Source organism: Osmerus eperlanus, chromosome 11 (assembly GCF_963692335.1).
Source record: "Osmerus eperlanus chromosome 11, fOsmEpe2.1, whole genome shotgun sequence".
Taxonomy (NCBI): Eukaryota; Metazoa; Chordata; class Actinopteri; order Osmeriformes; family Osmeridae; genus Osmerus; species Osmerus eperlanus.
The window spans coordinates 11701060-11772057 of NC_085028.1; the positions used below are offsets into that span (position 1 = coordinate 11701060).

The following is a 70998-nucleotide window of genomic DNA, read 5'->3' on the forward strand; positions in this document are numbered from 1 at the left end:
ATATTGATATTTTCGTAATGTTCTCCTCTATCTCCCTTACTTTGTCGTTCTACACTGTCTATCCCTATGAAGCAGCAGTGCCCAGATAATATATACATATATGTATGAAAAGAGTCCACAAAGTTCAAGGATGTGCATACATAGACATTTCTTTATCTGAGAAAATATGTACAAGAAGATACTGGAACTATTAGTCATCATTGAGGAGGATACAGGAGACATCATGCCTCAAGGCCATGAGTCCAAGATATTCTAGGGTTAATGATTGCTCCTTTATCATGTCAAGACTGAGAGAGATACTCCTCTTTCAACTGCCTCCAAATCAAATCACTCCCCTCAGAGTTGAGCTCCTTTGGAAACACTGATCGCCGCTCTCTCTCTGATCTAGGGTACTGTAGTTCCAGTTTCATAGCTCGCTGGCCAGTATGCACAATTAGCCCTCCAACCCCACTCTTACTTCTTGTGATTCAATGGATAAGCGCCATGGTGTGTGTCTAATCTGTCAGAGATCTAGAAGGCTCTCAGAGAGAGAGGAACACTCCTCTCTTCTATTCAAGTGCTAAGCCATTCAACTACAGTGGTCATCGCCTGCACCTCTTGAATGAGAAATAATTCATTTAATAAAAAGGAAGATGGCAACTGAACCCCCATAACTTTTTGTAACAAATGCATGCATTAATGACACCATAGGCTTGCAAACAGGCCTTTAGCATAGCGAACATTAGTTCAAAGTTACGTCTGGAAGCTCTGGATGATGGCTAGTCTTCTGTAAATGCGTTCCTAGCTTTTAGACGCTTTGTGCACAGCAGATTTCAAACACCAAGATTGTTGTATTTAGGTCCACTCATAAGATGGACCTATATAAATTCACTCCTGGTGTTAAATTGACTTTTTGAAATTTGCTGCGTGACTATAATTTAGGTATATTTGTAGATTCCTCTCCATTTATTGACATCAATATTACCGTATGATGGTATATAATCCCAATGAGTGGATACATTCTACACAAACAGCCATGAAAACTGGGAGCACTTTAACGGAAACCCATCATTCCACAGTCTGTATTACTCTCAATGGTAACCAGACCACATGTCAAACCATGACAGGACCTGAAATGTACAATGACAATATGCTCCTCCTTAGGAGCTTAAACACACATGCATTCACCCATACGGGAGTGGGAAGTAAACAAACTTTGAGGGATGGCACAAGGAATTCATCCAACAGAGACATCCTCCTTAAGGGAACACAAGATGCTTTTCTTGATGCAGCTTTAATAGATAACGACGTTTTGGAGGGAAGGTACAGACATTAAAGCATTATATTTTTTTGAAAAACAAACTTGAACCCTGGTGTGCCTCCCCCATCTGGAAGCGGTAGAGGGCTTGTCTGAAAGATAAAAACGATATGAATCCCTCCTGGCAATTCGAATATCCAATCTGGAGTCAATTAAAGAGAGCAATGCGGGAAGCTGGTTGAAGACACAAGAAACAATATGCTGTGGCCTGGTCCAGAGAATGCATACAAACAACGAACACAACCTACAACACACACGCACACTCCCTCTCTATGATCCGTGACCTCCGGCATGTGCATAGTCCTCGGTGTCTGATTATGGATTGGTCGAGACCACATGCTGCCGTGTTCCTGCACCACTCACAAACTGTCTTTAACAAGCCACTGATGGGAGTTCCAGGCAAGGCCACTCTTGGCCAGCTGCTCTGTCATGTGGGTAGGGGCAAGGATATCTATGCTATGATAAAGAGCCCAGGTTTTCTCCCCAGCTCTACACAGATGCAAAAGCTATGGACAATGGAACATATAGTCTGCCTAAAGGAACATATATATATTTATTTCACATTTTATAAAATGCAACTTTCTGTTGAATCTATGTCTATTTCCCTTCACGTTCAAATATTCTTCTGCCCAAAGAAAACATCTGCCTTGCAGCTTTAACCCATTGCATTGTGGGACATGTGAGAAGGGTAAGTGGAATTAATCGGAATAGAACAAAGTAAAAACAGAGCCAAACCAGGAGGAGAGAATGAGAGAGAGACAAAGGATGTTAATGCATTCCAGATTGTTTTGCATCTCACATAGAACACAGGCGTATGTGTGTTCACTGTATTTGTTTGAGACTTGAGCAAAAGCATTTACGGTTCTACTAACTGAAGGTTGCAACTTCAGCAACACCTCAAGACCTCTTAACCTTTTTAGGGTCAAGCTTTTATTCACAAATGGTGCAAAAGACCTCACTGTGTAGCTCCATAAAACTTCACAGACTCCCCCTGCACCCCCCCCCCCTCCCCACGCCCCTCCCCCCAGCCACACACACATGCACACGCGCATACAGACTCAAAACATTTCTTAGGTAACATACTATTGATTCAGTACCTTAATTTGAGCGAAGAACCTTGTATTGTCAGTCGGGAAAATTATGGTCTTAAAAACACGTGAGCTAATAAACAACAATAGTAGCTGAGGCAGAAGGAAGCAGATCACCTCACAAGACATTGAAACACATTCATTACGGAGCCCATCTAATTAGGATAGGCAGGGAACTGTGGTGGGTTTAGGGTGGGTGTACAGCACATACTGTATCAGAGTTGGCGCTCCAGAACGATGCCTTGTTTGTCTTTAACAAGTTGGATTAAGCTTGTTAGTGCTGGGGAGGGCCCACGAGAGAGCATAAGCCCCCTTAGAACCACATTTGTTTTTAAATAAGAAACTACAACCAACAAGAAATTGGAAGGAAAGTACTGAACAAGATATCAAGTTAAAGTGTGCCATTTGATCCAACAGTAAATAGCTCAAATCAAATGTAACCATAATCACCTTGATTTTGCCTATAAATTTGGATACCTGCTTCAAGACTGCGTAGGCCTAGTGTATGAAAGATTTCATCTTATTTCAAGAAATGTTTTCATGGATTTGATTCCGCTAAAGAATTGTTACCTTCATAGGCATCAGAGATATAAATATAGAGGACATACAAATGTGAATAGATGAATGCATTTATATCTACAAATGGCTTATGCGATAACATTATCATCATCTAAAATATTTGGTAGGGTGAAATAAGATTTGCATATCATTACAATCAGACTCTCATTTAATGATGAGACTATTACCATGATGTCTTAGTCTGCGCCAAGCCAAAATGCCATACACACATTAGTGAAAAATCTGGAAATCAAATTCACAGACACTGCTGTAAGGATTGCCTTCATGCATGAATGTCTTCTTTAGAGCACTTCTGCCATCTGTTGTTTAGTTTGTGAACTGTTATTTGCTGCAACAGGAAAACATACAAGCTATGGGGGTGAATACCATCCATTATAACCCTAGCTACAAAGAATACATTAATGTCTAACCAAAAAACATTAATACATGTGGTTGTGCATGCGAGACTGTTCGATGGCTTATTAGTAGTTCTCAGCTGTATGTTAACAGAATTGTTTGCAGAATGGTGGTGATTGACCACCAGAGAGTGTGTTGAGCTGACTTCTTTACTACAACCACAATGGCAGGGGTATTGTTGTCACCACGGAAACCATTAGTTGCTTGGCAACACACATATCATCTGTGGCGGGCTCTTAAATCGCATCTAATGATGGGAGAGGCCAACATTGGCTTAAGCCACATTGAGCTCTAATATGAGCCCTAATGTCTACTCATCCTCAGCTTGAATTTGGGCTTGATGGATATCTGATATTCATCCAAGAAAAATCCAGAGTTTAGGCATAATGCATGAATGATTTAATTTTTTATCAATACATGTTTTGTTAGACTTGATTTAGCTGAACAGTTTTTGAACCTTTGACTTATACTGACTATCGGTACTTGTTTGATGCCAACTCAATGCACATTTTTTATTTTCACTTCCTGTATTCACTCTTTCGCATGATATGTAGTTCTGTCTCTGTGAGCTTCCTTCCCATTTCTTCTTGGTATTAGTTTCTTATTTCTATAAAACATTGATGCTAAGGGGGCTTATGCTCTCTCGTGGGCCCTCCCCAGCACTAACAAGCTTAATCCAACTTGTTAAAGACAAACAAGGCATCGCTTTGGAGCACCAAGTCTGATACAGTACGTGCTGTACACCCACCCTAAACCCACCACAGTTCCCTGCCTATCCTAATTAGATGGGCTCCGTAATTAATCTGTTTCAATGTTTCGTGACGTGATCTCCTTTCCTCTGCCTCAGCTATCATTGTTGTTCATTCACTCAAATGTTTTCAGGACCGTAATCTTCATAACTGACAGTACGGTCTTCTCATCTCACCTATATAGCATCAAGAGATAAGGCTTATTTCAGATAGTTTTCATTTGATTATATGAGAGTCATAAGTTTTAACAACCTTTCTAAAAGAGCAGATTCACTCTGTCTATTTCTTCTCTCTCCAGTTCCGTCACCCTCTCTCTCTCTCTCTCTCTCTCTCTCTCTCTCTCTCTCTCTCTCTCTCTCCCTCTCCGAGGGTAAACCAATTTACATTCTTGTTTTGCTCTTCAGAACGGTGCCAGTTTCCATGACAACATAGCCTTCACTTTTTCGTTCTCTCTCTCTCGCTGTCTCTCTCCGTCTCTCTCTCTCTCTACTGTTGGATCTCTCATTCCCCACTGTTTCCTACTTCTGTTCTCTTGACCTTCCTCCTATGTCTCATTTTCTTTCTCTTCATGTCTCATTGCTCCATCCTTCCATCCTCCGGCTCTCATTTCCTCACCTAATTCATCTCACTCCTCTGTTTGGCACTCACATTGCTGCAGAATGGAGACCAATATAACGAAATTAGTAATATAGTCAATCCGAAGCAGATTCCTGTGCATTGGAAAGTTGGATTTAACTGAAATGTATAATGTCTGTGTATTGTTTGCCATATGTTGTGCCAAATATGAAAAGATGTACAGGGTATAACGTGCTGCTAACATAAATACAGACAAAAGCTGATCACTGTCCTCTCTCTGTGATGTTTTAGATGCAGTCCTTTCTCTCTTGCACCTTTCTCACCAATCTCCTGCTCACAAAGTTTTTCTTTTCCATCCCCAAGTACTCTCACCCACATGAACTCACCTCCCCCCTGCTCTCTCCTCAGGACTTGGCACTGGTAAGTGTAACACTACACTAGATATGTGAGATAAAAGGAATGGGATTGTTTAGATGATGGATCTTCTCTTCTCTGAACAAAATGAGCTTTTCTCCAACGACCGAAGTCATTGTCTTTCATTTACATGTGACTAATCTCCTTTTACTCTGTTGTACCCAATTACATCATGTGTGTATTGTAAGGTGTATTTCAACAAATCTAGATTAAATACATTGTGAATTATCAAGAGCTCTACGTAACCATTGATGAAAACAAATTCCCTTTGCTTGACTGTATTGGTGGCTTTTTATCAAGATTTGTGAGCAAGACCTTTGTTCTTCATAGACCAAGCGTTTTGCGAGGTGGCCATGTATACACATTATGAAAATGTTTATATCACACTGCTTTCTTACAGGAGCCTAATGGTTTTGACGGTTTGATATAGGAAGCCTATGATGGGCCTTATAGAGCCCACTCCACCAGAGGGAGTCCTCATCTGACAAATCTGTGAGAATGCTATCTTCAACCTAACTAACCCCAATTAAAAACCGGACTGTGTCAACTAGTTGTTCAGTTCCCAAGTGAATATTCATGGATCAATACGTTTTTTCAAAGCTGAATTGAGATAGTAATAATAAAAAATAATACAGTAAATTACGTGATATAATACATGTTTTGATTATTCCCGAGTTTTGGTGAAATTGTATTGTTTGCCATCATCATGTTTCTGAAAGATTTCACTCTAAATAGTAAATTCTGCTGAACTAATGCGCACTCTAATGTCTTGACGACCATTAGTGTGCGCGCGCATTTGTTTGTGTGTGTGTGCTTGCGTGCGTGTGTGTGTGTATACTAGTGGCAGCTTTGGATAATCATCAGCACAATGATACACGGATGCCTCTGTGGCCACATCAGTTATTGTCAGTGGCTGGTAGTGTGCTATATACTCGCGCCGTTAAATGCAACGTCCTCCTGCCCTTCCACATCTTAAAACGTAGAGTCATGAACCACAGTCTGCTCGAGGACGCGTCCTCAGCTTTGAGCGCTCAAAACGACGTTTTGTTGATTATCGTTCACCCGACCACCGTGAAATTGCACCAGCTCCTTCTTGGTCGCTAAAATCGGGAGGATCTTGCGCAGTGGTAGGGAGCAAGCGGTGGCGGACACTTCGGGGAATGTCGGCTGGCCGTCACTCAGACATCGGCCTCCTCATATTCTAAGCAAATGGGGTAGGTAGAGAACAACTCCTCTTCCACAATGTCAATGGCTGCGTGTCAGTAGCTTTAAGCGTTCATAATAATTAGTTGACTTTTAGTTGTGTATTCTTTGTCGTTGCCATCATTAGCTAGAAGTGCTAGCTACATGTAAACTAAGTTCCAATCCAGTAGGTCCCCGTGCAGATGTGTAGTTAGCTAGCGTCTTAGAAGAGAAACGTCAGCTGGGTAGCTAGCTAGTGCTAATTGCTAGCTAGCTAGTGTGTTAGCTGTTAGCGAGACGCCACTCAATCACAATGTTTTAGCAGTGTGGCTGAGGTGATTAGGGCCCTTTCCGTGTGATGGCCGTTTCCTAGCGAACCCGTTTCGCCAAAACAATATGCACATTTTAAAACTGCATTTCTACCTGGTCAGGTAAATTTATTGTAGCTAACTTAGTTGCTAGCAGGCTAGTTGGCTAGATAGCATATCTGGCTACATTTCAACCAGGTATGTTGGGACTGGCTAGTGACAAGGTAGCCGAGAGCTCGCCATGCCATTAGGCACGTGATAGTTCCTTTGGCCAACTTCATACGCTTTATTCCAACGTTAATAACGCGTCTTGCAGTTCACATGTCATTCAATGGTTGGGTGCGGGACAACGAGCGTATGTTTTCCTGCATTAATTTTTCCCTGTTAAAGGACCGTGGCATACGACCCAAAATACAGAAAATATATATGCCAGTTGAGAACATTAAAAACCCATGTCATAAAGCTAGACCTATTGAGACTTGGTCACTAGTGGCCAAAGAAATGGGTTGTGTTATGGTGACCTGATTCAAGTATAGATGTGTCCACATTCATGTTGATTTGGCATTTAAAATGTTTTAGTGTCTACTGCTCATGGTTTTGACTACCACCACTTTACCATTTGAAACCAAATATGTGATTCAATATTGTGTGATAAGCTGCACTTTGACCCACTGGTAAGACAGCATAATTTTCCATCAGTCAGTCAGCAGTGTGTGTGTGTGTGTGTGTGTGAGAGAGATATCCTACCGAGCTATATATAGTGCAGAACAGAGTTTGAAACTTGATCCGGATTGTCTTTTTAGAGCTGCCTACAGCCCACTGTGTGTTACCGCTGAGTAGCCTACAAACTCAACACCTCAGACCTTATTGTTTTCAACTTTAGTTGTTTAGATCATCATGCTCTGTCACTCTTGGATTCAGTTTGGCCATTGATGCTTCCACAACCAATAGAACAGTTGCTTGTGCAACAGCCTACGCTATTCCTTTACCAGTCTTGTATTGAAACTTAACCTGATGCATTCCCCCTTCTGTTCCAGTAAGCTTCTGTACATGCTGAGGGATATAGTGAGCATAGGCATCTTGCCATCTGAAATGTAACCCTACAGTTCTTCGGAGGTTACTTTTATTTGGTGCTCTCTGTGCCTCAAGTACAGTGTAGTTCGAAGGCTACTGGTTGTATGATCAGTAATTGGGCTTATACAGGGGTATTAGTGGATGCTCCCAGCAGTATTAGTAGTATGCAGTTCTGAAATTCAAGTAGCGTAAAAGCGAAACAAAGCTCTGAACGTCAACAGACATGACAGGTCGTCACAATTGGATGCTCAGAATGAAACTTCATTTGAATAAATAACCCAAGAACATTTGACTATCAATGACGGACACTACATGGTCATCCGAAGCGACAACTCCAGTGCAGATTTGGTGTGCTGCTGACACTGTTTCTTATCTGGTTAGGTGATCTGAGAGCATTGGGGTGAGTTACAAGCAGCATTGCTTAGCTGAGCTATGAAAGAATAATGTGATATCGAGAAGGTTTCCACCAAGCAGAGTACACGAGGCATCAGAGCAGAGACACTCGAGTAAGTGTAAACGGTAGGCCTATGGTTTATCGGAAATTGCATACAGCATGGTTTACTGACACGCACGAACACATCCAATAAGAATGTACAGTCCTTCTGCCTCACCGTTTATTTTCTGTCCCCAACTTCGCACTGCCATGTCTCTCCATCCTCAATTTTTTTTTGTACGAATAGCCCCCCTGTTTAGTTCCTCTCACACACAGAATGGCCTCTATCCATCAGTACTCCCTCCCCTCCCCACCCCTCCCCACCCCCACACACACACTCCTTCTGTGTCAAACTGTCTCCCTTCTGTCTGTACTGCGGCTGCATTTTGGGCTTTTTCCTTGCTCTAGTTGGCTCCCTTCCCAGAATGTGTTGGAAAAGATACAACCCTTGACCCTCAGTGCAAACCGAGCCCTGCGATTCCTCGTTCCCCGCGTGTAGGGGAAGCCTGGGAGTGGATGACTGCAGTCTTTTAAGCTTCATTTTCAGTCTGTCAGAACCTCTTCAGCGCCCTCTTTCTCTGTGGGGTCACCTGAAGACTCCCAGCCAGTACAAGAGATTCCGCTTGTGAGCGTGGCTTCTATACCTATTCTGTATACCTTTCTCAGAAATACAAAGCATCAAGCAGACTGCGTTCCACCACTCACGGCACCTTTATGTTGGTATGTTACTAATGTGACTCCAGTGCAGCGTTCATTATGGGATCCCTCCCTCAAACCTGTGACTACAGGCTGTTTGTCATTGCTTACACAACTCTGTTCTATCCATTTCTCTCTGGGATCTGCCAGCTCTTTATGCTCTGAAACATCAGATGTCTCATTCCTCTGTTCCCACATCTTTTTTTTTTTTGTGTCGGTTTCATTTGAGCATACCCTCAACAAGTGTGGTAGATCATATCTCATGTTTTTTTATCTCAGGTCTCATTCTGACAGTCATTTCTGTGTCCTCTCATCTCCTACTGCTTAGCCTATATTTACTCAGACCCATGCCATGTTTTGTTGCCACAGCAACCTGCTTCAACGCCCCCATTGGGTTGATTTCTTGGCCGTCACCTGTGTACTCTCCCACAATGCATTGCACCCCCCCCCCTTGGGTGCTGATGGCAGACGGCTGGAGATAATTCTCTGAGAACTTCTTCAATATGGAGGACACAGAGTTGAGTACACATTCTTTCTGTGCCAACACACCGGTTGCAGGAAACCAGGGGTCAGGCGGCGTCCTCATACTGAGTGAGAATAAAGGAAACCAGCCCCTCATTTTGTCCAGCATCCAGTGGCATAGAGAGGGAGAGAGGGAGAAAGAGAGAGGGAGGGAGAGATGGAGCTCATGGTTTGTACATTACACAGTGCTGACCTGCAGTAACCCAGCTCACAGGCCGTCGCACTCCCACGACAACAAGCTGCTGGAAAACAAACCGCATGTTATAAGGGAAGAACAAGAGTGTGATTGAGAAAGGTATGGGGGGTTGGCGTTGAGAAAATAATTTGAAGGAGCAGGGCTGTGTCGTAGCATAATGAACCAGATTGATCACTGTTCGTTTTACCCTACTTCTCAGGGTCAAATTGTGCATGTATGGACATTGGTCAAATTAAAACACATGGTTCAACCTCTACTTCATTTAGTATTGGTCTACCTGTCTTTTTATATCTTAACAGAGCATGCTGATTGGCTGGTGTTTGCAGTGCCACTCTGCCGATAACTGAACATTTTATGGAGACGGTTTAGAATCTGGGTGAAGTTGTAACCACTTCAGCCCAATAAGAGTAGAGTGAATGGGTGAATGAAGCACACTGTAGAGCGAGGAGATAAAGTCTTCCGTCCTCAGGTGTCAGGTTGAGTTACAAGCTACTGCGTCTCCTACGGTGACAGTCACGTTTGTTATCAGGACACCGAGAAGTGTTTTTTTTTTTAGCTATGGTGTTGGCGGAACTTTGACTCATGTTGGGGTTAACAACCAAAACAGGAGGTGACAATGAGGTCACCTGTATTACCTTCTTGGTCTACTCATTCCACTTCTAGCAGGCATAGCCTAATGACGGGAAGGGCATCACCTAGCTACGTGTTGAATGTATTGTAGGGCAACTGTATTCTACTCTATTACAGCTGCAATCAAATCCAGAACTTGTTCTTGGCTGCAACAAATTATTGTGGGCTAGGGCCCTAAATATTGAAGGGACCCTGAAAGCTGGAATACTGCAATTTTTGGGGGTGGGTCTAGGATGTATTATTGTGTCACAACTCAGTCTCCCCTGTTTTTCAGTGTCATCTGAAAGGAAAAGTTCAAAGGTGTCCCTTTCAGGTGATGCTCTGAAAAGGCTCAAGAGCATTCCTACAGACCTTTGACCAAAATGGCTTGGGTGCAAAAGTTCAGTAATTTACATTTTTATTGCACTTTTTAAGGAATACTAGCCTACTTACCTGTGACCCACCCTTGACTCCAATACGAGTTTAGTGGAACTTGGGAGAAGGTAGGTCAGACAAGGTGCAACATGTTTTGCTCCATCATACTTCGAGAGCCATCTTTCAGAGAGTATGCTTTAAAAATAGTGCTCCAACAAGGAAACCGCCTCGATTGTGCTGCAAGTTAAAATTCAGGGCAACCTCCCACAAGGTTACATGTCAGCGCAGCCTGCCTTACTGAGGATCTTGTTTTGGAAACAAACAGGCAGGATTGAGCCGGCCAGGGCCTTGTCTAGCCCCGGCCCAGAGGACACACACTGGCCCTGCATGTTCATCCCACCGCCAACCCCATGAGTCCACATTACAGGTGGCGCCATGCTCAAATGCAGTTTGTTAAGCCCGCCAATGTCATCAAGTCCCAACTGTGCATCTCTGTGTTTGTGTGTGCGCTACTGCGTCATAAACGTTCTGCTCCCATTCATCACAATTAAAACACTCTGGCCTCAGTGTTCACCCGTCCCAGGCCACAAAGCAGCTCTGTGCCCCCCGTGTCTTCCCTCCTGGCCTGGGCCTTGGCTTTTCCTCCCTCTCCTCCTGCTGCCTGGCTTCCCAGGGGACTGCTGGCCTATAAATACCCCCCTTGCTCTCTAAAAATACTGAGCACTACTGTGTGATCCACTGTGGGACTAAACAGGGGCTCTCCCCCCCCCCCCCCCCCCCTCTCTCTCTCTGTCTCTCTCTCTGTCTCTCTCGCTTCACTGTGGGACTAAACAGGGGCTCTCTCCCCCCCCCCCCTCTCTGTCTCTCTCTCTGTCTCTCTCTCTGTCTCGCTTTACACACAGAGACATACAGACATATAGACACCGTTCCCATGTTCTGATCTGTCTACATCCTGCTGTTGCCCCAGGGAGCAACATAGAAAGCAGACACCCAGGTTTGCTATTGAATCTCCGTACTGGACATGTTCAAAGACGGCAGATCAGCTTTTCCCACAGCAAGGAGAAATGCCTGAGTAAATTCAACCGAGCCATTAGTTAAAGAGGCAACGCAATTATTTTAATCCTAGCAAATAAACCATGTTCAAACTGCAGGGTGAATATTTCTTACCACAATGTTGTTATGCTGTGATTGGTGTCGTTTTTAAATGTTTAGCTTTCCTAGACTGACTTTCCAGTCGTCCAATCTTCTTTTCTCCTTCAGAACAATGCGCATTTTGTAAGTGGTGCAATTTAGTTTAGTCAGGAAAACGCAACATTCAACTGTTATTCACTTCAAACTGTTGTATTTCAAGTATTGATTTATCTTTCGATAGGCCTATAGCATCTTTATGAAAAGTGTAATCTAAGTTTAGGGAATCTCATCTACTTGTATGCATTCTTTGTGAATGTGGTAAACAAAAAAGCGTTGCACATGTTCAAACTCAGTAAATTATTCTCTTTCCTTTCTAATAGGTTGTGTCCCAATTCGATTTATTCTCAAACCTTCCAAAATGTCAAACATCAAAGGAGAGAACCTTTTCTGAAAGCACAGTTACAGAACGAGTTCCCTCCTAATTCCCTGTGTTTTGTCGTTTCACAATCACAGCCCTGTGTGTATGACACAGTAATCGTATGTGTGGACTCAACATAAGTGATATGTTTTTTTGTCTGGTCTCTCGACTGTATTAAAAAGGGCTTAGATGTGAATGGTTGGAACACTTCCTGTCAAATATTCAGCTTCCTGAACTTTTCTACGCAAACTGTCTCAAAATGTTTGACGGTTCAGCATTTATTAGGTACCTCTCCTGATTTTTACAAATCTGTATTGCCAAAATGGAGATAAGCGAAAGTGATGTCTGAACCATGACTTACCGGTAGTCATTATGGAGGAGTATGATTGACCAGTTATCTGAATAGTTAGAGAAATAAGGCCTATATTTACAGTTATCATTTATTTCCTTGAATTGCCATGGATAGTTACCCATAGTCACTTGTAAACATATTTCATACCCGGTACATTTAAAACCAATATTCATTTACAATGAAACATATTTTTCTAAGGGGAGGTAGGGGCTCTGTATACTGTACTGTCCTTTTTTAGGTGAGTCAGTCAGAAGACTGACGTGATCTTTATTCTGTCCTCTCTTGGTTAATGACTGATGGAGTCTTCAGTCTGTGAACAAAGCGCAGCTCTGTGTTGACGTTGACCAAGCCGATGTTGGTTAATGACTAATTGTGGGTGTGTGTTTACCATCGCTGTTAAGGTGAGTGGTACGAAAGGCTTTGGGAACGGGAATGGGCCGCTTGGGCTCTGTGGTTGGAGCTTAAGCCAACAATCGAAAATGGTCCAAAACAAAGCAGAAAGGTTGGTAGTGGTTGGGAGTTGGGAGTGGTTTTATGCCTTTTTTCCGCCGTACTTCCTTAACCTACATATGTCAGGAGGAAACAGTGGTAACTGGTTATTTTGGTTGACCATTGATGCAACCTGGTACTGAGAATGTGGACTAAGGTGGTGTGTGTGCGTGTGTGTGTTGTCTACTCATGTAGGCTACTTCTTATCCAACAGGTTTGTGGTGTCCTGTGGTGTCTTGTTGAAAGCTGTGTAAACAGTGATGAAATATACAGGATTTTTCTCAGCACGCAAGCCTATAAGAGTTGGGCAACATGGGAACTCCTATTAATAAATAAAACCTACACTTTTGTAGATCCTTTGTACAAACTCACAAGGAGGTTATAGCCGCAGGCAGGTGTTATAAGGGCATGATCTGGCAGTCATGGACTTGAACCCATAATGGAAATCCTGTTGTGGATTCCAGTGTGTTCTGGGTCCTGAGCCCTGGGTCCCCTCCTTCCTCTCTGTTCTGGAGGTGGTAACTAAATCCAGCAGGGTGGGTTCACCATGTCCCTGGCAGGGTCTCTGGGGCCTGGCTAGGCACGCCACCGAGGTGTGGGCCTCCTTGTGTTGGTCGACTCTGCAGGCCTCTCAGGTCACACTCATCCAGGTTCTATCATTTGGGGTTATTATGGTTCATTCTGCAATAACTTGATAACCACATTACGATGCATTTGATATCAAGAGTATGCTAAATGAACGGCTATCTGGAATGAGTGGGCCCTGCAGTGTAGCCCTATTCCTAGTATTGCATGAATGACCTAAGCTAGTGGATGTATGTCTTGGCCATTTTGAAAAAGTGAGTGAAGGACATGGGCAAGCAAAAGGTAGGCCAGTGTGAGATAATTTTGTGGAATGTGTGGTGGAGTTTTTGTGGTTTGCAAGCTGCTTGGGAGTGGAGATCCAGAGCAGGAGGCCCCACCCCCTTGCTCAACCTCTCTCCTTTCACTGGCTGGCTCTTAAAGGGACAGTTACAGTTGGACTAGACAGTTCCTCTTTGGCTTCATCCTCTCACCCACCCCTTTCACCTCTCCCCCTCCCCCAATCTGTCTTTCTCACTCAGGAAGCAAAGGCTGACCCAGAGGTGATGAGTACTGTCTGGGTCAGCCATGACCCCCAGTGGCTGTGTTCACTTTTTGATATGCTCTCATAGACCGACAGTTTTCCTCCTGACACCTCCGCTCTCTCTCTCTCTCTTCTGCTTCTCTCTCTCTCCTGCCTCTCTCCTGTCTCCCAGGTCAGTGGGCGTTCAGTGAAGAGTCCTAGAGAGCAGCACAGCAGAATGTCCCAGTGTGTCAGCAAAGTGTTTGGCTGAGGTAAGTGGACTAGGCCCAACCATACTGGTGGCCATCATCATCACCACCACTGTTAAAGAGCTGAGGACCACTTGTTTCTTGCTCCATGTCACACTGTTTAGGTCTCTTCAGTAGCACATAATTGCCTACCCTGCTCAGCTTAATAATGAAATGTGGCAATCATTCAGACAAATGATGGCAGCTGGGATAAATGAACCAGGACACCTTCTGCATGCTAATTATTTGTATCTGTGTTGCTATGTAGATGACGTCCACCCCCAAATCAAACCTAGCCGCTAAATGTGTTGGAAATCGAATCACCTATGACCCTTTGACCCATAATAACTCTTGACCAGAAGCCTGATTGGGGGGGGCGTCGGTTTGGAGAAGCTGCTTTTGTTCTCCTCGGTGAGGCTTGTCTCCTCCTTCTGTCCTCAGCAGTGTGGGTGAGAAGTGTGAGCTCCACAGACTGATAGCGTCCGTGCCCCGGCCTGAGACTTTCACAATCAGCAAACCAAATGCACCCCGACAATAAACTGTCCAATCATGGCAAGCAAGCGACCAGCGATGGCCAATCCAAGATCCCAAATGTAACTCAGCAGCAGGGAGCTGCCAGCAACCTGGGGTCCAAGGGCCTGGGGGTGGGAAACCATGGAGTGAAAACCAATCAGATTCCTCCTGGCAACCCTGTGCTGAAGAGCATCAGCCAGTCGGTGAGTGCTGGGGGCGGGATGCTGAAAGCCAAGACCAAACGGGAGAGGAGCGTGTCTATTGACTCTGGAGAGCAGAGAGATGCCATCACCCCAGTCATGGAGCCTGATTCCAAAGGTAGTCACACACACACACACACACACACACACACACACACACACACACACACACACACACACACACACACACACACACAGAAGCCTGTTAGGGGCATGTTAGGGCCAGAGAAGCAGCTAGCTACATTCCATCCAGTGTGTGCGGCGACACTTCCTGTAGCTTCCTATCACTCTGATCTTTACCAGAAATACCAAAATGACGTATCAGCGCACACCACCCCCAGCAGGAAGCCAGTGGACTCGGGAGGACTGAATAACGTGTTTTTATACTCACTCTGAAAAGCCCTGACCTTTTTGTTTGAGGCGTCAAAAAAATCCCCCCCCCCCCCCCAACTTGTGTTGGTGTGGGATGTAGCTGCAGTGACGACAGTGAGGGGGAAGAGCTTCTGGGGTTTTCTGCAAAGGTGAAAGGACGAGCCAGGCAAAGAGGAGAGCAGAGCCCAGGGTGGCTGGGGAGCCGATTGTGTTCATATGGCACACAGACAAGATATCGGATGCTTCTGCACATAGTTCCTCAGAGCTTGTGTCGGTGTGTGTGAATTTGTGTCAGAGGCAGTGTGTGTGAATAGTAAGTTAGGATTGTCTTTGACTGAAGGGTGTAAACTGGACTTTCATTTGCATTTGTTTTGGGTATGTGCTGTTCTTATTTGCATGATGCTTTTTATACGGTACGTTCAAAGGCCTGACTGGCGGAGGTAGTCCGCAAATAATGGGGCGGTAATAGGATTTTGTGAAACTGAGTCATCTGGGCTTCCTGTAACAATGCAACCCACTCCAAACGTAAACACGCACACAAACAGAACCACACACGCACACATGGGCACAAGCACCTTGAGTTGCTGAGAGGGATGGGCGTGGTTACTACACAAAGAATAACAGAAGCTGAGAGGCGGGAGAGAATGAAAGATGGGGTGGGTCCTTTGAAGGGAAACCTCCGGCTTCATTCTCTCTTCCCTCGTCCCGTCTCACTCCCCCTCTCTCTCTCCTTGTGATCTCATTTCTGTCCAGAGGAGAGGAGAGGGTGGGGGGGCGGGGGGAAATGCATTCAAATGAAATGCAAGTCATCCTCCCACTACCTAACCACTCCAACAGCACACCTGGACGGGGACAATGAAGGAAGTGAATGTAAACCAGCGAAAAAGAGGGGAAGGGGGGGCGGGTGGAAGATGAGTGAAAGGGAGTGAGCAAGGGCGAGCAAGAGAACGAGTCAACTCTTTACATAAACCAGTGTCTGCTGGGATCAAAGGAGGATGCAGAAAAGGTCAGGTCTGCAGTTGGCCTCTGCGTTGTAGATTGTGTGTACCAACTAAAGACCTGACCGCCTGCCCCCCTCCACCCTCACAGCGTTTCGTCTGCTAGCCAAGGTTAAAGGATAATAGACAGCTTTCCATACGGTACTTGAAGGATTACTGCTGAATTGGTGTTGTGTGTTGGCATTTGTGACTGCTTTCAACCGACTTCTATTAGTCATATCCTGTGTGTGTCTGTGTGTGTGTCCTCTTCAGCAGAGGGTGTTATGCGCAGTAAGCGGCGCTGCGTCCTGGAGAAGAAACAGCCGTACAGTGGGGATGAGTGGTGCTCTGGGCCCGACACTGAGGAGGACGAGGACAAACCACACCCCGCCATCATCCGTGAGTCCTCCAGGAGCTGAGCAGCATCGGACCTCACAACCGTCTCTAGGCCGTCCCGCTTTCATTTCCATTCCTTTAAATGTAGTCCATCCAGTTGAGGGATGGATGGACTGCCGTTTTAAAGCTTGTTTTGCTTTACAGCGGGTCAAGTCAACTTGCAATCTCCACTGAGCACTACAGCCACTTGTAGCACCCTCCCTACCATGGCACTCCAATCACTGCTACTGTTGTAAACTGCCACCCCACTAGTTAAACACTTGTATAAGTGCGGTTTTAGGATGGAATAGATTTACAGTTGAATGCAGTAACGACTACCTGTTGCATTTAGTGAAGCAATCGGATGACGTGATGTCAGCTAGATTGGTCAGGAACCTTGACGGAGCCTTTTCCATGTGTGTTGGCTCCCTCTAGTGTTTGCAGAAGGGCAGGACATATTGTTTTTCCACCGTTCGTGCCGTCCACACGAGCTGAGTGTTGGTGTTGTTTTCTCCCAGGGGAGCGAGGGATGGTCGGACCCATCCAGAGCCTCTCCGGTCCCTCCACAGCCGGGGCCATGTCGGACCCCGGGGGCCCGGCCCTGGGACGGGGTCAGGGGCCAGGCGTGCGCTCCGAGCTGCCCAGACCTTCCCAGCAAGTGGTGTACGTCTTCACTACCAGCCTAGCCAACAGGTGAGGAACCCCCACCCCTACTCCCAGCACAACGTTTCCTCTTGTCACAAAGCCATACAATACTAGTATTTGCTGTACGCCATGGCCTCTATTCGTTTCCTTAGCGTCAAGGTTGTTTCATCATGGTTTCTTAACGTCATCAGAATGTGATTTGTCTTGCTCATTTCTATTTCGTGGGCCACGGGTGAGTCTGTTGGTAGGGAAGCGGTGCTGTGTAACCCCCCTGTGCTCTCCCCTTGTTCCACCAGCGCCGCCGAGGCCGTGATGCACGGCCACTCTGACTCCATCCTCCTGTTCCACCAGCAGAACGTCCCCCGCGCCAAGCTGGAGCAGGTTCGACTACATAACACGCGTGTGCATGCGCACAGACAAACAGTACTCGGCTTGCAATAGATATATATAGCCGACTGAAAGTGCGTCCTCGCTGACTCCAGCTGCAGATGCTTGTGGGGATGTTTCACTGTATTTGTTTAACCATTTGCGTACTCTCTCTTTGTTCCTGTTTTTTAACACCCACTTGTGAAGTGAAGAGAACAATGTGATCGCTCAAGCAGGCTGTTTTTCTCCTGTGTGATGACTTCTCCTCCTCATGGTTCTATCTTCCTCTCCATCTCGTCTGTCAGGGTCCTCCGTCAGGGAAACTGCCCAGCCTGTCGGAGCAGATGAGCTCCAGCAGCACCCCTCCTATGGGTACCCCCAAGTCTCAAAGTGGGACCCCGAGGCCCGCTTCTGTGGGGGGGGGTGTAGGGGGCCACCTGCAGCCGGCAGGGACCCCATCTTCAACAGGCCACCCGGATGGGGAGGTTTCCCAAAGCAGACCTGGCGGAGCCTCCAGCAATAACTCCAGTGTCGTTCCCCATAAGCCCTCCTGCAGCACGGCCACCCCTCCAGGCCCGGCCCCAGAGGGGCCAGGGGGGATGCCCAACCCCGGGGAAGGCATCTCCCCCTCGGGTAGTCCGTCTGTCCTCTCAGCCCACCTGCAGGGAGACCCAGGACAGAGAGGGGGCCCGGTGAACACGGACGGCCTGTCTAAAGAGCAGCTGGAGCACCGGGAGCGCTCTCTGCAGACCCTGAGGGACATAGAGAGGCTGCTGCTACGCAGCGGGCCTGGAGGAGCCCCTGGAGAACCCGGGGGCCCTAACAACAACGCCAACCTGAACAATAACTCTGAGGGCAGCGGTACTATAGAGGAAGGGGACACTGGTACCAATAATGCTGGCAACTGCAACAGCAGCAATATCCTGCCTTCAGGCATGCCACCTATGGGTGGGATGAAGAAGTATGAAGAGCCCCTGCAGTCCATCATATCCCAGACCCAGAACCTGGGAGGAGGGCCGGCCATGGATGACTCCCAGATGGGTCCACACCAGGGTATGCCACCTCACCCCCACCACCACCTATCCTCCCCAGGCCTGGACATGGGCCCATTGCTTGGGCCCGATGGCCTGACCCCGGAGCAGATGGCCTGGAGGAAGCTCCAGGAGGAGTACTACCAGGAGAAGAGGCGCCAGCAGGAGATCCAACCCCACACCCACCCACAGCATTTCAGGATGATGTCTGAGATGGGAATGCAGGGAGGACCCCCTATGATGATGAGAGGACCCCCTCCCCCTTACCATAGCAAGCCTGGAGAGCAACAATGGGGCCCTGGACCTATGATGGGGGGTGGAATGGGGGGTAACGTTCGCATGATAGACATGCACCAAGAAGGGCCCAGGGGCCCCAGATTCCTGGCCCAAATGCAGAGAGGGCCGTCTGGAGGCGGGGGCTTCCCTGGTAGCCCTGGAGGTGTTTTGTCAATGGAGGGTTTGGGCCCTCAGAGGCCCCCCAGACCAGGAATGGTCTGGATAGAGGACATGCCCCCTAATATGGGTGGTGGGGGTCCGTTTCACGGCTGCTATCCTCCTGGTGGGCCGGGTGGAAACCCTCAGCACATGCAGGGGGACCCCGAGCGCCTTCTCACCCGGGAAGAGATGTTCCGCATCATGGAGAAGCGTCAGCTGCAGGGCCTGCACAGGCTGGAGCTGGACCGGCTGGCCAAGCAGCAGCAGCAGCAGCATCATCATCAGCAGGGAGGGCTTGGGCCCAGGCTGATGGACCCAGGGTTTCCCAACATGGGCATGGGCAGAGGTCCTCCCTCCAGGGGTGAACCCATGGACTTCCCGGGCTCACGGGAGATGGTGGGTTCCCCTGGAGGAGGGGGCGGGCCTCAGATGAGGGACCTAGTCGACTCCCCTCTTGGGAGCCAGCTGAATATGAACGTTAATATGAACATGAACCCTCAGATGAGTTCTCAGCAGCAGATGATGCTGGTTCAGAGGCTGCGTGGAGGGTCTTTAGGGGAGATGTTGAGCCATGAGGACATTTCACGAATCAGGGCTTCACAGAATGGGAGGGGAGGGAATAAAGGAATGATCCAAGGACCTGATGGCCCCCTTCAATTCCCAAACCAGGGCTCATTCTCTGGGGGCCAGGTGGAGGGGGGGTACCTTCAGCAGCCTGGGCCAGAGATGTTTGGGCCTGACCAGCAAGGGCCCAATCAGATGGGGGGGACATCACGGCTCAGTCACATGCCAATGGGTGGAGGCCCCAGGGGTGCGGACCTGGGCTCTCGCCATCCCTCTGACCTGTCAATCAACGTCAACCCCATGGTGTCCCCAGCCATGCCCCCTCCCCATCAGCTCAAGTCGCCGTCCCTGAGCCAGGAGCCTTCGCCTCTCCTTCCCTCCCCCTCTGCCCCGGGCCTCAAGTCCCCCTCTCAGATCTCCTCTACTGGGACTCATCCTCCGCTGCCAGCCGTCTCTGGTGGAGGCACTCCATCGTCCTCCTCCATGAAGTCTCCTCAGGTGATGGGGGGAGGCTCCACTCTGGGGCTGCGCTCCCCAGCGGGCTCCCCCAGACAGCTCAAATCCCCGGCCATGCCCGTGGCCTCTCCTGGTTGGACGTCCTCTCCCAAAACTACTCTTCCAAGTCCAGGTGGACCAACCAGTGGAAAGGGTAATGGAGGAAGCAGCTCCACAGAGACAGGTAGGTTTTTGGGAGGGGGGGGGGGGGATATGGGCTCTGTACGTATTAAACACTAGACTAAACAAACAGGATGCCTTCACTCCACCCAATGTTCGGTGTAGTGTCGCACACTGCTTACAACGTCTTCCTCAATGAGGACATGTTTATGTGACTGGTGTTTGTTTCTCAACAGGCCCCTCACTGCCCCCCAGGAGTTCTAACTCCACCCCCATCAGCCAGCCAGGCTCCATGAATCCCAGCATGCCTTTCACTTCTTCTCCAGACAACCCTCCCTCCCAGAATCCCCTGTCCCTGATCATGTCTCAGATGTCCAAGTACGCCATGCCCAGCTCCACCCCTCTTTACCACGACGCCATCAAAACCATCGCCACGTCCGACGACGAGATGCTTCCCGATCGCCCTCTTCTGTCTGGCGTCAACATTGGCGGTATGGTGAACACCTCATTCCTAAAGTGGTGCAGATTTCTTACAACAGTTGAGTGGTTAGATGTTGATCTGTCCTAGTGTATACTATAATAGCTTTACACCTAAAACTGCCCCCATTTCCTCCCCCAGGTAACATGGGGAACCACCAGGCTCAGATGCTTCTCTCCCAGGGGTCAATGGGGCCACACAGTGGGCCCCAAAGCCCCATGGGAATGGTGCTCCAGCCCCAGCTCAGCCACGACCCCTCTGGACCTATGCTGGGCTCCCCCAACTCCATGGGGATGTCTGGCATGAACCCTGCCATGATGGGCGGAGGACCCCCAGACGGAATGGGGCCCTGCAATATCTCACCGATGCACCCTCAGAACCAGATGGGCGGCTTCCCTCGCATGCAGCATCCCTCCCATGGACCCATGCACTCCCCCATCGGTGGCATGCCCCCACAGTTCTCTCAGCCCAACGAAGACATTCTTCCACCACAGCAGCTCCATTTGCTCAGCAAGGGGATGTCCCACCAGCGCCAGCCTCACCCCTCTGACTCTTTCGCACCCATGTCCATTGGGGATGGGCCGGACCTGAGTGAGGTCATCCGGCCAAGCCACACTGGCATCCCAGAGTTCGATCTGTCCCGAATCATTCCTTCCGACAAGCCCAGTAGCACCCTGCAGTATTTCCCTAAGAGCGAGTCCCAGCAAAACCCCCACCAGGGTCCCCCATCCCAGCAGCCTCCCCCACAGCAGCTCCTTAAACAGCTCTCCTCTGGCCCTCCACACAGCAGCGCACCCTCCTCCAACCCACACATTGCTAATCTCCAGAACATGATGGCAGAGCAACAGCTACCCCCCCACCCCTCTCACTGTGGGATGCGCCAGGGCATGGGCATGCCTCAGGGAGGCTCCAGAGGCATGGTGTCGGGCGGGGGCATGGGCCCCATGTGCCCCCCGGGACATATGATGGGTAGGACAGGCATGCAGCAGCAGCTACAGCAGCAGCACCATCAGCAGCAGCCACAGGCCATGATGGCTAACAGCCTTCTACACCACCCCTCCCACCCACATCCAGCTATGATGGCCCCACAACAGCACCCACACAACCTGATGGCCCAGCAAAACCTGATGATGATGCAGGCAAAGCAGAGAGGTATGTCCCTACCAGGAGACCCCTTTGGTCCTCAGGGGCCTCTTATGTCTCCCCAGGGCCCTATGATGGGCCCCCCACACCCACAGTCTGGTATGATGGGCCCCCAGTCACTTAGACAAAGGGGTATGTCCCTGGACAGTCCCATAGGTTATGGTCCTGGAAGTATGGCGAACATGCCTTTCTGATTCAACTCTCTAAAGCTGTAAAAACCTTATTTTCAATAGGTTGTTTTTCCATTATGTTTTCATTAATGTTGTTATTCCTGCAATTGTCAAAAATATCGGTAATAGTCTTCCCATTTTGGAGAACGACTGATAAAAAGAATATTAAAGACACCGGCACGCGGTTCAATAACAAATCTGAAGCCATTTTCTAAAATGTCTGTAAAATATGTATATTTCACAGATGCGTGTATTTGTTTTGGCAGAGGTGAGGGGGAGAGTGGAGTGCCTCTTGAATTTCTATTTGTTTTAATATCATGGAATATTCTCTCCGACTACCAAACTGTTGTGCAAAGAAAAATATATATATATATAATATATAGTTGCTGTATATAAGTTGCAATTTGTGATTGTTTGCAATTGTTCTGTATAACTGTTTTAATATAAGTCTAAAAAAGAATAATACTTCAAAGTCTATCCATATAATAGCGTTGGTCTCATTTATTATATATATTTTTTTTACTGTTTATTACAACAGTCATGTGCCACAACACTGGTCTGTGAGAAAATCAGAATAAGGTAATAAAGACGGGTTGACATGGTGAAAAATTTATTTTATACTTACATTAAGCACAAGCAATATTATAGTAAATGTTTAGCAGTTAAACAGGACAGGAAAGTACTGTGCTTGAACACCTTGGATTCGATTTAACATCACACATCCTAATTGAATTACAGCAGTCAGAAAGCACAGTTCCAAACATGTACAGCTTGTACAAGGGATAAGCTGTTATAAAACAATGTCTGTCAGAAATGTAAATTCAGACAGGTGGAGCTGAGATTGTATTTTTCAGATAAGCGTGCTATTGATAGTGGCTGTCCCTCCCTCAGAGTTTGATGACCTAGAGGACCGAGGTGCTCTGAGGAGAGGCAGACAAACACTGCCACAGCCCCATCTAACTAGTAACCTGAGAAGGTCACCACGGAAGCGCACTCCAACAAAAGCATACAATATGGGGTTGAGACAGCAGTGTGTAAACCCCAGGCACTCTGTCATCACCAGAGCCTGCTCCAGTCTGACACGGGCCTCACAGCTTTGGTTAGAAATGGCCCCCAGCTCCACCAGGGTATCCACCAGCATGGTGATGTTGTAGGGCAGCCAGCAGAGACAGAACACTGCAGTGACCAGTAAGGCCAGGCGAATGGCCCCCTGCTTCTCCAGGCTCCTCTGACTGTGGCACAGGGTAAACACCACAGCTGTGTAGCAGTAACTCATGACAGCCAGTGGGAAGAAAAAACACAAGAGGTGGGTCAGGAACCGGTTGGTCAGACGCCAGTTTATGGCATGGATGCCGTGACTGTGGAAAGTGCACGTTTGAACAGTCTGAACCTCAGCCACAGAGAGAAATGCAGCATTTGGGGCAGACAAGATCAGACACATGAGCCACAGGAACAAACAGGTGAGGTGCACGTTTCGGGGACGACGGCTCTGTAGGCTGGGAACCGCGTGAACAATGGCCAAGTAGCGGTCACAACCAATACAGGCCAGAAGCAGACTGCTACACAACATGTTCAGGCGATTCAACAGACCCACCATTATGCAAAACAATTCCCCAAATACCCAACCCACGACCATCTGAGCCAAGGCAAAGGGTAAAGTAAAGAGGAACAGGAGGTCGGCCACAGCCAGGTGGAGCAGGTAGATTTCAGTGACACGCAGAAGGCCTCTGCGATTCAGGAGCACTGTCAGCAGAAGACCATTCCCTGTCAGGCCCAGTAGAAGCATCAAGATGTATGCCAAGGGCTGAAACACGGTAGAAAACAGCAGCAGATCTGTCCCCCTTGAACAGGTGAACTCGCCATCAAACTCTGAAATGTCTGATGAGTTCTCATCTCCACTAAAATAATCTTCAAAGAGTGCCTGAAAAAAGAACAAAAATTTGCTTTGTGTATGGTGTCTTATAAATCAGACTTCTAGAATAGGAGTACATTAGTTAATGAGACGTATACCATGTAATGTAAATCTACAGGAAACACAACTGGCCAGATTCACTTCCCCAACTACTGGATGTTGACAACCTCACATCAACCATCTGTGACCAATTACCCAAAGTGATCATGACCAACTGAAAATAATCAGTCACTCATACAATATAAAATATGTTTCTAATGGAAATCACAATCCCTTAATACTAAAACACATTTCAACAGAGAAAGACTGAAAGGGAATATTGAGCATCAGTAAACCTGAGTAGATAGTTACATCACTATAATAAGTTATACTAATAGATTAATTTGAACATGTTTTAGCTTTGTAGCAGATAAATAAACATAATCTACTGTTTATGGCAGCATCCTACAGAGCATAAAAGCAACATTTGCTTAAAACTGCACAACAGACTATTTTTCATTTAGTTGAAATCCAGATAATCTCTGTCAAGATTGACAGTATCTTAAATGTTGCCTGACCAAGCAAGAATGTGGGTACATTTACTATAGGCCTACTTTAGACCATAGATTGATGGAGACTCACCTTATTGTCAAAAGTTTCGAGATCATAAACTCCCTCTGTCACAACAGCCATGATAATGTAATTTGTAGCTATACCTTTTGTGTGCCTGAGTCAATTCAGAGTACACTATTGTCTGCAGGGAAAGGTCTTATGAGCGTCGATACACCATGCAGACAGTTTGTTATGGACTTCCTGGTGCACCAGAGTGTATCATGCTGTCTTTTCTTTTTTAAACATTTGCATGTATTTTGTTTGACAAAAGGATGCATTATTTAACAATTAACCCGTTGAAATGAAAACACACTGAACAATATCCACGATTCATATTGCATTACGCAGTTGACAAAAACAGTTTGCCATAAACTTGCTGTTTAATCGCATAATCAGAACTCAAGTGCTTCGTGCGTGTGATGAATTGCACCCCATTACCGTCCGCATAAATCCTTCAGTTTCAATTCGTTATTTGACAGAGCAACTTAATTTATTTGATGGTAGCTATATAAATAAATACAAAAGTATCCACCTAGTTTACATGCCGATGATGTACCTCGTGGAACAGTAATAATACTTGGCTGTTTGTTTGATTAATTAATTAACTGTCAAAATCAGGTGACGAAATGTGGGAGGGTTCATAAAGCAGGGGAAGCCATCTTGGAAATTCTGTTGAGACCAAAATGATTAGCCGACTAGGTAGAGAACTTCGTAGCAAGCTAGAGCTTTAAAACATCAGAAACCGGACAGATTATCACAGCCATCCGAGGTAACTGCTCAGTAAATGTCTTTTACAAACGTCTTTATTAATCTGATATGCACATAGCGATGGATATTTGGTCATTTTGTTGATTATGCGCTATATATATATATATATATATATTTATTTTTTTACTTGCGACGTCTCTTGAGTACGGTCTGCTGTCTGCTTTCCTAACCTTGACTATCAAGGGATCCGTCTATTTGTTGGAGACGAACATTGAAACCGTTGCTACTGTGTAGTCACGCATGATATAGTTAGATTAGCACAAGCTAACAAATTCGGGAGCTTAAAAATCAGGTTCTTCCAATGATAGCATGCAATTCGTTCCTTGAAAGTAATTTGTTGATAACGTATTTACATTACACTGTCTTTTTTGAGTTTGAAGATATGTCGTCAGTGTTGAGTGGTCCGTTGGGTTGTCGTTGGTCAAAATAGTCTCTGACGACGAAACTAATGATACGCAAGATAGTGTTAAGCTAGGCTAACTACTGTAGCTAGCTACAATGGTTAGTTATTAAATCAATGTGTTGTGTACGAGACGATGATGGCCAGTTTACTGATCTTACAGCAACACACTGCTTGCATTTGTATTTTTAATATGTTGACATTTATTCTGAACAAACCTGATGTCAGTGCTAGCAACGATTTCCTTCTGATAACGCTAGGCTTGCTCTAATGCTAGCTAGCCGTCTTTAACAGACATCCAAATTGTCAAGCCAGGTTCAGTCTATTGGATGTGCTATGAACCATGACATGAGAGGACGTCATGAATTCTTCTAAAACGGTAGCTAAGTTCACTAGTTTCTTTCTTAGTTTTTTAGAAGGAACTTGTGGAGGTCACTGTGCAGGACTGCGTTAGCACGTTTAGATGTTGTCGTACTGTGTGTATGTATGTAGCTAAACATTGAACGTTCTATCAATATTTCCGCTCTGGCGGGGTATAGCCTGAGCCAGTGTCGGTTTGCAGATCTCGACGCTTTCTGGCGAACTAGGTAGCTGGCCAGCATTTAGCTATCCAACTAGCTAGAAAGTCAGCTAATTGTGTGGTAGTTAGCCAGATAACGCGTACTCTTGAAAGGGCTAATTTTTTCAACTAACAGTCAAATTTCCCTTATGTTTTCTAGGATAAAATCTGAGGAGAATACGCACATTGGCAACAAACAAAGTGAAATGGCCTGCTAGCTAACAAATACTTTGGCAGTTAGCTGCTAGCTAAGCTTTGCTACTTCTGACAAGACCCAAGTGAGTCACAGGAGTGTCTCAAGCCAGATCCTTGTTTTTATTGCAGTACTAGTACCAATGACTCATATGTTTATTGACATTTTTGATTAACTGCTCTGCAAATAAAAATTATATTACGGAAACTGAAGACAAGAAACGAGACAGTTGACTGAGTACATCAGATCATCGAGGAGGTTGCGGGGACCCTCGACTGATCCCTCAAACTCCAGGAGAGGGGGACTACATCTCCCACACACACTAAAGACAATTCTCACTCATTTGGAAGTACATCTATAGAATCATGAGTGCCACAAGAACAGAGAACCCAATGATCTTGGGTTTGTCAAACCAGAATGGCCAACTTCGAGGCTCGCTGAAGTCTGCAGGAGGACCAGGTGGAGGAGGAGGAAGTCCTCAAATGCAACAAAGTCAGACGAAGATCGGAAGCACAATCAACAATGGCAGTTCCCAATCTGCCCCCACAGCCAACACTGTCATAAAGTGAGTTCTTGGTGCCTTTGTCAGATACTCGTAAGCCCAAATCATGCTTTTGGTAAGGGTAAGTAATCAAGCTTTAGATGTAATTCAGATTTCTGTCTACAGGGCTGGAGATGACTGGAAGAAAAATTTGAAACTCCCCCCAAAGGATATGAGGATGAGGACATCAGTAAGTCATTTTTCTATAATAAACAGCGCTTACTTCAATAAGTCTTTAATTTTGTTTGAGTTTGTATTGAATTTGTATTTGGGAATGTCAAATTCATATATTTTTTTGACTAAGCCCTGATCCTTTCTTACAGGATGTAACCGCAACTAAAGGCAATGAATTTGAAGATTACTGCCTCAAGAGAGAGCTACTAATGGGAATCTTTGAGATGGGCTGGGAGAAACCTTCTCCTATCCAGGTTGGTTTGCAGTGAAACACCTTCACTTGAGCGCTTTTCTGTTTAACATCCTCTTATTTATTTTTAAAGGCACCTGTAGGGGTGTTTTATATATTATATTTATATTGACCAAACAACCAGAACTATGCCCCTTGATCTAATGGAAAAGGGGTAAACTGGACAGTTGGTTAAAGGGGTAAACTGGACAGTTGGTTAATATTAACCAAGCATGCAGGAATTGCAGCTATTTGACTATGGATTAAATTATAGCAAGAATGAAAATAGTTTGACGTCTATGTAAATTAAATCAATTAGCCTACAAGGCAAACGTTACAAAATGAAATGTTTAGAATTTACCTACTCTACCTTGATTACTGTAAATTGGGGAAGAAAATAAAAAGCAAGGAGAAGGAGTGAGCAAGGAGAAGAAGCTAGAAAAGAAGGGTCCACGTTCATACCCAGCAACCATCTGTAAGAACAACCAATCAGACTATGTCTTGACCATTACTTATCAACATACAGTAAAGGACTACCAATACAATAGGAAGTCACACATTGAGCTTGAGAAAAACATCAAGCAAAAACCCTGAGCAGCAATCAGGTCTCCCAGCCTACACAGCCTAGAACACAAAAAAGACAAAGTTTAGGTTTAATCGATTATTGTTTTTGTACTCCTCAGGAGGAGAGCATTCCCATTGCGCTGTCAGGAAGAGACATCTTGGCTAGAGCAAAGAACGGCACAGGAAAGAGCGGAGCCTACCTCATCCCCTTACTTGAACGCATTGACCTGAAGAGGGACTGCATACAAGGTGAGACGAGAGAAGTGACATGAAGATCTACAGTTTTTTGGATGAACACGTGTGGATGCCCGGACTACCTCCATCATCATCAGTATGTCTTATTTGCTGCTCACCCCATGTTATTCTGTCCTCTAGCTTTGGGCATCGTGCCCACCAGAGAACTGGCCCTGCAGGTCAGCCAGATATGCATCCAAGTCAGCAAACACATGGGTGGGGTCAAGGTCATGGCAACCACAGGTGGGACCAACCTGCGTGATGACATCATGAGGCTTGATGAGACAGGTATGGTAGAAATCTTGACTGAAGGCCTTTTGACAGATGGTTTTATTTGTATAGTTTTTTTGTATAGGATTTTGACAACATTCAATCGTTTAATCATTTATGCAGTGCATGTGGTGATTGCTACACCTGGGCGAATCTTGGATCTGATCAAGAAAGGGGTAGCCAAAGTTGATAAAGTGCAGATGATCGTTCTGGATGAAGTAAGTAAATTCAGATTATTCCGAAGTCTGTACATTTAAAGTTTTTCATTTTTAGTTTATAAAATAACATTAGACAATTTGTGATTTCAGAAGAAGAGTCCTACTTGTTTTGTTTCATGGAGAAGCTTTGTTGTATTGGCTATTGATTTCATTCTTTTTCTTTGGTGCTAACCAGGCCGATAAGCTCCTGTCTCAGGACTTTGTGGTAATGATGGAAGAGATCCTGGGCTACATGGCAAAACAAAGACAGATCCTGCTCTACTCTGCCACCTTTCCACTCAGTGTGCAGAAGTTCATGGTATGTAATTTAGGAGTCAGTTTAAACTTTCCTCTATCAGACTTGGATCTATTGCTTGACAGGCTTTTTATAAATGTTTGCAACTTACTCTATGTATTTTTAGGTATGACAATCATTGACTTTCTACTGGACTTGCTGTATGCACTTTTTGTATGTTACTTTGAATAAAAGTATCTGCTAATTGAATGACATAAATGTGTACTTATCTGGCTGTACTGCAGGTCCTTTGTCTGCTGTACATGCACTATTTGCACCATATTATATGCAATATATAGGCCCTACCTGTTGCTTTGGATAAATGTCTGCTAAATGAATATGTATAGAAAAATTTATTAAATTTGCAGTGCTTTTGCGTTGTTGAACTGTGGCTAATTCGGTATTGATTAAGCACAATCTGACCCTGGCTTTGATCTTCTTTGCAGAACTCTCATCTGCAAAAGCCCTATGAGATCAACCTAATGGAGGAGCTGACCCTTAAAGGAGTGACACAATATTATGCCTATGTTACTGAAAGGCAGAAGGTCCATTGCCTTAACACACTGTTCTCAAGGGTGAGTGCTGGCGCACTGTGCAATGTTTGCTCCATGCTTAGCTCTTCACTGCTATAAATTTGCTCTATAGAAAGAAAGAGTAGATTGCATCTTAAAATAACAATCTGTTAGCCACTTTACGAAATTTGTATCAACTCCCAATGAGGGATACAATTGAATCTGTAAAAGGAACCAGGGTTGTGCGCCAAGAAAAGCATGTCTCATTCATTTACGGACATGAATGATAGCACTTCCCACTTTTGAATATCTGTTTTTAAACCATACAATGGAACTTGAGAATTGAACATGCCATCTTGCAAATATTTATGCTGAGTCTTGTATGCATTTGTCTTCCTTCAGCTCCAGATCAATCAGTCCATAATCTTCTGCAACTCGTCTCAGAGAGTGGAGCTTCTGGCCAAGAAGATCTCCCAGCTTGGCTACTCGTGTTTCTACATCCACGCCAAGATGAGACAGGTCAGGGGAACATGCTGCCTCCATGTTGCCAACAACATGTTTGAGTGTAAAGTGTACAGGCAGTGTCACACATAAAACCATAAGCTTTATGTTAGTGGTTATCTTGCAAGATTTGAGTGTAATAAGGAACATGCTCAATGTTTCCTCTGATTAGGTGTTAGGATTAATACATGTATTCCATTTGCAGAGCAGATTTAAGTGTTGGTTTAAGCAGTTAAGTATTTATTCACCTTTCGGAATATTATGGTTCTTATTCGGTAAGCTCTCGGCTTGAAAATGCATAGCTTTACATGTTAAAGCACAGGCTGAGAGGAGCAGATTATCCCTCAGTCTCTCTGATGGATATAGTCAAACACCAAAAACCTCTGCTATGAACACAACTCATTTTAATCCTTGCTTTTAGAAAACAAAATAGTCTGCTTTAAACATGAGGCCCGCTTGAAATCTTTACACATAAAATGTACTCATTACATGTATTTGTACTTGTCCACTCAAGTTTGCTGTTAGTGTTTAGCCCTGGTGTAGGTCTTAGGGTTCCAGTTGTGATTTGGCCTAAATGTCCTCTTCTGATTCTCCAGGAGCACCGCAACCGTGTGTTCCACGACTTTAGAAATGGCCTGTGCCGAAACCTCGTCTGCACTGGTATGTGTCATCAGCTACTTCAGAGGCTTCTCTCTGCACTCCCAAGAGCTGGATTGTAGAATATCTTTTACATCATTATGCGTAATCTATGTCCACAGATCTCTTTACCAGAGGCATTGACATTCAAGCTGTGAATGTTGTCATCAACTTTGACTTCCCCAAGCTGGGAGAGACGTATCTTCACCGCATCGGCAGATCCGGTACAAATCCTGCTGAAGGATGACTACTATAAAATTACAAAGTTGTTTAAATGCAAATCAGTTACGGCTGCTCTTGAGATTTTCCCACAGGCCTGAGGCCTCACAGTGGTTTGTGATTTGACCTTCGTGGACTTTAGCCCGTGCTCTTGTTTGGAACAGCCGTTTGATGATCTGACCTTTTCACATTGTCGTCCCTCACTGACCAGGCCGTTTTGGACACCTGGGTTTGGCCATCAACCTGATCACCTACGACGACCGCTTCAACCTGAAGGGCATCGAAGAGCAGCTGGGGACTGAGATAAAGCCCATCCCCGGAAGCATCGACAAGAGCCTGTACGTGGCAGAGTACCACAGCGAGAGCGGGGAGGACGGCAAGCTGTGAGCAGGAGAGGTGAGGGAAACGTCCGCAAAACGGTCCAATTCAGAAAAGATGAAGGGATGGGGCTGTCTTTCATTTGTAACAGTGAATTATTGTTCAAGGATTGTTGGATCAAATTAATATCTTACGCCATCTGGATTTTCTTGGTAAACTCCGATACAGAGGTTGGTGTGACCCCCACCTTTGTCTTCTCTCCACAGATCAGTCGCACCCCACCCACCCCATCGCTCCTCCCCTTTTCGTTTTTCCCTTCCCTTCTGTGTCTTGGACTTTTTCAATACCTAGCTTCCGTCTGTCTTCCTTTTTGGGGGCCACCACAAGGACCGTGTTTTGTGACGGACAAATGTTGAAAGAACTCGTTTCCCTTTTGGCAGGGCTCTTTGCTGTACCACTACATCAATACTGAAGACATCAAAAGCACTTTGGAGGAAAGGAGGGACCGAGTAGAACATGTATCAATGGAACTTGTGTGAGGATTCATAGCCACCAACCTCTGCAATGCCAGCACACCAAGACCCACACGTCATACCTTCACACTCACTGTTTTTGTTTGTTTCCTAGTTTTTAGCTATTTGAATCAAGTGCCTTAACAAGCAGCTGAACTTGTTCTAAAGTAATAACCCTTTCTCCTGATTCTCATCTAGCTCAAAAAGCATACCACACTGCACTTTCATCCAAGTCCGACATTTTGTTTCACGTATCAGTATCCTTCCAATGAAGGAAAAACCACTCGCATTTTGGTCAGGCCATACACATAGTGATAACCTGGAGTGGGTGGAGTTATTACCTGCTGGCGTGGCTGCATATGAGTCTTGACTTTGTGAAGGAGATAAACGTGGATTTTCCAACAAGATACTGGATTAGAATGACCTTTTTTTTTTCTTTTTTTTTCATGGTTCCAAGAGTCAGAGTCTGACCACTTGTTGAAGAAGCATGCGCTTCTAAAGACCCAAACTCTTTCCTCCTCGTCTTTCAGTGTCGGAACAATATGAGCTGGTCAGAACTCCTGAGCAGCCCTTCTATACAACAGAGTCATGAGGATTCCTCTTCCTGAGGGGGAAAAAAAAGTGGATAAAAAGTCCTTTGTCCTGCTCAGCTTCACCTTCCTTACCGGGTGGCCACACTTTAACCTCTCAAGATGTGCTGCAAACACGTGGGGCGCACTGTACACTCTGTATATACTTTGTTTGATTTTTAAAGGTTTAAAAGACATGTTTTGAAAGGCTGGTTGATGATTGTGTGAGATTGTTGTTATCCAATCAGCACTGGCGCTTAGTTTCCTTAACTGCCATCCTCCTAACTGAAGAATACTGCGACATTGCCCCCTGAATTAATTTATAATTCTCAAACGTGCCGAATTCATTTTGGATTTACAACAATTACATTTTGTTGTAGGTGGAATGCGTCACTGACGCTGATTTAGACACATTTAAGGCCCTTAAAAATTCAACAGTGGGTGCAGTTACGGAAACCTGCACTTACATTTAGATAGTTTAAATTATTACAATATTTTTTTTTTTGTTTCCTAAGTTTATGCTATATAGAAAGATGGCCCAATAAGCGTGTAGTTGAACACTATGATGGTATCGTTTTATTTCTGCACATCACCAGCCATGGCTTGTTACTGACTTATGAGACACCCACCAGGATCCCTGGTCTAAGTGAGTGTAATTTATAAAAAGAAAATTTGTGTTGTATAATGTCGTAGTGCTACTTGCTGCAGTGCAGTTGGTTTGGCAGTAAGATAATTGCTGTTAATCAAGATGTTTAGCTGTTATGTTGGTCCGTGTGCTTTTGGCACTGGTACATTACTTTTGGAAGTGTTTGGGGGGGGAATCTGTTTATTTCTCTCCCTAACAAGAATTGATAGATATAATGTATCAAGGAAAACCATCTGACCCTAATGTAGCAGGAAAGAATCTTTGAGTGCATTGCAAGTCAAGATGGCTTTTAAAAGCCACTTTCCACACAATGGTGCACAAAACAAATGTCAGAACAGGCTGCACTTAAGGATAGACTAGAGACATGGGGGTCAGGCATTTACACTGACTTGCACTGCTCACTCCACCCAGGTCAGCCTAGATGGCAGAGTGGTGTGTTGGAGTGTTGTGCATATGGGTGGGATGGGTGGGCTGTAAAAGGGTGGTAGTAATGTTGGAGGGTGGGTGGGTGGGTGGGCGGGCGGGCATGGTGGTAGTAATGTTGGAGGGTGGGGTGACGTTTTACCAAAATGTTTTGTTAAATAACCAACACCAGGGCTTGGGAGTTTAAGTATTTTGAGGCCACTGTGTTTCATTGGCTTATCAAAGTATGCAGGTGTATCATTTTAGCCCTTTGGTGAATGAAGGGTATGGGAGTGGGATTGCTAGTATTATTGGGATATCTTTGATTACTAAAGTCCTTTTGAGGTACTGAACCCTTGTGACCATTGTTGTGGTTCCCTTATTAGGAGCCCTTTGCACCGGAAATGGTGAGATGCTCTACCAGGTTCAGTTCTATGCAATGAGAGCAATTGCTAATATCCTAGTTCTAGGACAAACCTACTTTTTGCCACCTGTAGAAAGTTTGAATAGGGTTGACCTCAGGAATCCTCATCTCTCATTGTTTAGGACTGGAACCCCTGTTCTCTTCTACTGTGGTCCCAGAAAACACATCTCATAGCAGGGAATTATGAGGAATATATTTTCTTTATCTTATACTTTTATTTTTTGGGAAGAAATGGGGTGGGAAGGATGGGTTAAAAGAGATGTGACTTTAGATCAGAGAACAGGGGTTTAAATAAAAGTACATTGGCAGCTGTCTTTCATATTTTATTACTTTTGGATCACTGCGTGTAGCCACGGCTCTTCTCTTCAGCACAGAAGTATCTTGTCATTTGGGGAGTGTTGTGTGCTATTTTGATGGGCTGTGGCCCCATTGGACAGTGGAGGGTTTTGTATCTTGAAGAATGAGACAAGGAGCATCTTGCCATACATTTGGTCTTTTCTGATTGGTTTATAAAGGAAATTGTCTCATTCATCAGGGTTATTGTTTTAGGGAGAGGGAGGTTTTTTTTGTTTTGTTTTTTGCTGCCCTGATGCATAATTCCTGGCCCTGATACTTGAAACAAACTAGTGTTAATATTGGCTGGTAACATCACTTGCTAATGATACTGGATTGTTCCTCCAGGAATAATGCATCAGTTCAACTTAACTGGGAGGGGGCCCCTTTGGGCATTAATTGGGATAAAAATATACTTGGTTCTGGGTTAGAAAATCTTATGTCATAAAACTGTGCCCTTAAATTTGGACTTTGTTTCCCCACTTTAAAAAAAGCTGAAGAAAAGATTTTCAGTTCAAAAGACCTTGTTAAGAAAACCAAATTTAAGTGAAATACTGCTAAGAATAGTTTATTCTTTGGAAATCTGGCATATTTAATTGGCCTTTCCTCAGTGAAGCTTGTTTTTAAGTGGGGTTTGTGTTGCAAAAATGTCATGGTTGTTATCAGAAATGAAGGAACGTTTTTGTTTGAAAAATAAAGCTCACTGAAATCCCTTTTGCTTCTGTTGGAATTCTAATCTCTGCAAAACACAACCAGTCCACTGCTCACTAGATGGCAGTGTGTTGCCATTGACCAATGCAGTGAGCAGGCTTTTCATACATTTGTAAGTTAGTTCTCCAAATATGGCTGGGCGAATTATCATTGCACCATATTTGTTTATAATTTGCACTTTGATCTGAACTGAATGGAGTGACAACTGCTATAAATATTACCACAGAGGAAATTAGTTTCACTCTGCCACAGACGCAGCCGACCATGGCCTTCCCAGGAGTGTGGAGCTTCTTTGTTGTGATACTTGTTCACTGTGTAAAAAGTGGTCATCCACCACCTTGTGACAGGTAAGATGAGAGCATGTGTTGGCACCATTTTTAGGGACTGTTGCTCATTCAGACTCAATTAGTATTTAATGGAAATGAATCCATGAAACGGTCAGTATGCATATACATTTTTTTAAGTGGCATTAACTGTAACTCATAACCCTAATCAACTGTAGCATGGAGGACAATAGACTTTAGGGATTTGACTCTTGCTCTGTATTCCCATAAAATAATCTTTGTTACAAGCCTGAGCCTTGGCATGAAAGATACTGCCCAGTTAGTGGTTTATTGCTCATTGAGAGCCAGAGTATATCCCTAGGGAATTAAAGTACTCCTATTTTAGCTTTTTTGTCAGTGAAAAATATTTCCAAGGTGTTGGAATGTTTTAGACAAAGAAAATTCCAATACTATTTGTCTCTTTCATACTTGACTTTGGAAGCCTCTCATATGTGTCCACTCAAAAGTCAGAGTTCAATTTGTCAGTGGGAGTGTTATCTGGACTGTGAAATACTTCAAGATGCTCCAGTCAACAACGTAGCAGTTGTTGTTTACAATAAGAATTCCTCATTCGGTTGGCTTTGCACGTTTCAAAAATGCAAATGTAACACTACATCAAGACAAATTTTTGTCTTGATGTAGTGTTAATTTTTTATTTCTTTTTTCCTTTAATCTTTTGTGGTAGTGAGTAGTGGCAAACAGTCTGACCAGGTAAAACACAACGCTGTAAAATAAGTTGTAAATTATTCATATTTTTAAACTTGTGTTTTTCTCTTCAGTGAAATATACTGCACAGGGGATGTACTGCGGCACGTACAAATGGCAAAACTGTTTGACGATGACAAGTACTTTGTGGATATGAAGATGAGAGTATCTCCTGGTAAGTCTAGCCGGGAGAGATGTTGACCTGTGCATGAGCATATATAATATATTTTCCAAACAATATAAACCCCTTAGGGTAGTTTCAGGTCAAGTCGCTCCCTGCCTGTAGCTTTGGCATCTTTTAATGGGCCATCTATGTCTTTCAGACATAGTCCTGTTGGCTTTTCACAATCTTACCCAAAAGGCTCCGAATATGACTGTAGTGCCCACAAAACTACGAGAGTTCCTTAAAATGTATTTTGAAGAACCAGGAAAAGAGTTTGAGCCATGGAATCCACCAGACTGGCATGGGAAGTGAGATCCTATTACTGTTATTGATTTAAACTTTCAGTTATTGCTGACGATGTAAAGTTAAGCAATGATGTGGAAATAATGTAGAGTAGGCCTACTGTCAATATGTGAGCTGGTTTGTTATGCAGGCCACAGTTTCTGGACAAAGTAGCAGACAAGAAACTGCATGACTGGGCAAAAAAGTTGCATCAGCTGTGGAAGTCTCTTGGACGAAAGGTGAAAGCATACTTACACCAGTTTGGGATCAAGCTGTACAGTGAACAATGTCTGTTGGAAGTGCTTGAGACTTAATTTTTCTCTAATTCAGTGTTGAGAGTGCTGAAACAAACATCCACCAATCAATCAAGTGTAAATCTACACTGACAACTCTGTTCCCAGATCCGCCCTGATGTAAGGGATCACCCCGAGCTGTACTCCCAGATCTACACTCCCCACCCTGTCATTGTGCCAGGAGGGCGCTTCAGGGAGCTCTACTACTGGTGAGTAATGCTGCCAATCCCTGCTACTCCCTGTCTGGATGGAAAGTCACTGTTGGTTAGAGTCGGGACAGAGACAGAGGTCTAGTGCTAGTAGTCCTCAGTGCCACCATCTCCCCATGCAGACGGCAACTTGAGCTTCTCCGTGTCACACAGGGATTCCTACTGGGTAATCAATGGCCTACTCCTGTCTGAGATGATAGACACAGCCCGGGGTATGATCCAAAACTTCGCTTATCTCGTCAACAGGTATGCCTAGTCTGCAGTAGCTCTGATGGCTCATCAGCTCTCTTTAGCATCATACAGCTGACAACAGCAGGTTGCGGCAGACTTACCTTGAATATTAAGTCACTCAGCAAACCGATGATGCGTGCTCTGGTGATTTTGTTAGAGTGGTAGGCTGGTTTCTTGCATTCTATTACCTTTTCATCACCTCACCTGTTTATTTTGCAGATATGGTTTTATTCCAAATGGTGGGAGGATTTATTATGAGCGCCGCAGCCAGCCTCCTTTCTTTTGTCTCATGGTCGAGAGTTACTATCAAGCCACGAAGGATGACAGTTTCCTCAGGTATAAAAACATTTCCTCAGTCAACCGTTACATTGCTAATAGTGCAGAGACCTTAAAAGAAAAGAAATATATTGTTGATCATCCCAAGCCGACCAGTGTTTGTCCCAAACTCTTTGTCTATGCAGAACAGTCATGCCAGCTCTGGATCAGGAGTATCGCTTCTGGATGCAGAATCGTTCTGTCACAGTTGAAACCAATGGGAAAAAGCATGTTCTTAACCGGTTTAATGTGCTGGTAGGCCTACCAAGGTATAATGCTACCAACATTATCACAACGTGGGAAAAAACGATTTTATAATAAAGCCTGACTACTTAGTATTGAATGTACTGTGTCTTCTGTCCTACAGACCCGAGTCCTACTCAGATGATATTGAGCTGGCTGCAGGTCTTACAGAAGGTAATGGTGAAAGCTCTTTGCTTGTTAAGCTATTCATCCTTGTGGATGCTGAGGCTTGTCTTTCTGTTCCCTGCGCTGTATCCCAAGATGCTGAGGAGAGGCTGTTCGCAGAACTGAACACAGGTGCCGAGTCTGGCTGGGATTTCTCTCACCGCTGGTACATAGACAGCCACGGAAATAACAACGGCTCCCTCAGAGACATCCAGACGAGCCAGATCCTCCCCACGGACCTCAACGCTCTGCTCTGTCGCAATGAGAGGACACTAGCCTCCTTCCACCAGATACTGGGTGAGGATGGAGAACAGAAACCTATTTAAAAAATCTATTAAAATAAAAACGGTTTATCTGGGAATTATATGTAAAGTAATTACTGCTGGTTTGGCAACTGTACTTTTGGAGTAAGAATGTCACTAAGAACCCCATTTCTGGTCATTGACTGTATGAGACAATATTGATTATCCATTGTAATAATGGGTTCCTACGTACCTGTTCTCCCAGGGGATTCTTCTGCAGCTGCCCAGTATAACCTCGCTGCAGAAAGAAGGGTGGAGGCTGTTGAAGCAGTGCTTTGGGATGAAGAGAAGGGAGCATGGTTTGACTATAATTTGAAGACAAACTCGACTCACACAGGCTTTTATGCTTCCAACCTGGCTCCTATTTGGGCGCAGTGCTACAAACAGCCTGCTATGGGAGACAAGGCTTTGCAGTACCTGAAGGTTGGAAGCTCACTGTTTAAATTACACATCATAAACACGTTCTTTAGGTTTCTTATCTGGAGTGCACCTTAGCACCTGCAGATGGGGCAAACATCATTCAAAGGTCGTCATGTGTCAGTATTATCCTCATCTCAGTATCAGTGTTTTCTTGCTCCTCCCCCGACCCCCTCCCCCCCTCCCCCATACACACACACACACATCCAGGAGAGTGGTGCTTCTCTCTTTGCCAATGGAGTCCCCACATCACTGCAGGATAGTGGGCAGCAGTGGGACTACCCCAACGCCTGGCCCCCACTGCAGCATATGCTTATTGAGGGTAGCTGTCACGAATGCCATACCAGTAGACCAGAGACATGCACTTAATAATGAATAGCAACATTTCTTCATAGGTTTCATTTCATAGATTTTTATGAGAACCTGTATATGTGCTTATACTGCCTGACAGCCTGATATTAAAAAGAGTTTATGGTTGGTGATTCATGTTTCCTATTCTTTTTTCCCCCAGGTTTGTCAAAATTACCTTCTGTAGAAGCCAAAGAAATGGCTTTTGAGCTGGCCCAGAAGTGGATCAAAACCAATTGGGTAGCTTACGACAAGTATGAGGCCATGTTTGAGAAGGTGATTTTTCCCTTAAGTGTGACTTAACGTGCAAGCTGTGTGTTAATCCAGTGTTAAATCCCCAGCAGTCTTAACGCAAGATCTGTTGAAGCAAATTATGCCATTAAGTAGCTTTATGAAGGTTACAGTGATATTGCTAGATAAATGTTGCTGCACTATGATTAACACAGCAGGCCGACCAACTCTGTGATTTTCTCCTTGGCAGTATGACGTCAATGGGGATGGCAAGCCTGGTGGGGGTGGGGAATATGAGGTCCAGGTATGGCTCCACTGAGAACTCATTTAAAGTGTTAACTGTAAAAAAAAAAAAAAAAAACTGTCAACTGTGTTTTTATTGGTTAAAACCTTGGCCCTGGGTAATTGTTTTGTTTTCGTAGCTTGGATTTGGCTGGACCAATGGGGCGGCTCTGCAGCTGCTGGATCAGTACGGGGATCGTCTCACTACAGGAAGTGGTGTCATGGCTTTGTCTTCCAACTTCACAAGGCTGTTGTCTCTGCTCGTCTCTGCCTGGCTCATAGTACACTGAACCACAACTGTCTGGGAGGAGAGAAGGTTGATTGGAGGTGGGTGACACAGTGCAAGAATATCTCACGCATTGCACCTCATTCTGCACTGTGCCTCATCTGGCACCTTTAATGCTGGGATGTAATCTGGCCTGGAGCCCTCAATCAGAAACCTAGTCCCTTTCGAGGGCAGATTAAGTCTGAGAGACTTAGAAAAGATTTAAACTTTTTACTTTCAGCCACGGATTCGATATTGTGCCTTATTTCATTATTTTTTTTATCAGAATGTGATTTAAGATGAATTTCCTTCCAGGATTCCTTTTGATGAATGTTTTAGTATACTTCACAGCATCTGCACTGGGGTTAATGATTTCTGAACTGTACAGTGAAGAGATGAAGATCACTGAAGCGATGTTTTTCCCTTCCTAACGAAGTGTCTCTGCTGCATGCTCCTCACTTCACAGGATTATCCTGCCTGCTGATATTGAACTGACATTACAAACAGTAATTCACTTAATCCAATTACCCAGTTTATTGCCCTACTGCAGCATAGATCCTAGTGTGTCTTGGCATTTCAATACAAACTGCGAGTAAGATGTTGAACTGTTCATTTGAGACCATGTGCTGATTGGTTGAAACGCACTGATATAATTTTTTAAAAATTGAAATAAACCAATTACCTGAATAGAATGTGCCCAATAAATTCTTAAATCAAAGCTGCATGGATCATTAATTGGGGCCCAAGCCAGTGTCTGTGTTTAAAATTAATCGTCTTTATAGAGCTACACTGCCACTATAGTGGCATATTATAAGATATATTGGTCAGATCTAGACAGTGTAGGAAGAATTTGGGAGGTTTAGAATTGATTGCATTTATTATTGGGCAAACATTGTAGCTCCTCAGTTCAAATAGGACATCCATCTTGCATTGAATTCTGGCCAGTAAGTTTATGCCAATCTCGAGAGATAGCAAGCAGAGATTGTGCTTTTAATAACATGGTTATTGCCCTTATGGTTCCAAAATATGCTTTAAATAGTGTTTGCAAAAACAATGCTTAATTGTTATTCAATGCACGGGTGAACATGAAAATTGTTCTGATATCATATGCCATACAGGTTTTATAACACTGTTCAAGTTCTGGAGTTCACTTTACTAGTGAACTCCAAACTGTTTTTTATTTACCACTTGGGTGTAAAACATTAAATGGAGAAGATATATGGAGACCAGGGGAGTATTCCAGAAAGCAGGTTATGAGACATATCCGGGTAAGTTATCTCTCCAGCTGACACCCAGTGTTGTAGCAACATTGCCAGGAAGTTGCTGCAACATTGTGTGTCAGCTGGAGAGTTCACTTTACCGGTTATTTTGCATAACCTGCTTTCTTCAAACTCTTCTTAACCAGGAGGTTAAGAAGAGTTTGTCTCCTAGAAAAAAATGCCACCCTGCCCAGGGACCTCTAGAGAAGATGCACACGCACTCACTGGAACACTGCTCCTGAGCTTGAACATACTAAACAGATTGACTGTGCTAACATGAAAAGGCCAGTGGGTGCAGTGGTCCATGCAAGCCCAAAGATCCCATTCTTCAGATGTGCTGCTGTGAGCTCAGCGTGTCCACAACCTTGTAGCAATGGCCCCTCCCACCTGATGTTGTGGCACTCTGACAGAAATAGCTGTGTTGATTCTGCAGATTTTTGGAGACTGGGGGAGTCAGCCAGTAATCGTTATGTTTTCAGAATTAGTTGTCAGCAGTAACTCAAGTAGAACCTACTTTTAATAACGGAAAAACTCAAATATGTCATTGAAGCAGAAATGTGTAGCTTGGATGAGCTTGTCAGGCTGTAAAGTGGTAAAGTGTAAAAGGTTGTGTAATGAGTTCTAAGATTGGGATGAGGTGAAGACTCAATGTAAAAACAGTTCAAGCAAAATCCTTCCATGGACGGGGTAGACTAGGAATTTAATAGGCAGCAGTGACAAGTATCACATCCCAAACACTACAGTATGTAATCATGCATGCTACGGTCATGATCCCTTCTACTTGAGAAATTGATCTACATAAGCACAAGCAGGCAAATTCTCTTTGAAAGAAGGGATATATTTAGCCAACCAAAAAGAGCTAAGGTAGGATCCATTGTCCCAACCTAACCTGAACCCTAAAACCTAGCTCTGATACTTAAGGCTAACCCTAAAACTATCCCTAACTCCTAACCCCCAAACCTTAATGTAATTCTAATCCCCCTTGAAATTGTACAAGAAGATATCCCCACAAGTTGTAATGTTCCTTGTTTAATATTCTTTAGGGGACTTCTGTTCCCTACAAACAACCCCCCCCCCCCACACACACACACACACACACACTTCACATTTCCCTCTCTCCTTTCTCTTTCATACACTTTATAGCACCTAAAAGGGTTTGGCTTAGGGCTGAGCTTGTCTAGGCAATGCAAGAGGTGGGGTCCAGCTTCCACTGCTCAACTGGTTGGAACCCTGCTAGCATCAGTTACTGAGACATTCGTTGCACTCTTGGCTGATATATGGCAAAGCCACAGAAGCACATTGAAAATGGGCTTCGACTGTTAGGAGAAGAACTGAAGAAAGGAGCAGCACCAAGACTTGGTGTACCAGTAGACCTATTTGTTACATATGAAAAATTTGAAAATCACTTCAAGCACCATTGGTTACTTACATTACTTTAAAATTGGACTCATTGTCCAACCCACCCTGTCATGAATTACAGGTCCCCAGGAGACAAAAAGAGGGACAAAAGGGAAGCATCTTTTCCAGCTCAATACACAGTGGTTGAGACTGATAGTGTTAAAAACTCTTTACACTTCCCTTCCAGTCTGAGTCACTTGACCTTACATGCGTGTTGCAATTATGAATTTGTTCTATTGGGTAATGAAGAAGGAACGGATGAAGGTGCTGATGATGATGTGGCCGATCTCAACCCCCTTTTAGCGACTGTCACAAAGATAAAAGCTAGCCAGGGAAGAGGGGACGTAAAAGTATCTTCACAGTTCAGAGGTTGTGGAGGTACAGCTGTAGACCGAGGACCTCCATGATTCATTAACCCTTGTGTTATCTTCGGGTCATTCTGACCCATCAGTCATTGTGACCCACCGTCGTATTGCGACAGATTTACCGCATACAAAGACAAAGTGAAGCATTTTCTTTTAACCGTTGGGCTGTCTCAGACCCCCCACATTGCAAAGGTTAAAAGAAAATTATTTTAATTTGTTTTTGTATTGGGTAAAATTGGGTAAACACAACGATGGTTCGTTATGAACCTTTGTGTCATGTGACCCGAAGGCAGCACGAGGGTTAACTGTCCCAGGCTCTGGTCCGCCTGGTGCACGCAGCACACATCACAGAGCCCGTTCATTACCCAGAGGGTGGTCTTACTGCAGGAAATCTGGCCGCTCTGAAGGGATAATCCCCTGCCTCCTGAGGGCCACCCCACCATATGCCAAGGAGCAGCCAACCAGATAGCCAGGCGGCCAGCCAGCTACAGGACGGTACATGTCCGTCGGATGGCAGATCAGACCGTGCGACGGCTCCTTAGCAAACACACCCTCCTATCAATCTCCTTTTTCAATCTTATCTAATCAATAGCTCATACCGTCAGGATCATTCATGGCACATGAGATTTTCCTAATTATGAAGCTTCCCTATTATAAAAAGTATAAATTGTTTGAACAGTCGACCTGCTTCTTGACCTCTTAAACCGGAAAGATTGGATAACTAGAGACATTATCCTGGGAGATATGAGATGGCTCAGGGTTATTGATCTGGCACAGTGAAGATATCAGGATTTTTTCACTAATCCATAACTTAGAGGATTCATTTCTGTACAGTATCTACTGCTCAAAAGGATATTCCAAAACCCAATTTATACTTAGCCAAGGAAAGTCAATTGAATATTTCCTCAACTGCTCTCTGCGAGCAGAGCTCCTAACTTTGGAAGTAGGATGCAATAAATCAATAGAATACTTGACCAACATTAAAAAAAAAATATATATATATATTGAACTTGACCTTTTATGATCGTATATATTGTTTAAGGTTGCACCATATTGCAAAGACTGGTGACTTAACCCTTGTGTTATCTTCGGGTCATTCTGACCCATCAGTCATTGTGACCCACCGTCGTATTGCAACAACTTTACCGCATACAAAAACAAAGTGAAGCATTTTCTTTTAACCGTTGGGCTGTCTCAGACCCCCCACATTGCAAAGGTTAAAAGAAAATTATTTTTATTTGTTTTTGTATTGGGTAAAATTGGGTTAACACAACGATGGTTCGTTATGAACCTTTGGGTCATGTGACCCGAAGGCAGCACAAGGGTTAACTCTCAAAAGTTTTAAGTGCATCTATTGATACAGTCCACTAGAACTTTAGAGCATGAGTTATTACAGTGCACATGTTTTGTGCAAATCTTTTTTTAACACCTTTCAAAACTTTCACATTCACAGTGAAAGGAGAGGTGAGAAGAGAGGAGGACCTTTTTTTCGAAACTTCTAAACTTTTACTTTATCATAATTTCTTTTCAACCTTTCCCCACAAAATTGTTAAACCTTTTTTCGAAATAATTTTTCAACCTTTCCAAACACCCCCCCCCACACACGAGAAGTGAAAGGAGAGTATAAGAGAGAGGAGGAAAGGGGAGAGGAGAACAGAGAAGCCTAGAGCAGAGTACATGCTCTAGGCTAGAGTACAGTAGAGTCCTCATTAATTACTTATAATTCTTTTTTTTCAACCTTTCAAAACTTGTTTTTAAAAAACACGACACTCACAAACTTTCTTTTCGAAAATAATTTGTATGTGTTTCATATGTGTCTGCGAGCATTTCACATATGTGAATGTGTGTGTGTGAACGTTTCATATTTGAATGTGTATGTGTTTCATATGTGTTTGTGTAAGGACAGTCTGCATTATTTCCTAAACGGCCCCTAATATAGTGTCCTCTGCCCTGTTTGAGTCTGGGCCTCACTAGTGCTTCAAGCTGTGTTGACCTTTGTTTCGCATCATTTGTTAATATCCTCTTATCTGTATGTGCCAACAAATGGTGATCTCTCCATTATCTCACATTTCATGTCATGTTTTAGGGTGCTCCACGATCCACTTACATTAAGTCAGACTGTGCTAAACAATTGCTCTGTTGAAAACCTCATTATTGCTTTCATTCGTTGAGCACTGACATACAGCTGCATGCTATCTGAATCATTTCTCCACCCTACTGCACCTGCCAGGGTTGTCACACCCCACCACACCACTGTGGGGTAGTAGAGATCCTTGTTTTCCTGTGTGACAGGCATGCCTTTCTTTCCCAGTCAAGTTGTTTTTGTCAGGTGGTGACCACATCAATGTGGATGCCATTGGCACCTGTCCCTATCTGCAGCATGCTGAAACGTCCTGTAACCTTTTGTCTGACATTTACATGGCACTTCAAGTGAACAAAAAAAATGGTGGTTCTCCGTCTTGTCTTCCCTCACGATATTTTTATTTCATTGAATGTGTTGATATTGTGCTGCAGTAAAGCAAGGTGCCCTTAACAAGGGGATTTATGCATCCTTCCACACTGGAATTTTACCACACAGACCAATAGATTGACTGTGGTGGCCTGGTACTCAAATCAATACTCTCACAGAAATATATGAGATAGTAGTTAGACTCCCTAGTGTCGAGCAGTCGCAAGAAATCTTGCACCTAGAGGACACACTATGGGATGAGCATGCTTAGCGCCCACATACTTTCAGTGCCCAGTCATTCAGAGACAAAAATAGAGCGTTGTATTTACCCAGATGGCTGCTGTGTAATAGCAGGACACAGTGTGACGCAAACGTCAGAGAGACATGCACAAACTAAGGACGACTGCATGGGAGCTCCGCTGTGAAACACGCAAACAAGTCAGTCTCAGAGACACATAATGAGACAGGAGAGGGGGGGATGTTTGTTGGGTAGACCGAGGCAGGGGAGGGGAGGAGAGAACGAGACGAAGGCTCTGCTTATCACTGCTGCACAGATGGCGCAGCAGATGAGATGGGAGGGATAGGTACGGCGATAAGGAGGGGAGAGCAAGACGGAAAGAGGAAGAGAGCTGTGGTAGGAGAACACGTGTGCGACCGTGTACATACGGAGGAACGCATTGGAGTACTTCCAAGGAAAACGCTTTAATATTTATGGTGCAGGGGGTGGTCGGAAACTTTTCTTTCTTCTCTCAATTTGTCAGTAAGAAAAATGGTTGCGGAGCTTGCTTTGAAATATTAATCCTATTGCAGAGAGAGAGGGAGAGAGGGAGGGAGAGACAGAGAGAGGGAGAGAGAGAGAGATAGAGAGAGGGAGATGGAGAGAGAAAGAGAGGGAGAGAGAGGGAGAGAGAGGGAGAGAGAGGGAGAGAGAGGGAGAGAGAGGGAGAGAGAGGGAGAGAGAGGGAGAGGGAGAGGGAGGGGGAGAGAGAGGGAGGGAGGGAGGGAGAGAGTTTGGGTGCTGAAGGTAAGAAGGAGTGAGGCACATATGGTTCCCTGAGGGAAGGAACTCTGGGTTCACAATCCCACAGACGAGAGGGGAGGACACAGGAGGGAAGGAGAGGGAGGGAAGTGGAAATGTTGGGAGGAGGATTCTGGGCTGCTTATGAGACAGCATTCCTTAAAGTCTGTCTGTGGATAGAACAGGCCAGTCTTGTTGCTACGGAAGCTGTTGTAGAAGACTTGATCGTGGTTCCATTCTCTCTGACACTGACAGGTTTAACATTATTCAAAACACAGTCATTCCCTCAACATTGAAAGACAACAAAGGATTTTAGATGTACCCCCTCCTCCTCCCCATAACTCATATGGACCCATCTCTGTCAGAACTACATGTAACCAATCAGCTAAGCCAAAAAATGCTACACAGGAACAGTAGATGGGCCTCTTTGGTGTGTGATGAAGACTAGGAGAAAATGTATTCAGGTTGCTGTCAAGAGCGGCATCACATTAATTGTAAAATCTTGGTGTGCAGGATGAGAGAGAGACAGGAATTGAGTTTACTGGGATTCGTATCAACATTTTCATAATTTAGCAACCAGATTGGGCCAAAGCTGTGCTTACCTAATGGGCTTTAGCAAACCGTGTTTTGACCACAGTCTTCACAAGAGGGTGAGAAGGTGCTACGATGTATTCCTCATCCAGACACTTTTATCCAAAAAGACTAATTGGGGGCAGGATTTGAATCTAGGGCCTCTTGATCTACAGTCAGATGCTTTACTTCTAAATTATACCCATTACCCCTTCTGAGCTGTACCCATAGAAAGTTGCAGGCATATCATTACCAGCAGATACAGTACCTGTATAACCGGTTAAATAATTCTCCCTCTCCCTTCGTCTTTGACTCATCGGGTTTTGGCGATATCACATCCGCGTGATCTTGAGTCTCAACAGCCTGTGAAGTGTAGGAGCACAATTCCAAATTACACAGATTAAATGTGGTACTCATGTTCTAACTAAAGGAATCCTCCACCAGCCTGCCACAGCTGCAGGGGGAGAGAATGGAAATGGCCTCCCAGGTGCTGTACCAGCAGATGGGGGCTCAGGATGCAACGGGAACATTCCCTGGGTGCTGGCTCTGCCTTTGAAACATACCCGAGCAGAAAGAATCTCACTTGCTGTGTTTGAGAGGGGAGCTTCAGGGAGGGACAGATGCTCTGATACTCCAGCGGGGGAGCGCTGCGGGGCCTCTACTGGCTTCTTTCTGCCCGGCGGGGAGACCTGGAGAAGCCACACCTCCGCAAAGCTCTGCAGGGGGGAGCTGGGAACACGCGAGGAGCCTCTGTGTTGGTTGGGTCACGCCACTGCACTCGGCAAGGGGAAATGTGATCACAGGCTGCACTGATTTGTTGAGTGGGCACACCAATCACGTCATTGGAATAGGAACAAAAGGGCTCTTTGTGGAGGCCAGGGAGACTCGATTACTCACTGTGTCTTTTCGCCCTGTAATAATTACATCATGTTGGTCTCAATTCCTTTCCCTGAATTAGCTTAGAGTTTATACAGATAATTACTCATTCGAACAAGTGCCGAATGAGAGTGGGGTGCCAAGTTATGGTTGTGGTTACTTATGTGTACTACGTGTTATTTTAGAACCCCTTTGCCATCATTTAAAAAGGCGAGGTAAAGTGGTACTCAGTGTTCCACTGTAAGCCCTTGACGGATAGATCTCTGCCCGGGAGAGTACAGGGCTGGGATGGGTGGCAGTGGGGGGGAGGGGGGGGGTGTTGGTCCAGTGGGAGAGGTTTCTGAAACATGAGGCACCCTGGCCTTGGAGAAGAGCTTCTGGAGAGGCCTTGGCTGAGACATCTAAGTTTATCACTCTTAATGAGAGACTCTGCAGTAGGCCACACTCCATTACACATGAGCCAGATGATAAATGACACCTCCTTCCACCACTCTCTGACCCCAGAGGCTGTTTAATTAATCAGAGCCAGGACATGGCCACCATGCAGCAGCCTGTTAAACATTGGCCTGACGGGGCAAGCCTGCCTGGACAGAGCCTTGCTCCTCTCCTCACCTTCTCACTCCCACACACAGTTGTTTGATTATCTTTCCAGCTTCCTGCCCTCCCTCCTTCTCTGCAGACTGTGGGCATAAACACATAAGTGTAGCACCAAAGGAGGTCTCCTTTATTCCCACAGGGACTGTTTCCTGCACTAACTGCAGTTTGGACGAGAAACAAGCAGGCTTGTTAATAAGGATAGGAAATGAATAATTGAGAGGAACAGATTAGGGGGTGGCGAATAGTGGAATGTGTTGCTGGGCAGGTGGAATCCCCTATAGACAGTAGACGCTGTTTGTGTTGATCATGACGAGAAGACTGTGGAGGCTTGAGACCGGAACCTTCCTTCCACCGGCTGTAATTTATATTGCGGATGTGGAGGGATTAGTTCGTCTGACAGCATGTTTGTACCCTTGATGCTTCCAAATAAATTGTTTTAGTGAGGGTTAACACTCGGACCATACATTTAATGAGCTAAATCGTAATAACTGTTGATACCTGACAAATCAATGTCTCTTCCATTCACCTTTGATCAATTCTTTAGAGTGGACTCTGAATACGGAATGCATACTGTAACTGCATGTAAGATCCTTGCAGACCAGTATGAGGACAGCTTCAAATGACATTCTTTGAAGTATTTTCCTACCCTTTCAACCACAGACCAATTTGAATGTGTCCTTTGATGATAAACCAAAGGTATAATATTCAATTCAAATAACAGGCTGAACAATTGTTGTACTGAAACAAGATACGATTCCATGATTGATAATAACACTCACTTGCAAATCTATGTAATTGAGCTGGAAATGCATGATACTCTTTAACTAACTGCTGATTACGATTTTAAAACGTATTTTGTTCTGTATTCAAATGGCAAAAAAATCTAAATATCAACTCACTCTAATCAGCCGAAGCTGCGTTTGGTAAATTTTCTTTGCAGGTATCTCAACAGGGTGTCTAATCTCATTATATCTACTGAGGTTTTGATGTGCACACATACCCCCTGTTACATTGTTACATGGTTCCTAACTGAGCAGGACAGGGTTTCTCTGCTCTGCAGTTTGTCCCGTTCTTTGATGTTGTCCGTCTTTGTTATGCTATATACATATCTCTGTACTCAAACCCGACAGGCTCTCCCACCACTCCTCACTGTCCTGGCTTTCAAAGTTGTGCTTTGACATTAATGGGGGCAAATGGCTGTACTATATGTCTCGTTCCTCAGCAACACGTACATCAGAAGTGACAGCCACACAGAATGGAGAGCCAAGTGGAAACCTACGCGTTTCATTTTCCGAATTTTACTTTGAGAAGGGAACTCGTTTGTCATTGAAATTTAAATGTAACTCCTGCCAGGGAAAGGTCACCCAGACGAGACTAAAATACTGGAGCCGGAAGCCGCGAACTGGGGCTGCATTTTAAATGGAACTCCATTAAGAGATGGAGAGTGGTGTTCATTACTCACACCACACATATCTACCCTAGTGGAAGGTGATGCCCACACACACATACACACGCACTCAAAGACGTCCACAGATGCTTTTTCATACACAGACGCATAGTTACACACCAGCGCGCACACACACACACACACACACACACAAAGGTGCACACATAAATACTCTTGAATGTAGAGACAGAATAAAAGAGAGAGAGAGTCAGAAAGAAAGATTGGATGCTTTTTCAATGTACTCAGCGGGCTGGCTGCACTGGCCACATTTGAGCTTAGGTGTCGACAGAGTTTTGTGTCACAGCCCCAGTGTGGCCGTCTGTATCCACACTATATTAGACAGAGCACAGCCCAGCCTTGAGCATAGTAGACAGAGCACAGCCCAGCCTTGAGCATATTAGACAGAGCACAGCCCAGCCTTGAGCATATTAGACAGAGCACAGCCCATTCTTGAGCATATTAGACAGAGCACAGCCCAGCCTTGAGCATATTAGACAGAGCACAGCCCAGTCTTGAGCATATTAGACAGAGCACAGCCCAGTCTTGAGCATATTAGACAGAGCACAGCCCAGTCTTGAGCATATTAGACAGAGCACAGCCCAGCCGGTCAGAAGCAGCTCGGCATGCACAGTCCTCCTGGCATCCCTGGTTTGTCTCATCTTCTCTCTGCATGCTGAGCATCTTCCAATCTGGCCGCGAGCGATGGGGGCGACTGCCGCTCTCCATGTCAGCTTTCCTCAGGATTGTCAGAAGTCCTCTGTCAAATCCCCCTGCTGGCTGGCCCTGCAGGCTCCAAGGAAATTAACCAGGAGATGAGATGAGCTGGAGGGGAACACTGGAAAGAACATTTTCTGTTTATGCTGCAGCAGTATTACTTTTTCATAAGAGACATTGTGATCCCTGCCAGCGGTCATTTGGGTTTGGGGTCTTTCAGGGCAGCTGAAGAACATCAAAATGAAAATGGCCTTTTCAAAGAAGTTGGCAGCCGACCAGCAGTTCTCTTGGTTTCTGGGTTGTACTTTTCAATAAGCTGGCCTTAAAGAGGACTTATAATACTTTGAATGCTGACCCGATATCTGTAATGTATGAGCATTAAAGATGTGATAGCGTAATTCTGTAGCAGCAATGATGACGCCTAAGATATTATATTCAAGATTACATCAATGTCACTTACACTTAAAACTGATGTAATGTACAATTTTTTGGGGAAACAAAGACTAATAATAATAATAATAGAAAACTTTATAGCCTGCCTTTCATATCATCCATCAGGATCTGACTCGGAGCTGCAGGCCTTATTATTTCCATTCCCTTGGTACAATATGAATCACTGTATGAAATGTAGCAAATATTTTAAAACGTCTGAATCCCCCAATGGACATGTCAATGGCAAACTAAAAGTAAGAACTAAAAATAAAATAGTTTCTGCCTAACTTCCATGGCCAAGCGGGACATGAGAGAGAAGAGAGAAGACAAACAGTACGATACTAAACTGCTATTCTTTCCTATAAAAGAAGGAAAGATCTATTTAAAATGACAAAATAAAATAATAATACTGCTAATGAATCTGGACAATATTCAATCGACAATCATATGTGTGTCAGCAGTTCCTAGTTTTTTGGGCCCATCCGCATCTTTCTCCCACCCATCACAAGGTTTCTAAAAAATGTCTGGATGCAACACTGGCAATAGTATATCCTGTGCTTGACTTTAATTTGAAGCTAATAAGAGGTCCTTTCCCCCCTGATCATAATGAAAAGGATCTGTGTGAAGAAATGGAAGAACTGGGTTTGATCTGCAGCCTTGGAAAAGCCCCAGAAGTCCTTGGGGACTTCTGGGGCTTACTGCTTCTTAAAAGGTGCTCGTATTCTAAAGGGAGGATTCTCTTGATGCCCTCTGTCTTTCTCCTCTCTCTCGACTTGTTTCAATCTCTTCATCTTCCTGTCCTACCACTTTCCAACTACTCAACATCTGTTATGATTGACAGACCCTCATTTAGGTTGCTTGATCTATCTATGATTAAACCCCCCTTACTGAGCCACCCACCTACGCCTCCACTCTATGCTACTCCCCATCGTTAGCACTCAGAACCAAGAAGACCCCTTTTGGTTCAAAAGTTCCCTTCTACTTGCCGAGAACAGCTTGCAGCAGGCTAAGGATCACATCAGTGAAGAGGACTTTCCGATAACTTGCTGTGGGTTTCAATGAGGACTTCTAATGTGCTTTCCCACTTCACACCCCTGCACTGTAACAGCCTCTTCTATGCTACAATGGCATAATTAGTCTCCAGATACCTTAAGATCTGCATTCTGGGGCTGTGTCGAGTTGTTTTCAACCTGTGTTTCCTGTGACAACTCCTTGGACAAGACTTCCAATAAATCTCCCATTAGCCTGTGCGACAGATTACGAGCACAACATGACATCTCATTTATTGTTTGGCACAAAACAACTGTTGATGCCTTGAGTTTGCCAAAGCTCTCTCAAATGAGAATGATGATGAGATCCATGTGCAAAGTGTTCTGTTTGAGGTCTCACACAATGTCCAGGCTGGAGGCCTGTTAAATCGTAGGCAGACAATTCTTCGGCGTCTCCAAATTGAGTCAGCCACAAAATTAAATTGCCTTATTCAGAACAAAACATCAAATCAAATGAGCAGAGACAATCTTGTCTCCCATTGAAGAAGCTGATCAGGGCAAGTCAGGGAATTGTCTCGCTTGTCTGCGAAAGGCTTAATGTTCTCGAGGATTAACTGGGTCTCAACCATTACTCAGCTGTATTGATGTATTCATCCTTTCAACCACCCAACGTTTATAAATATTCACTATACAGAGGTTCATCATCAGATAAGGAGGCTGAAAATAAGTGGACACATCTAAAACTGTCCATTGGCCAATTCCAAAGCACGTGTACCGTTAGTCTAACAGTAATTTAGCTACACACAAAGCCATTTATGTTCTTCCTTTTTCATGTTCTCTAGCATTTGCATCAGTGCATTCTCAGCTTCAAAACAGGACGCAGCAGCAGTTAGCAAAAAAAACTCTAACATCAATATACTTTTCAATGTTCTGTGGAGCAGCCAGTAGGTAGGCCTATCTGGCATGGTTGATTAGTTTTCCATCTTAATTGGTACTGTACGATGAAGGACCAATTGAATATGGTCGCCTCTCCTCCACCTGGGAGACTGGGTGTTTCTATTTGTGCTTTCTCTCTAAAAACGTCAAATGTGCTGCAGCATATTGAGCACATTCTCTGTTGACACTGTCAGTGCCTGACCGCAGTGTATGCAAGGTGTTGAAGGTATTCTTTCAGCAAAATATGAATATATTACCAATCACAAATGTCCTGCATTCAGCAGTCCAATATGATGTGCTAAGATATGGTGAAACTCAAAAACACAATTTTGTAACTAAGAAGCTATATTTCTTACTTACATGTGAATGACACAATTTTGCAGTTGACATTATTTCCTGTTGGGATGTCAATCTTTGGTCAAACTCACGCGTGGTCATTCATACACCATAAACAAAGTACATAAGGGTTATGTGTGTTGATGTAAGGTACATCAACACACAGTATGGTTAACTGTCTAAGAAACCCTTTTTTCCAGACAACTGAACTGTGAGCTTCCTTCACACTCCGACAGGTTTGAGCTATCTGCCTGGAGTTACCTTTTTCCCCCCTCTGACACTCACCTGCCTCTGATTTTCAAATGAAGCCTATTTCCTTGGTAGCGTGCTGCCATTACACTGCTGATATGTGAGGATGCATTTCTCTCTTGGCCAAGCAAGGCAAATAACAGTTACAAAGCAACTCAGATATCCCCGCTGGCTCTAATGGAGTTTTCTGTCACCCAAAGAGAACCGCAGGGGTAATGTTTATCGACTTCAATTTTCAACAACAGCCATAAATGCACGGCTACATCCACAGCACACTGAAACCTAGACTGGGATAATCTACATATCCTATGAAAAACACCAACCAGTCAAATGCATCTGAAAGACAGACACCACCATGTGACCACAAAGCATTCACACGCTTCTCTCCAATGAATATAAAGTATAAACACTTCTCCAAACTCGCCACCCCTGGCCTCCATTTCGCGCCATTATCTTAGCATAATAAACACATTAGCTTCTCCCTATCCCAATCCAAACTCTGAAGATGAATCTTTCCCTGCCATATAAAATAATTTACAAACATTATCTGTGCTGATGAATAATTCAAGAAGGGTTCATAGAGAGTGTTAGTCCCATCAGAAGCCCAGAGGATGCAGAGCTGACAGACTGCCGGCTACTACAGCTGTGGTTGGATCTCAGGGAGAAAAGGAAAGGATTTAGAAAGATTTGAGTCTTTTTGAAAACCTTAAACACTCATATGAATTCTCTTTTAAGGGTTGCAGACAAAGCGATTCTTCAGCTCCACCAGTAAGTCAAACTGTGTGTAACCCAGGGAGTGAGAAATGTATATACATTATCATGCTCTTATTAAAGTACAGGACCTATTGAATGTACTGTATCCATTATTATATAAAAGTGAAAAACACCAACATGATCATTCTTACCTTGTAGTTGGTCCTGTACCTAGTCTTAGAAAATATAATATAAGAACAAGCAGCTGATCCTTCAACCACCAGCACACCTAGCAGTAGGATGAAAGGTTGCGCAAAGCCAATCGTCACATTCTTAATGGATAATAGGTGTTTAGTCATCTAATGGACTTTATAACAAGAGGTGAAATTATAGGATCAGTTTTAAGTCTGCACTGCTTACTGTCATTCATCATTAAGACAGTCTCTGGCTGCTTACAAGATTACGGTTTCTTCAGGGTGGCAAAAACATATGTATCTTTCACGTCATTCATTCATGCCATAGATGGGGTATTTTATATGTTGTTCACAATATACAGTACTGCTACCACCAACCAGTTAATTAAAGAGGCAGAAAAGGATGTTTAAGATTGAATGAGGTCTTTGGATGATGCAACGGTTGAGATGCCCCCTTGCTGTCTTATTCTTTGATCTGCAGGCAGAGACAGTCAGCCTTGCAGGGCCAGCAGTGATTGCCTCTAACGTGGCATGCTGCTGACTGAGTCCGTGTAAGGTTCCCTGTGGACCACTGCAGGCCACAACACTGGAGCACTGTGCCTTACCCTCCTCTTTATCCTTAGGCTCTCCATTACCTTTGAAAAATACCTCTGCAGTACCCCCTGGAAGATGTCATCTCACCAACCCTAATGTTAGATCCGTCATCAAGCGATGCCTGAATCCCAATGCGATGCCAGCCTAAAGCTAAACTTTCAACAGATACTCTTTACCTATCCTACTGAAAATTGCCAAATAAAGTGTGAAGCTATTAAATAACTGTATGTTTAAAAATACACTTGCCAAAACCCTCCATTGCATTCAGAGACCAGGTTGATACTTGATCAACAAGTGTTTCATAGTTATAAGTCACACTGTCTGAATCTAAAAAGTTGTCCGACAAATCTCTCCTAATGAAAAGCATCAGGAAAATGTGAAACTATTTAGTATTAGTATAATGGAAATTGATATTGAAAGGGAGGTGTAAAAGAGCAGAGATTGGTCATGAGCTGTAAAGAATGCGATAGATTCCACAAAGCTGTTGGGAAAATGTCGGAACAATCCATTTCTAATGAAACGGAGAGTGAAGTGGAACGGTGAGGAATAGGAAAACCGTCATTTATAATACCTACCAATTGAGGCTGGCAGGATATCCACTCAATTTCATTTTGCATCCCTCTGCAAGGCTCACATTTGTGAAGATCAAACCAATTTACTGAGCTTTTCAAAAATGAATCTGTTCAAATTCCTTGTCCAAGGTCAGAAGTAGCATAGGTCAAGGCTAAACACATTGGGTCTGTGTATAGGTGATGCTCTGGTTAGCAGGGCAATTTTCCCATGGGCTCAGATGATCTAGCCATCTATTTACAGTTAGGAGTGCAGAATGCTGTGTGTTCAGGTGGCCACATAATCCCTCCCAATGCCTTTTTCATCATAGCAAACAAATCTGCCTGCCAAGAGCTCTATACATGATCACATAGGGACCATTAGAGACCAGTTTAAACAAGGCTCAGCAATTAAACAATTGAACCGTTCTCAAAGTCCTTGAGCAAATGGCAGTAGACTAACCACTCACAATGTCAGTCATGTCTCTCTGGGTTTCTCCTGTCATTATCCTCTCTAGCCCCTGAAAACATTGAGATTTTGCAAACTTGTTTTGTTTGACAAGGATCTGTATGCTTTGTCTACAAGTCAGACCAATACTGTTTCAAAATTGTAAGCAACAAAGCCTGTGCCACTTCAGAAGAGCCCACTCTTCAACCATCAATTTTCCTTCATGTGAAGTAATTGTGTCCAAAGAATTGGCAGTAACAACCAGCAGGATTTTGAGAACCATAATCGATTATCTTTCCTAAAAGCTGCAGATAACTGTCTTTCTTTTTTTAAGGTAGGTTTTTGGGGAATTTCTTTCTTTAGTAGCTTTACAGTGACACGAAAATTAATGGAGAGAATGACATGCAGCAAATGGCCTTTGCCAGATTCAAACCCAGGGAGCTGCGGTAAGGCCTCAGCCTACATGGTGTGCCCACTTATTCAGTGAGCCATTAGGGCACCTCACAATTGCTGCCATTATAAAGGCATGAAATCCTTTTCTTTAGTATTCAAATGTAACTTTGTAGTTCCCTCCATGAGAGGAAAGACAGTGGATGCTTTCTGGCATCCAGACTGAAGGTAACCTGAGGGCAGCACAGAGATATGGCCACATTGTTTGATGATACACAAGGGCCTTGGGTTGCTGACACTTTCCTTCTCACTTTTCAAAAAGAGAAAAAGGTCATGGAAGTGGACTGTGATAAAAGGAGGGATACCAAGAACGAGGTGAATGTGTTCAGTCCTCATTGATAATCATGATGCGACTTGCTGATGATTAACTTATGATGGACATGAGGTCTCGGAGGAGGCGTTAGCGAGGATGAGATGTACCTCCGGCTAAATCGCTCGGACAGATATGAGTTTATGAGATACCGGGTTACTTATGGGTATATACTTAAAATGGAATTCTTTGGAAAGTTTCCCAGCCACAGGACTGCAGGAGATTGAGGAGCCGGCGTTATAATGAAACAGGAAATGACAGGTGGCGGTAGCAGTCAGGTGACCTGGGCCTCCCCTCTCGGCCATGTCCTGTTTGTGTTATACTCCCTGTTTATCTCACCTCACAACAGGCCTAATTAACAGGGCCTTTCATGAGGGTCCAGGGGCTCTCCTGCAAGGTGTGGCTTATTAATACTCTAATACCAGCAACTTCAGTCCCTCAGACCCCAGCCAATTAATCCTAATATAATTAGAAAGTGGTGAAGTGCAAGGGGTCAGATATTTATATAAAAATCACAGGGTTTAGTCTCCCCTGCTCATTTCAACTCGCATACCAGCTCTATTAGACAGGAAATTTACAGATTAATCGTTGGCATCGATTCAAGGATATGTCCTCTGCTAAATGATGAAGCAGACGGGGCAATTTGTTGGGCATTGGAATTATGCGGGGACAGGACAAAGTTGAAGGGAATGTATTGGCCCACTGAAACAGCTGTGGACATGCCACTGGCTGGGTCACATGCATTCACAAATATGTATTCATGGATGTCCTTTCAGCAAATTCTCTGATTGCCTGATGAGACATTGATATCATCCAATCAAATTACGATTTTTAGAACATTTGACACACTATCAATTGTAGTTCAACTGTGTAGGCTAAATCGAGAAGTCATGGGATTGTCATTGTAGAAATTCTTCACCCCAACTCTCAAACCAAAGCTTTTAGAACACACATTTTGAGTGATGTGATACCTTTAAGAAGTCTTGTAAAACTGCTTAAATACCTCTCTCAAGGTCATCAAATGCTGTTCAAGCACAAAATGGTATGGTTCCACAAGAAACATTGAACAAACAGACTGTTTGATGAGAAACAGAAGAGATAGGTTGCAAGCGGGAGAATTAGTTTTAAATGTGAGGATAGTTAATTTTTTTGCTCACATTTCAGTCGACCAGTCTATAACAATGTTTAACATTTCACGAGAAAGAACATATCCTACAAATCTCTCTTTCAGAAATGTAGTTCACACATAGACCTGCATGGACTTACATTACGGCTGTGTTCTTAAACCACGGTAATTAGTGATTAGTAAACCCAGTCTGTCTCTTTGTTTAGCCTTTCATTCGATCAGACAGGTCAGAGTTCTGCACCAGCACCATCAGATGGCAAAAAATACAACTTGTCAGCCCTTGTCTCAGCTCAGACTGGTGGCATTGACTGTTGGGTTGGACCCAGCCCTGCTGGGTGCTATGCTGTGAACCACTCTTCTCATTTACCCTATAATCTCTCATGTTCTCTCGCCATCTGTTCTTATGTTTGGGTGGCTCTAGTCATCCGCTGGGGCATTTATAGAAGCGCCTGTGTCTCTTGAGAATGGTTTCAGGGATTTTAGCTCTGACCCTTTCCTGGGCAGGGCAAAGAGCAGAGGGAGAGCTCTGGCATCTGTTTCCCCCTGCCTGACCTTTCTCTCCAGAGGCGTTCTCTTGCTCTTCCACCCACCCTGCTCGACTCTCTCCACGCCGTGCCTCTGCTGTCTCACACGTTGCCCCCACCTCCTGTTGATGTGTGTCCCTACAGCTCGGCATGGCTGCCGGCTGAGCCTCTCTTCTGCTCTCCCCTCCTGTTTCACATGTAACCCTGTCTTGTGTGGCGACCAGAGCTGCCACCTGCATCTGACTCTTGCAGACCCTCCACCCCCCCCCCCCCCCATCCTCCCACTCACCGCCCATCCCCCCAAAGCCTCATGTCCCACAAGTCATTTATCATGCTGTTTGGACAACTCTCCTCCTCCCGCCCCCTCCCGTAGCAAAAGCATGATTTCCAATTAAACCTCCTAACTGTGAGGTTAAGAGCCAATTTCATGCACCTTACTCTTGATAAATAGGCAATGGACCCCTCTTTCTCTCAGTCTTCCTCTCTCTCTCTCTCTCTCTCTCTCTCTCTCTCTTTCTATCTTTCTTTTTCTTCTTTTTTTACATAAACTGGCCAGATACTTTACTGTAACTGACTATTGACAGTACATTGAACAAAGTATTCTATCACACATCAAATCTAAGCAATTCGACATATTTGGTTTTAGAGTAAACCAAATGTATTTTATAGCTAAAAAGATTATATAAATATCTAAAACTAAAAACAGGGTCAATCATCCTGCCTCAAACTATTTTGTAACATATAGTAATTCTCTAAACATGTTAAAAACATTATCCAAAGAAAATTCATTTTCTTTCTAACTAGAAATGGGATGAACAAGCAATCCATTCATCAGGGCATTTGAGAAATTGCCACGCCTGAAGGCACTTTTAGACCAAGGATTAATTACCATCTTCAGTCCGGAAAAAGAAACATTGATCCAAGTTGGTGACAAAGGAGTTTGGATTAATGATATTAGACGTCAAAGATTCATTAAGATTAACGGAGCCAGAAAAAAAAGGAACTTTGCATCTCTGACAGACAGACATACAAGGAAACCACTTCCAACTTGATTAGAACTATTCTAAGGGAACACAGCTCCCAGAAAGGCCATGAGATTCCTCAAGAATAGATGAGGCAAATGCAAACTGTTCAGAGGAGGAAGAGGAATTGTAAAATGTATCGAGCTGTACCCAATAGTTGTGTATACAGTGAGGAGTGTTGATTTTATCTGAAAGGCTCTCAACATTTGATTGGAAGCTCATTTATAAAAAAAAAACGTTAATTATTGGTGATGGCAAAAAAATATACCATTGCATGCCAGGCACAGAAGTTATACCTACTACTGTATCAATACACAATATCTAACACCAGAAGTTACAGTGAGGCCCATATTTTAAACATTAGATTTAAGTAACTTTTGGTAGGTAGTGAAGCATTAGCCAAGAGATGGATTCTCCACTGTGACTCTGTGAAAACACAAAAATACATACTTTAAGAGACAAGATAATTCTTCAATGTTATATGGCAAAAGTAATTACAGCCATTTTAATTTATATTGCCATTTGTGATTAAGTATTCTGTTGTCTTCAATGTGTGGCACAGGGGCTTAAGATCGAGTGTGTATGTATAATTGTTTCTCTGAAATAATCTATTGCTGTCAGTGTTAAATCAATGAAGATTCAAAAGATTAATTCTTACCCTTTTAAATTATATTTACTCTTTATCCCAGCCACCACATTCATTGATCCTAAATCAGTAATGTCTGCTGGTTAGCTTGCAGACATCTTTTCGTCAAAATGATTTGCTGCACAAATTGTTTTCTAGAGTTGACAGGTTGTGTAAATTGAAATAGTCTAATAGAGTGTTTACAATGTGTGGCCTTTCATCTTGAGTCGGAATGCCACAATTTCACGTTATGAAAGTGGTATGAGAAAACGCTTTGTTATCACACTGGTGAACTACAGACTGTTTGGAGCAAAACTATACATTAGATCTAGATCCCAGACAGAGCTCTCAGTTTCCTCCCATGATAGAGAGCTGAAGGCTCATGCTACGCTGTACTGTAGTTGCTGGTGAAGAATGGCAGGTAAGGTGATTTTCAAAGGCTTTCAGAAACTTCAAACCCCAGGACAGTAATAGCAGGCTAGGATTTCAGAGGATTTTAGGATCAAATAGATACAGTAGGATCAACTAGAATTATCCATTTCCTCTAAGTGCAGTGGGGAGAGAGAAACATACATGTCCAGGTGAATTTCACACAGAATGTGTTGTGTTCCCTGCTTTAGTTTTCTTTATTGTATGACTTTTGTATTGGTGATATAACATCTTTTGCTGAATTCAGTTTTAACATTATGCATGTCATCTTATACTGAAGTTTAAACAGACTGTTTCCTAAATCTTACCTAGCAAATGGCCAGGATATTTTGCTTTTGGTGAAGTCTTTCCTCAATCTTCTTAAAGTACATACTGCAGTCTGACCATGGTATCTGAGTCAAAAGGCCATTCATTCTCCTTCAGAACAGATAGATATCCTTAAAGCTTTTGATCACACTTCTGCATGGCACAGGGAAGTTGGCAACGATGTTTCTTACAAATGCCTTCCAAAATGGAGAACAGCTCTGGTCACACAAAGCAAGATAGCTGAATGCACAAGAGTATAATGTCTGAATATAAGGCAGAGAGCTTTGTGTCTAGCTTCAACAGGCAGATGAAAGCATTTCCTGTGAAATTGTGTCATGTCTTGCACCATAACTATGCATGAATAGACACAGACTCCCTTTGGGCATCTTCCCACACCAAGTCTCAGGTTCAGTTTGGATAGGAGGTTGGTGTTGGTGCATTGTGAGACTGTTTAAACATGGGGCTGTCCAACCTCGGGCACAGGTTGCCTAATGCCCGAATGCGATTGAGTCCTATGATCTGGCCTAATGATTGTTTTTGTGGTCTGGTATTTGGATTTCACCAGGTGCATGGCAAGATCTTGGTTAAAACGATAACAGCACTGGCTATGGGGCTTACGTTGGCAGTTTGCGGGTCCAATTGAATTTTATCTCTGCGGCCAGCTATTTGCAGATCATTACACAGAGAGTGCAAGACACGAGTGCTGCTTTGGCCTTGTGCTGGTTTGTTTGCTCATTCATTTATTTATGTTATTCAAATCTCCACACCGTGGCTGTTCATTTGGGAGGCTAACAAACTGGTTCAAGGTTGTTACTGTGGGACAGAGAAAAAGAGAGAGAGTAAGAGAGAGCGAGAGGGAGAGAGAGGGTGAGAAATAGAAAGAGAGAGCAACGCTAGCAGTGCCAGCCTGCTTCATTTCCGAGCTGGCAGGTTCTTCTCCACATCCACACCATGTTGCCATCATATAAAATGTTAATTTGTGAAGTGTAACGTTGTGGGCAGAGGGCTGGGAGGATGCCAACACATGCACAGGCCCAGAGCTTTGGACCGTTGGGGATGAAGGGAGAAAATGGCCAGCACCAATGAACTGAAGAGAAGCACCACGGTAGGATTAGCTTCCTAGAGCCAGCTGCCTCTGCTAGGGGAAACACTCAGCACAGCCTTTATGTAGCATTCTTTGAGTTAGCAATGATTCTTGAATAACTATGGAGATAAATCTGACTATTCACATGAACATAGACTTAATTGAATGTGCTGTATTTGTCTTCTATGAAAGAAAGAAAGTTTGGAATTTGGCAGAAACACGCTGTTATACACAATTGGTTGATTTAAACAACCCAGACATGGAATGGACATCCAGTGGACAGAAAATAACCAATGATAGTACAATTTGATGTTCTCCGTAAAAGGAAACATACATACTATGTGAAAACACATTACGTAATCTGAAAACCCTTTGATAAGCTGAAAATGTAATGTGGCTGCCCTGGAGTCTGCATCAGCGAATTGACATCTTTACCACTAAGTGTCACTATTGTGCCACTTACAGTAAGCAACTGCAGTTAGAAAGCTCTTTCATTAGGGCATGATGGATGGAGAGTGAGGAGAATGGAAGTGGTGGTGTAGGTGGAAGAGGAGAGATAGATTGGTGGAGAGAGGAAGAGAGTACGCTGTGGTCTAGAGACAGAGAAAGTAGATGAGAAAGAGAGAGAGACGTGTCTGTGAGAGAGGAGACAGAGAGAGGGAGAGAGAGAGAGAGAGGTGTGTCTGTGAGAGAAGAGAGAGAGAGAGAGAGAGAGAGAGAGAGAGAGAGAGAGAGAGAGAGAGAGAGAGAGAGAGAGAGAGAGAGAGAGAGAGAGAGAGAGAGAGAGAGAGAGAGAGAGAGAAGGTGTGTCTGTGAGAGAAGGAGACAGAGAGAGAGAGAGAGAGAGAGAGAGAGAGAGAGAGAGAGAGAGAGAGAGAGATAGAGAGAGAGAGAGGTGTGTCTGTGAGAGAAGGAGACAGAGAGAGAGAAAGAGAGAGAGGTGTGTTTCTGTGAGAGAAGGAGACAGAGAGAGAGAGAGAGAGAGAGAGAGAGAGAGAGAGAGAGAGAGAGAGAGAGAGAGAGAGAGAGAGAGAGAGAGAGAGAGAGAGAGAGAGAGAAAGTGTGTCTGTGAGAGAAGGAGACAGAGAGAGAGAGAGAGAGAGAGAGAGAGAGAGAGAGAGAGAGAGAGAGAGAGAGAGAGAGAGAGAGAGAGAGAGAGAGAGAGTGTGTGTCTGTGACAGAAAAAGACAAAGAGAAGGTAAGAGACACTGAAACTGAGAGTGAGAGACAGAGAGGGAGGAGATAGAAAGAGAGAGGAAGAGCAAGAGAGGGTGAGGTAAGAGCCAGCTGGGGAGAAAAAGTCTGGCTTTACCACCGTTATTTTCTGGTCCTAGATTGACCCCACCCCCACCCCCATTCTCTCTCTCCCTGAGTTCTCCATGGGCCAGAAACAAGGTGGTTCCATCTAATTGCTCTAATGGCTTCTCATCCTCATTAGGCCCTTGACCTTGGCAGTGAATGATAAGAGTAGGGCATCGTGGATTAGCGGAGGCCCCCTAGGTCTCCTCCTCCAGTCCCATGATGAGCACACGCCCCTCATTGAATTCACTTAGCCCAGACCTACAGGCTGTTACCAATCTGAATGTGCAGAACTTGTGACGTATTTCCCTGCCTTTATGGCATTTGCTTGGTCTTTTTTATGTTGCATGCTGGTAAGCCACAGTAACCTACATTAAACATCATGGGAGTCGCTGTGGAAAATAGAGAGTGTTAAATTACGCATCTCCAGGAAGCTTTTAAAACTGTCAGAGCACTAGTGGATTTCCCTGTGGCCTGCATGTGAGCTTAAATGTTTAGTAAATGATAAATCGACATGTTGATGAAATGATCATTTCATGCTACAGTACAATGAAGCCAACTGTTAGCAAATCTAACACTGAGCCGTTAAAACATGCTTCCAGATAAATCCACTAACAACCATCAGACTGGTTAATACTGCATACCGTACAGAAAATACAAATGAAATACACTAGTCACTGATATACTATTAGTAAATAAGGATTTTTGAATATAAAACATCCTGAAATGACATTTTCTGTCATCATGAAATATGGTGAATGCTAAATTATGTTTTCTGTTACGGCTCCATGGCAACTCCTCTCACCCCTCGGTGTTTGATTGATTTATGGTCTGCCCTCCTCAAGGCTCAAGCTGGTTGCCTGTTTGTTGCCATTATTACATAGACTTAGGTCAAGACAAGGCTGAATTTAAATCGTCTTTGGAGACAGCTCCTTCAAGAGAAACACTTTAGCGCCCTGCTCTTTAGGAAAGGCTTTGCACTACAACCCAGACTATTGCAATGAAAGCAACAACTGTAAACGTAAACAGATATCCTGATCAATGCAAATGCAAACTCCATGTGAAGGTGATGGAATTAACCATTTCACATCAGTATATAGAATTGGTGTCTTTACTGTATATACCAAGACTACACAGCCAAGCTCAATTATATGTAGCAAGATGACAGTTTCCATTCCCTGCTGTGATAGTTCAACAAGCTCTCAGCCAGGCTGTATGATTGGAGGGTATAATAGAGGGCAACGGTTGAATGGGAGAAACAAAATTACTAGTGGGTAAACCTTTTAGTATATGTGTGTATCTGAAATGAAAAGTAGTTATGAGATGAAAGGTCAAGAAAAGCACAACGTGACACTTGCCTATGCCTACACTAGGGGAATAGGCAAATGGCTTCAACAAAAGACCCACCATCACTCAGAAATGTACATGAAGCTTTAAATATAGGAAAGATACAATGTTTTGCAGAAGGGAGAGAGAGAAAGAGATAAAAACTGGAACCAAACTAGAGTATAGGAAGAGGCAGAAGCAGAGGTCCCTCTGAAGGTACAAAGGTAAGAAAGACATTCATAGTTGGCATTGACAAACCTGCTCAGTCAGGGATTCATGTGATCATGGGATTCAATAAGCTCATAATTGGGTGCACTGTGCATGTGTGTCCATCCATCCATCCATCCAATAATTCATAACATTTTGAAGGTCACTAAAATATTTTGTCGGTTGTGAACAATAGTATTTTGAACAATATGCAAGCAGGAGTCTCAATATCAATATCATATGGTCTAAACTACCTGTTAAAAAGTATTATTTTTTTAAATATGTGATGAAAATATATTAAGAGGCATGCTTATTTGTGTATCAAATACTAAACATAATACTAAACAAACTAAAATGCTGGATTAGTGGCACTAGTTTGCGAGCCCATTTGGGACTGAAGCAAGATGCTTCGACAAACAGGAACAATACTGCCTCATCTCATTACATCAACAGAGGACAACAATGTCTGACTAAATCACATCATTACACCAATGAACACCGATGAAAGGAGAAGATACAAATACAAATAAACAGGAAGTCTAATTTCCAACATGATGATTTTAGTAACCTCTGTGCATAACCTCATCAATGTTTGATGACATCAAACCACGAACCATGAAGACCTATCCCTTTTCAAATAGATTCTAAAACAGTATGTTATTATGGTTTAGAAATGCTGGAAATTGGTTCAGTAGGAAAATCAACAAAAGACACAAAAGAAATCTCCCAGAGATAATGCATTTCTCTCATTGTCATATAACAATTCCTGCTGCAACAATATGATCTTTCCATTCGAGTTGATAGAGAAGTGATAATCATGAATTTATTACCAATCTCTTTGCTGTTTAAATAATGAAGGAACCAAAAATATTACTTTTGGACTATGTTTCGGAATGATTCAAGCTGAATCAGAGAATTACCTCACAAAGATGAGGCAATTCAAAATCTTACATTTTACAACCTGGGGAAACATACACAGTATTTAACCTCTCTGGGAGATGACTGTTGCTTCACTTTTTTTTTCATGCAAACATGGTCTCTTACAATGCTGACGAGACATCAAATAAACTTCCTCATCTGCTTTAATAAGGTTAACCTTTTGCAACCCAGCTGAAGAGTGGAATATTAATGAGCAGGAAGAATGCTCACAGACAGTAAACAGGCCTCTAAAGTCTGAATCTTCGCCATTCACACAAGCATGAATGCACACACATATACACACATACATACACAAAAACAAATCTGTATAAATCCTTGATTAGTTGAGCAGAATCTAATGATGTTCAGTTACTGGGGAGAGATGGCGAAAGGCACGGTATATGCCATCACAGGACAAGGCTGGGTGCTGGGGGCTGCGGTCTGTGTGGCCTGGGGGCTGGGTGGGTCTTCGTTTATATACTCTGACAGAAACCATTTCCAGCACTGCCAAATGGAAAAGAAACACCCTTCAGACTGAGAGGCAACTTGGAGGGGCACCAAGTCAGGACGTGAAGAAGGCAGAGGTAGTGAGGGACAACAGAGGTCTGTGGAGGCTTTGGGAATGCTACCAGTGAAACACCAACCAAAACAAGGCTTACTGATTGCTACTATCCATTTGTGGAGCTGTTGGAGGTCTGTCTCAAAGCTATGCGCTACAACCTCTGCTCTGCTGTATGACACTCTTGTTGAATTATTGGCTGCGTGAGCACAGTGAGCGGGCTGAACAAAGGATTATTATGTGGGAAACATACAGATCGGCTGAAATGTTTTTCCGCAATCCAAAAATGCACTTTCAAGCGCACAGGATGACTCACTGGCCTCCTCAACAGCTAGTCTCTCCGGGTAGGTCTTCTCATCATTATGTAAGAGGATGTAGGTAAAACCTGGTTGTTGGACCAGACTTCTAAATAGCCTACTGCTCTGTACTAAAAACCATGCTCACACATATTTCAAGAGAGAGTGGATGAATAACCATTGTTTATGTGGCAAGTGTGTAAACAACATCAGCCGCAATAAAGGGGTCAAGTCAGCTTGTTAACAAAGGAAATGAGGATTTCCTTCCAAAGCCCATCTGAAACGCAGCCAGATTTTGAAAGTGAAAGCTTGTGTTCTACCATCATCCATGCATATCTATGAACACCCACCAAGACCATGTTAGTTATTGAATGCTAATGGATGGTGCTGTGTGACATAAATATTGCTTGAATCAATAAGCCACTAACACACCCAGAAAGACACACAGGAGAAATGGGAGTGGAAATTGCTCATTGGCGTCACAGACAAGATGCAGCATAGCAGCTATCACAACCTTTTAAATCATTTGGTGCGTACAGAACTGCAGATCATGGTAACATAGAATATTCAAGAGGTCAGTAAAAACTGCACAACCATGCCTCTTTCAGACATGATATTCACTGAAGGACTGTCACTTGATCTTGGGAGAAAAAAGGACAGGATGTCTAAATTAGAAAAAGTATTGGGGTTATGCTTGGATAACTGGCATGCTGTACTACAGTACAGCCCACTTTTGACAACAATTCAGAAAACAAGGATAGAGTTTAAGGAGAACATACACAATCTTTGAAGATGAAATACAAGCAGCAAACATCAAATGTACAATCATAAATAGAGAAAGAAATACAGTATGGCAGGAACAATAGGTTATTGCCTACATTCCTAGCCAAGCTACATACATTTTACACAGACATGATTCATGTTAAGGGAATGATTCCTCCCTAGTGCTCTAAAATATGAGATAAAACATTATGCAAATGCGGCAGTCTTTCCCTTGAGCAAGGTTCTCTAACCTTGACAGCTTCTCCAAGAACCCTCTCACACTCCTGTTTCATCTCATATGGGAGAGTCTCCATTCAAAAGACTGGACTGGGGGAAAAAGACACAAACAAATAAATGAATCACAATGCTATTATAACACTCAGTGGATGGCAAACATCAGTGACCTAGATTCTCTTGGTGTTCTGAGAGGATGAATGGACCAGTCAGGCTTTAATTCCCAGTTTAATTACAGCACACACAACCGAACCTTCCAGAATGCCCCAGTGAGAATATGGTGGGTGACTATTGTTTGGACTGCCTTCTCACTAGTGCCTTAAAATTCCTCAATGATTGTCTAAGTCACAGAGAGCGAGCTTATCATTCACAGTGATCTTGTGGGTGCCATTGGCCTGACAGGTTTCTACATGGAGAGGGTGGAATTTAATAAAAGGTTTCTCTTCGCTCTTCATTTCCATTTTTATAACAAGTTGTCAGCTTTGCCCCATGTAATGAGGGTTTTCCTTTATACAAAAGAACAGGGAGATTAGAGAATCACAGGACAGGATTATAAAAACCTGAGACCACAAAGGCAGCCAATCACTTCTATAAAATCCCTCGATATCTTCAGGCTTTCATTTGAAATTTCCTTGTTTACTCCTGTGCCCAACCTGTTTCTCTCTCTTTTGTTCCTCTCTCACTGTCTCTTCCTCTCATTCTCTCACTTTTTCTTGCTCTCACTCCCTCTGTCTCTCTTTCTCTTTCTCCCCTCTAATTCTCATTTTTCTCCCTCACTCTCTGTCACTCATGTACACACTTCCTCAGTGATCTCTGTTACTCTTAGTAAGAGAGAATGCCCAAATGATTGTAAAAATGTTGTAACCATTTAATATTGAAAAAAAAACAACCTCTACAGCAAAATCCTCATCTGGAATTGCTATGAATATCTGTATTATTATTGTGTATCCGTGTGCTCTAGTGTTGCTATGTAATAATTGATACTGTATACACTTTATGACATATCCTATTGTACAAATGTTGTAACCTGGTCAATGGCTTGGAAAGTCAACACAGTGTTGCACTGGTACCAAGGTCGTTGAGCAAAAAGTAGCCAGAGCACTGATAGGAAAATGAAAGATTGTCTGGAGAGAAATATTATCCAAGAAGAATGGATTACCAGACAACAACTGGGTTCCAGGACTGCATAACCCAACCGATGAGTAAGACAATATCAGGCCAATTCCAGTTCAAAATTAAACTGCCCACTTGTACGTTTTTCCTGAAAAAAATACAATCTCAGAGGACAAGCCTTGAGAAAAGGTCACAGATAAGACTCACCAGTCAATTGATACATGTTGAATGGCATTCTGTTCTGTGTGCTAGGTCACTGTATTGTGGTGGTAATCTTTTGTTTCAGCCTTTCTTCTATAAATGGGATTTGGAAGAAAAAAAAGCAAATTTTCTCTGGCAACAGCAAGCATGTAACCACTCCATCTTCATGATAATGAATTTTTGGAGAGTAGCACAGTGAAATATTGTCATACTTGAACTGAATGTTGAAGATTATTTAGAAAGAGAAGAACAGATCTCGATAAGAACAAAGATTTATATGCCGGGGTAAAATAATTGAGTCAAATGAGGTATTTTGTCATTAATTTAGTTATCACATTTGTGTGATTTTGTGCAAAATCTGCTACCACTATTTCGACTTTGTTGAGGTGCCTCCCTCTTTATTTGACACAAAGTGTGATTGGGGAGCTGCTGGAGCAGAGCCTGGGAGTACTGTAGGTGACAGGGAGGAAGACCTACTCTGGAGAGGATTCTGGAAGAAGAATGGAGCCTAGAAGATGATGATGGAGGAGGAAGAGTTGCTCTGGAGCAAAGCCTAGGATAGTAGGTGACAGGGAGGAAGAGTCAGCCTGGGCCTTTAGGGTGGAACAGAGCCTGCGTGAGGATACGGTGGGAAGGGAGAGCTACTCTGGATCGAGGCCTTTGTGTGATTCACAGCAGGCCCATCATCTCGACAGGAAAGCATCATAGAAAACCAATCACTTTGTAAATGAGATCAGTGGGAGGCTAATAATATCCGCTCCAGTGTCAGTGTTTTAGAGCGTCAAACACCCCAGGCATCCACAAACTTCTGTCATCTACTTCCAGTAAACAGAAGAAAGCATGAACAGTCTTTGCTCCATGGCAGCTTTTCCTTTTTGTTTTAGAGCCAACCATGGCACATTCATGATGTATGACAACAACGAATCCAATCAAAACATATCTGGGATTCCTTTTCGTCTCCATAATTACAATAGATTGCGCAATAAATAATTACACAGAACTGGTATTAGTAGTCAATATGCAAGATGAAAAACGAGATCCCAGTTAATCAGTTTGATGGATTTTACAGCTGAACTTTATTTTTCTTTTACAAGGAAGTCTGTGAGTGTCCTTTAAACAAAAAGCGCTTGTGGCATTTTGTCCTTTAAAAGGAAAGAAAAGTGGCATAACTGATTGCATGCTTTCACCCACTCTGTCACAGGCACATATCAGTCAATTGCCATTGAATTAAGAAAAAAATAAGACTTTGGTAGGGTAGGTAATGAGAAATCAATGCTGGATGTATGTTTCATTTATCCCTATTTGTTACAGTTATAAAAGACACACACTGACATAGGAATAGAAATAGGGTTTAGCCTACACTATTAATTAATTTTGGGATGACTTTATACAGGTCTGACACTTGTCTTGATTTGTGACGATGCGTTAGTCAAGGCCGTCACAGACAGTTCTCTCTCAGGCTGTGTGATTCTGTCCCTGAGTCTGTGTCAACATGCACATATCTACAAGGCTGTCTTGGTTCAAATCAAAGGACTGAGTGGGTGGAGGAGGGTGCAGTGGAGCATTGTTGAACACATTGGTATTCACAGAAGCAAGAATGAGGGAGGAATCAGAGGTAAAATAAAAGGTAACTGTCATGTGCACACTATTCAACAGCCTATGGGTATACATTTTGCTCAATGGCTCAATGACTGTTGATATATAGTTGTTTTGCTCATATATATATATAGATATATAGATTAACAGTACTTATAAGAAAAACTACTGTTAATCTGTATTTTAAATACAGTATTTCATATGGACAAGAGATTTATTGATTATTTTATTTTTAGTAGGTCAATTGAAAACATTAAGATGCAAATGGCCTCTTGAGGCTCATGGGATGATCGGTGTTCAGTAGGTAAGAATATATGATTGCAGTTTGAATGGCATATCCTGTCATTATCATCCTTTTGCAAAGTGAAACTGAAACGTGAATTCATTTTTAATGTCAAGAATGGATGTGTAGAATTTAATTGACTACCTTACATTATAAAAACCATTAATAGTTTCTTGGCATATAGTTAGAAAAGGTCATCATACTGCTTGAATGTGTAGCTGAATGACAACCGATAAAGGTTCCTCTTACCTTTCCCTTTCTCTGTTTCCTTCAGCCTATTTTCTGAAGAACAAAGGTTTGCATTCTGAAGAACAACAAATTCCTTGTGTTGTCATAAGGGTAGTAAATGACCCACAGCTGTTTAACATCAGAGAAAGCTCTCTTCATGATCTTTTCTGAACTTTGTTCATTATTTCCATAGAAGATGTACACCACCAGAATTGTCTCAGGGTAATTTTGTATATGGCAGTCATATAAAAATACTTTACACACCACAAAAAAACACAAAGACACACACACACATACAATATTAAAAGCAATCTTTCTGCATTGTGAAGAGGGTAAACCCCCAAGTTTGTGAAAGGCAGTTTCTTCATGCAAAATACATTTGGGGTTCAAAATTCAAAAATGTG

The 70998-nt window shown here is 43.7% G+C and overlaps 4 protein-coding genes across 6 annotated transcripts; 3 read left to right on the forward strand and 1 right to left on the reverse strand.

Moving 5' to 3' along the window:
• The first annotated feature begins 5954 nt into the window (after positions 1-5954).
• On the forward strand, positions 5955-22686 carry bcl9l (bcl9 like). Of its 3 annotated transcripts, none has more exons than XM_062472318.1 (9): positions 5955-6313; positions 14162-14240; positions 14658-15047; positions 16555-16677; positions 17172-17346; positions 17595-17679; positions 17970-20373; positions 20546-20800; positions 20929-22686. In XM_062472318.1, the coding sequence occupies exons 3-9, from the start codon at positions 14738-14740 to the stop codon at positions 22122-22124; spliced, it is 4548 nt and encodes a 1515-aa protein (XP_062328302.1). In that variant the 5' UTR covers positions 5955-6313; positions 14162-14240; positions 14658-14737; the 3' UTR covers positions 22125-22686. The 3 variants fall into 3 exon arrangements, with proteins under 3 accessions (XP_062328302.1, XP_062328299.1, XP_062328300.1); XM_062472315.1 differs by having other exon boundaries at positions 16552-16677; positions 20929-22685; XM_062472316.1 differs by having other exon boundaries at positions 14661-15047; positions 16552-16677; positions 20929-22685.
• Positions 22687-22702: 16 nt separating this feature from the next.
• Positions 22703-24981, reverse strand: LOC134028658 (C-X-C chemokine receptor type 5). Its single transcript, XM_062472319.1, has 2 exons — positions 24634-24981; positions 22703-24021 (listed from the first exon to the last, which is right to left on the reverse strand). The coding sequence occupies exons 1-2, from the start codon at positions 24682-24684 to the stop codon at positions 22951-22953; spliced, it is 1122 nt and encodes a 373-aa protein (XP_062328303.1). The 5' UTR covers positions 24685-24981; the 3' UTR covers positions 22703-22950.
• Positions 24982-25249: 268 nt separating this feature from the next.
• Positions 25250-33402, forward strand: ddx6 (DEAD (Asp-Glu-Ala-Asp) box helicase 6). The gene is made up of 14 exons (XM_062472733.1): positions 25250-25372; positions 26491-27088; positions 27191-27254; positions 27388-27492; positions 28151-28280; positions 28407-28553; positions 28659-28753; positions 28929-29051; positions 29474-29602; positions 29942-30058; positions 30637-30700; positions 30799-30900; positions 31107-31291; positions 31480-33402. Exons 2-13 carry the CDS (start codon positions 26889-26891, stop codon positions 31280-31282), a joined length of 1452 nt encoding a protein of 483 aa, XP_062328717.1. The 5' UTR covers positions 25250-25372; positions 26491-26888; the 3' UTR covers positions 31283-31291; positions 31480-33402.
• Positions 33403-33467: 65 nt separating this feature from the next.
• Positions 33468-40278, forward strand: treh (trehalase (brush-border membrane glycoprotein)). Its single transcript, XM_062473261.1, has 15 exons — positions 33468-35157; positions 35913-36013; positions 36162-36309; positions 36435-36522; positions 36685-36785; positions 36939-37031; positions 37236-37352; positions 37478-37600; positions 37699-37748; positions 37836-38036; positions 38247-38464; positions 38669-38780; positions 38970-39082; positions 39288-39341; positions 39460-40278. Exons 1-15 carry the CDS (start codon positions 35075-35077, stop codon positions 39607-39609), a joined length of 1752 nt encoding a protein of 583 aa, XP_062329245.1. The 5' UTR covers positions 33468-35074; the 3' UTR covers positions 39610-40278.
• Positions 40279-70998: the final 30720 nt, after the last annotated feature.

What these genes read in the sequence shown, in the direction of transcription:
- bcl9l (XM_062472315.1), top strand. Translation starts at nt 14,738, where the DNA reads ATGCACCCCGACAATAAACTGTCCAATCATGGCAAGCAAGCGACCAGC. An exon ending in ACTACCAGCCTAGCCAACAG is followed by an intron (nt 17,347 to 17,594) that starts GTGAGGAACCCC and finishes TTGTTCCACCAG; the next exon opens with CGCCGCCGAGGCCGTGATGC. An exon ending in GTCTGGCGTCAACATTGGCG is followed by an intron (nt 20,801 to 20,928) that starts GTATGGTGAACA and finishes TTCCTCCCCCAG; the next exon opens with GTAACATGGGGAACCACCAG.
- LOC134028658 (XM_062472319.1), bottom strand. Translation starts at nt 24,684, where the DNA reads ATGGCTGTTGTGACAGAGGGAGTTTATGATCTCGAAACTTTTGACAAT. An exon ending in TCGAAACTTTTGACAATAAG is followed by an intron (nt 24,022 to 24,633) that starts GTGAGTCTCCAT and finishes TTCTTTTTTCAG; the next exon opens with GCACTCTTTGAAGATTATTT.
- ddx6 (XM_062472733.1), top strand. Translation starts at nt 26,889, where the DNA reads ATGAGTGCCACAAGAACAGAGAACCCAATGATCTTGGGTTTGTCAAAC. An exon ending in ATATGAGGATGAGGACATCA is followed by an intron (nt 27,255 to 27,387) that starts GTAAGTCATTTT and finishes CCTTTCTTACAG; the next exon opens with GATGTAACCGCAACTAAAGG. An exon ending in TCACCGCATCGGCAGATCCG is followed by an intron (nt 30,901 to 31,106) that starts GTACAAATCCTG and finishes CTCACTGACCAG; the next exon opens with GCCGTTTTGGACACCTGGGT.
- treh (XM_062473261.1), top strand. Translation starts at nt 35,075, where the DNA reads ATGGCCTTCCCAGGAGTGTGGAGCTTCTTTGTTGTGATACTTGTTCAC. An exon ending in CCACCAGACTGGCATGGGAA is followed by an intron (nt 36,310 to 36,434) that starts GTGAGATCCTAT and finishes TTTGTTATGCAG; the next exon opens with GCCACAGTTTCTGGACAAAG. An exon ending in GCAGCATATGCTTATTGAGG is followed by an intron (nt 38,781 to 38,969) that starts GTAGCTGTCACG and finishes TTTTTCCCCCAG; the next exon opens with GTTTGTCAAAATTACCTTCT.